Source organism: Natrix helvetica (genome assembly GCF_964273705.1).
Source record: "Natrix helvetica genome assembly, chromosome: Z".
NCBI lineage: Eukaryota > Metazoa > Chordata > Lepidosauria > Squamata > Natricidae > Natrix > Natrix helvetica.
This window is the reverse complement of record NC_138554.1, coordinates 44,519,440-44,591,528: the sequence shown is the minus strand read 5'-3', so window position 1 is coordinate 44,591,528 and position 72,089 is coordinate 44,519,440. Positions and strand designations below refer to the sequence as shown.

At 38.5% G+C, this 72,089-nt stretch overlaps 1 protein-coding gene across 1 annotated transcript; it reads left to right on the top strand.

Annotated features, from left to right (window-relative positions):
• Positions 1 to 44,302: 44,302 nt before the first annotated feature.
• LOC309381790 (uncharacterized protein) lies at positions 44,303 to 53,471 on the top strand (the record flags this gene model as incomplete). Its single annotated transcript, XM_081933076.1, has 2 exons — positions 44,303 to 45,955; positions 53,122 to 53,471. 2 exons carry the CDS (start codon positions 44,303 to 44,305, stop codon positions 53,254 to 53,256), a joined length of 1,788 nt encoding a protein of 595 aa, XP_081789202.1. The 3' UTR covers positions 53,257 to 53,471.
• Positions 53,472 to 72,089: the final 18,618 nt, after the last annotated feature.

The following is a 72,089-nucleotide window of genomic DNA, read 5'->3' as shown; positions in this document are numbered from 1 at the left end:
TGTTTTGCAGTCACTGAGGACAGAGATGAGGCCGAAGTAGACCAGATTATCCATAGCCCAAGGGGAAAAATATTCCTCTCAGTTAAATTGGAGGGCAGACCCAGATGGAGGTAGACACGGGATCGGCCATGTCAATAATATCTTGGGCAGTGATAAAAAGGATTGTGCCTACTCTCTCCCAGGCGAGGTTGAAACCTTGCCCATTAAAGTTGAGGGATTTCCAAGGAAATCCCATCCCAGTACTAGGGAAATATTTCTGTAAGGTGTCTTTTAAACAATACAATAAAAGGCTGCCACTTATTGTGGTAAAATATCCCCGGCCAAGCTTGCTAGGTTTGGAATGGTTTGAAGCCCCGGGGCTGGGCATAGCGGGTATTGATCAGAGCTTAAGCACTCCATATCTGGACATGCTGATTAAGGAATTCCCCGAAGTTTTCAGGGAAGGATTGGGAAAATACATGGGTACCCCCGTTTCATTTAACCTAGACCCTCAGGTTCTGCCGTGGTGGCTGAAGCCGCGTAGGGTACAGTTTGCGTTAAAACCTAAAGTTGACACTAAAATAGACAAGTTACTGGCCCAAGGGGTACTAGAGCCTATTGACCATGCCCATTGGGAAACACCTATTGTGACCCCCATTAAGAATGACTGCTCTTTGCGCATCCACGCTGACTTTAAATGTACTTTGAATAGAGCCTTACAGCAAAGCGCATACCCAGTGCCCATGGTGCAGCATTTGTTGCACTCCCTGGGGCAGGGTACTATATTTGCAAAGCTAGACCTAGCTCAGGCATATCAGCAGTTGCCTGTGAATGAGACAACTGCTGAAGCCCAGACTATTGCAATTCATATTGTAACCTATTTTGATGACGTCCTGGTATCGGCCCGTTCCCTGACCAACCTTCTGGCCCGCCTGCGTACCGTACTTCAGCGTTTCTGTGGTGTTGGTCTAAAACTAAAAACAACCAAGTGCCAGATTGTGGTGCCACAAGTCGAATTTTTGGGTTTTTTAATTGACAAGAGAGGAATTCATCCTACGCCTGATAAAGTACTGGCTATTAGTCAAGTCCCAACACCTACCACAAAAGCCGAGCTACAAGCCTTCCTGGGATTATTGAACTTTTATAACATTTTCCTACCACACAAGGCTTCGGTTGTGGAACCCCTGCACAGATTGTTAGATAGCTCGGCGAAGTAGGTCTGTTGGAAACGAGAAGCCGAAGCTTTTGAGATTGTTAAAAAATTCCTCACTTCCCGAAAGCGTTCTGCTACAATACGACGAGTCTCTCCCAGTGGTGTTGGCATGTGATGCCTCCCCTTATGGGGTAGGCGCTGTCCTGAGCCACCGGTTACCCTCAGGGCTGGAAGCTCCAGTGGCATTTTTCTCTCGCATGCTGTCCTCGCCCGAGATAAACTAGAGCTAGTTGGACGGGGAAGCATTGGCTATAGTGGCCAGGGTGAAGTGTTTCCACTCCTACCTCTATGGCTGTCATTTTCACCTAGTGATGGATCATAAGCCCTTGCTGGGCATCATCGCAGACAACAAGCAATGCCTCAAATCCTTTCTCCCAGGTTCACTAGATGGACTGTGTTTTTGGCTGTCTATAATTACACGTTGCATTACAGGTAGGGGAGACACATTAGCCATGCGGATGCGTTGAGTAGATGCCCGTTGCCAATTGCGGTGGAAAACCGGGCACCAGCCTCGATGGTGCTGGTGATCGAGCCCTTGCTGGGCATCATCGCAGACGACAAGCAATGCCTCAAATCCTTTCTCCCAGGTTCACTAGATGGACTGTGTTTTTGGCTGCCTATAATTACACGTTGCATTACAGGTAGGGGAGACACATTAGCCATGCGGATGCGTTGAGTAGATGCCCATTGCCAATTGCGGTGGAAAACCGGGCACCAGCCTCGATGGTGCTTGTGATCGAGCCCTTGCTGGGCATCATCATGGGTGACAAGCAAATGCCCCAAATCCTTTCTCCCAGGTTCACTAGATGGACTGTGTTTTTGGCTGTCTATAATTACACGTTGCATTACAGGCCAGGGAGACACATTAGCCATGCGGATGCATTGAGTAGATGCCCGTTGCCAATTGCGGTGGAAGACCCGGCACCAGCCTCGACGGTGCTGGTGATCGACGACATGCAGTTGCCGATAACCGCAGCTGATGTGGCTTCCCACACAAGCCGGGACACTCTACTATCCAAGGTGCTGAGGTGGACTGAGAGGGGTTGGCCTCCCAATCCCCTGGGCATGGAATGGCGACCATTTTCCACCAGGCAACATGAACTATCATCCCAGCAGGGTTGCCTCCTGTGGGAAGGCAGAGTCGTCATTCTGGGTTCCCTCTGAGAACACTTCACGATGGCCACCCGGGCATAGTCCAGATGAAATCACTGGGCCGGAGCTATGAGTGGTGGCTGGGCTTGGTGGGTTGCTGGCTGTTCACAGTGCCAGGAAACCCGGGCAGCCTGTCCAAAAGCCCCAATCCAAAATTGGGAGCAGCCCAGGGCTCCATGGTCCAGAGTACATATGGACTTGGCTGGCCCAGTTAAGGGCCAAACGTTTATTGTTATTATTTATGCTTTTTCTAAATGGGTCGAAATTTCTTTGTTATTGGCCATGACTGCCCCTGCTATTATCAAGGTGTTAAGATGGGTATTCACAACCCATGGGTTACCTGACCTAGTAGTCTCTGATAACGGGCCTCAGTTTGCAGCAGCCGCACTAGACACTTTCCTTGCCTGGCTGGGGGTCAATATGCATTCGCAGCCCCCTTCAACCCAGCGGCCAATGGCCTGGCTGAACACGCGGTCTGTTTGATGAAAGAGGTCTTAGCAAGGTTTGGGCCCCAGAATTGGCAGGAAGACATAGACAAGTATCTCTTGTGGCAGCATGCCACCCCATGCACCACCAACAACAAAAGCCCGGCTGAACTAATAATAGGCCGGCGCATTAGGACAACTTTAGATAGGCTACATCCAGAATATGCCCCGGATAAGCCGCTGGACTCACACAGTCAACTAAAGGGTTTCACCATAAACATGCCAGTCTACGCAAGGAATTACTTCGGCCACCCCTTATGGCTCCCTGGCATAGTCAGGAAAATCATTGGCCCATGCTCGTACCTGGTAGAGGTAGAGGACAGCAGGGTCTGGAGGCATCATATCAACAAACTAAGAAATAGGCAATTAACTTCCAGCATTACAGATCAGCAGCAGGCCTACCCAATAGACAAACAGCTCTACCCGAGGGGGACCATGCAGTGAGTTCCCGATCTACTTCCCCTGAGCGGCCAAATAGGGCTATAGGAAAACCACCATTAGTCTTACCTGTTGTTCCCCATGAGTTTCCAGCGTCGTCGGAGTCCGAGGTAGCTGGGCTCCCAGCCACAGGGAGCAAAGTTCCAGTCTCAACAGCAGACAGCGCACTAAGAAGATCTGGGTGGGTCCGGCGCTGCCCAGGCTACTTGCAAGACTACCCATGCACATTCTAAGTGTGAAGGAGTGTTGTGTACTATAGTTTTCCCTCTGGTCCATTTGACTAGGGGGTGCTGTACTCGTTCCTGATTGGTTACCTGTTTGACAGCCGGGATATATAAAGGACTGTCAAACAGGGCTCAGCTGGCCAGTCAGCTGAGACGCGCGAATTGCGAAGTGCCGCGTTTGGCAACCTGTCAGAATTAAACTGTTAGCTAACTTGGAAACCTGGCTCGCCTCCATTTGTCCACCCGCATTCTCCCAGCTAGAACATCTTCATTTCCTCTACACGACATCCTCTCTTTCTCTTCCTATCCCTCCATTTTCTCAACCACCTCCTCCTTCCTGCAGGTCTAGTAATCCATGGCTCCCCCAGGAACCTATCTGCCTTGTCCGGAATTTTATGAGAATGTATAAAATTGTCTGTAATAGTCTTTTCACATTTCAATCCAATTTATAACAAGGATTGCCGACTATAGATGCCCCTTGACCCACAAGGTTCATCCCTGTCCGCAGCCATCTTGAATGGCAGTTGGAACTAACTTAACTTCATTAAGCTCTTCTGTGTGTTCTCCTTCTAGGGATGTCGAAGGATGATGTTGTGGCCAGCTTTTCCAAAGATTAAATAAAGGCTTGCCAACTATAGATGCCCCTTAACCACACTATATACTGAAAAAATGAGTGCCCAGCTGCAGCATGCATGTGCACAGCCATGTTGTCTCCTAGGTGTTACTTCAGACCAGTGGTGGGTTGCAGGCGGTATGCCCTGGTATGGGCATACCGGATCCTGCCCGGAGCACCGGGTACCGTTCCGGTATAGTGCTCCGGAGGAACCACCTGCCCACCTGCACTCCTTACCTATGCTTTAAGCTTTTGGGGCTTCTGCACATGTGCATGGCGCATACGGCACCTGTGCGACGCTCTGCCAAGCAGCTGGAGTGTCACGGAGGTTTGCGGAAGTGTCATTTGGTGCTACAACGCACGCACGCGCTGCACGTGTGCATGTGGGTGACTCCGGGGCCGTTCCAACCGTACCGGTTGGAGCGGAATCCAGAACCCACCACTGCTTCAGACATTCACACTTTTCTATATCTTCTCAGAAAGACATTAAACTTGCCAGGACTTACTAACACCTTTTGTATATTTTCTTAAGAATGGAAAGTAAACGAGTGCTTTGAAAGCCTTTAACTCTGATTCATTTACAGTACAGTGCTATTTTTTCAAAAGATATCCCATTATGGTCCTTACTGTTGAAAAGAACACCATAGTATTTCATTTTAACCAACTGATAGATTATTAGACAGATTATACATAACCATTTAGTATGTAAATAAAAAAAAGACATGTAACCTAAGATAAGGATGAAACTCCAAATTACGCTTGAATCCTGGTGATTATATGGACATAATCATGCAATTTGTTTGAAACCAGTACATAACTTATTTATGTTACTGTCTTCAATAATGTTTTTCAACTTTCCAGTCTTGAGAATAGCCCTGGTTTTCCCTGATTATCTTCATTCCAAAACTAACCATAAGTCACAATGATTGCTAGATTTCCAAATACAAAGTCAGCTGATTGATCATGTTCATATGGTGTTTGTGTGTCTGTCTGTCTGTGTCAAAATTGGTAAGATTTTACCAAAATTGGTAAGAAAGCATAACAATGCAAGCTCCAACTTTTGGCAGATATACAAAAAGGGTGGATGATGAGGCCTGCATTCTTATGCTCTCACTACTTCTTCACAATCATTTGCTCCAGATTCCATTACCTTTCACCCTCGCTGTCCGTACATTTGCAGCCTCATTTGCCTTCTTCTGGTTTCTTTAAAACATCTGTGCTTGGCCTGGCACTAGACCCTGCGTTGCCTCGTACCCTAGAGTTTTACTTTTACATCAAACTCAAAAGTTAATTAAAATGTGAGTCAGTGATTACAATTTTATTTGGTGAATCATGTTTATCCAACCTGCCTGTGACTAATAGTTTTCCTTGCTATTTGTTTGCATGTGGTTAGTTTGTATATGTGTGAATAAGTAAAAGCAAGAGAGGAAATAACATTCTAGTTATACTTTTTTCCTTCTACAAAAAAAAAAAAGATGTGTGGGGTGAGATGGGATAGGATGGGGTGAGGGTGATAAAACTGTACAAGCCAGTGACTGAACAGAGCATGCATATTTTTTTCTGAAGCAAAGAAAAACCAGGCTCTCTTTTCAGCTCCTTTTCATTTCTTAGAATCTATGCAACCTCTAAAAGTTTTCACTGACAAATTGAAACAGGAAAAGATTGATGGTTTGAAGGTGGGATAGTAGAGTATATTTGCATCTTTCTTTGTGCATACACAACACTCAGAGAGATTCATCCTAAAGCCTCAGAAAAACATCTTGCCTACTTGTGTGGTTTTGCAGAATGGGGGATGGGGAAATAAAGAGCGGATGTGGCAAAATGATCAGGTGGTTATGAGCTGCTTATTGAAGACTGATTAATGGAACATCAGCAAAGAGCTTTTTTATATTTCACCAACAAAAATGCCTATTAACATAATGTTGCAGGAAGGTCTGGTAAAAGCATAGTTCTGAATATTTGCATGAAAAGATCTCAGTTAAACATTTGTTCAGATGTTCAGTGAACATTTTCAGGGCAGACTGAGAAGAAAGCCTATTCAAATCTCAGAATGAGGCAGAATAGGAATACAAATCAAATAGGCAAAAAATGGTAAGAGAACATCCATGAACTCTAGATGAGTCCATATTGCCAGGACCAGATGGATTACATCCCAGGGTTCTGAAAGAGCTGGCAGACGTGTTAACTTCTGGAAACCACCGGAAGAAAAAGAGCTGATGTAATTCAAATCTTCAGGGGAAAAAAATGTATCCAGGAATCTACAGACCAATCAATTCAATACTTGGCAAAATCCTGGAAAAGATAATCAAGCAGAATAATCGAGTAGAATAATTAAGCAGGATAATAAAGCAAGATTTGTGAGCACCTAGAAAGATGCAAAGCTATTTCCAGAAACCCATGAGGGTTTGTTAAAAACAGATCATATCAGACAATCTTTATTGCTTTCTTTGACAAATGGACTAAATTAGTGGATTAGGGAAATACTGTGGACAAGATTTTCTTAGACTTCTGTAAAGCATTTGACAAGGTAGATCAAAGCCTACTTTTTGGTATGATAGAAAAATTGGGATATTATTACCAGATGGATTTGCAACTAGCTGACCAACTGCTCTCAACCTCTAATCTTCAATGGAACTACATCTTAAATGGAGGGAAGTATGCAGTGGGGTACCTCAAGGTTTTATTTTCTTCAATATTTTCATGAATGGATTAGATGAGGGGATAGAAGGAGAACACATCAAATTTGCAGTTGACTGTAAGCTGGGGTGAGGGTGGGGGTGAGAAATAGCCAACTTCAGAAGATAGGGTCCAGATGCAAAATAATTTTGACAAGCACTGGTCTTATCCAACTTAATGTAATTCAGTGGTGAGAAAAATAAGATCTTACACTTAGTCAAGAATAACCAAATGCACGGGTATAGAATAGGTGGTACCTTCAGCAATGTGCTGAAGCCACCAATGCAATCCTAGGCTGCATCAACAAACAATAGTATTGCTTTATTCAGCACTGATATGACCGCACTTGGAATACTGTGTTCAATTCTGGTCACCACAATATAAAAAAGGATGTTGAAATCTAGAAAGAGTGCAAAGAAGAGCAACAAAGGTGTAACTAGTCTGGAGGCGAAACCATACAATAAATGTTGAGGAAACTAGATGTGTCTAGTTTAAGGAAGAGAAAGACTATGGGTGATATAATAACAGTCTTCCTATATTTGATGGGCTATTGCAGAGACCTCCAAAGACCCTGAGGAGTGGAAGATTACTTGAGTACTTGGAGTACACGTTACTCAAGGAGGTTATTGAAAAGAGATCCAAGCTAGAAAAGAGAAATTTCCTGACAATGAGAACAATTCATCAATGGAATGGTTTGCCTCCAGAAGTTTGTCATTGGAGGTTTTAAAGAAGAGCTTGCATAATCATTTGTCCAGAATGGTGTACGGTCCTTGCTCAAGCAGGGAGTTGACTAGAAGACCTCCAAGGCCCTTTCCATCCATGTTATTCTATATTTTATGTTCTAAGAGCAAATCATGTGGCTGCAATGGATGATTTGGTAAAAACTGCAGGCACCTTTTCTATTGCAGCATGGATCACAGCATGTCAGCAAGACTTTTGCCAATGCCTGCTTGATGTTTCCTGTTGAAAGCCACTTCCTCAGAGGAAGGCATGGAATCCAGATTATTATTATTTTTATTTCTTCAATTTATGTAGCTACTCAACAAAACAACACTTGACAACTACAGCAGGTAAAAACAATAGACAGCATAACATGAAATACAATCTTACATATAACTGCAGAAAGATCCAACTAGACTAAACCAAGTAGCATATCATAGGCTCCCACTAATAGTGTTTCCTCTAAGGAGGAAAGACTATTTCCTCCTTACAAAACCATGTATTTAGAATCTTCCAAAAGGCCTGCAGGGTTAGGGATAATATATTCTCAAGGTGTTCTATAGGGACAGCAAGCAAAACGATGACATTTGAGGTAATTCTTTGTAACCCAACAGGAAGTGCAGCATGCATTTTCTGCTGGATGGAATTGGACACGTAGAAACAGTCTGCAAATAAACTGGCCCTATGCCATGAAGAGCTTAAAGGTGAGAATAAGCATGGAGCACAGGTATAATATGTGCACAACAAGGTGCATTGTTAAGAGCCCATGCTGCCTCATTCTGCACTAACTGCATCTTCTTAATATTCTTCAAGGATAGCTCCTACACCGACCATGTTGTAGTAATCCAAATGGGAGGTGGATAAGGCTTCAGTGACCTGTGAGTAGAACTCCCTGGTTCCAGGAAAGGGTGCAACTGTGGCACAAGATGAGGGGAGTGTTGCTTTTTGGTTGGCAGATGGGAGTTATTAATTAACAAGCAAAGAAATACCCTTGTTTGAAAGAAATATTTAACAACTGTGATGTCTATTTTGTTGTTTAGATTTGTTGATCATTGGGAAACATTTTATATAAGAACAACGGTCTTAGAACTCTTAAATGCTAAAAGATTTATTATGTCTTAAAGTTTCTGGGCTGGAATCCATTTAATCTGAGGAGGTGGACTGCAGTTCATGCAAGCTAATGCTAATGGATTTGTCTTTAAGATGCCAACATATTTTCTTACTTTTTGCTGCAACAGGATTATGCAGCCATTATTCTGGAAGCTCTGAATGCCTTTGTGGGAGGTGGGGAGGTAGAAGAAAATAGTCTTACCTTGAATGGTGCAGCATTTGTGGTTGATGCTCTTGACTCTTTGTGACCTGATGGATATCATTTTGTTAGGATTATCTGTCTATAGCTGAATTCTTTTTTAAAATATTTTTTATTAAAGGTTTTAATTAGAGTAGTAAAAGGAAATACAAATTAAACTCAGGGAAAAAAATAAAAAGTGCAAAGAAAGAGAAAGAAAAAGAAAAAACCATAAAGAACTGACTTCTAATCTGCATCACAGCAAATAAAAACAAATTTAATATAATAATTTAATAATTCCTCATCCCCCATAAGGTTACAAACAAATCTCTCCTTTCCATAACCTGTCCCTTATTTATATGTAAATCCACAAATAATCAACTTTTTAGTTCTGATGTTAGCAAAAAGTCTTTAAGGTGTTGCCAGAGCTTTAGAAAAAGATGTTTCATTTTATCCTTGACTAAATAAACCAACTTTATATTTCTTCCTCTCCCTCAAGTCCTGATTCATTCACATATTATTGTAAGATTTGGTTTCTCTTCAATTTTTCTTTTTTTCTTTTTTATTGCAGAAGCTTCTTTGAAGCTTTAGAAACCTCTTTTTTAAAAACATCCAATAAAAAGTCATTATCCAGGTCATTGTCTTGGTTTCCCATTTGTATTTCCACTTTGATTTTCAAAACTCTAACAAGCTCCTTTTGTTATCCATGAAAAAAAAACCCCACTTATCAGCGTCTTTTGGCTTGTTATTTGTATTTCCACTTTGACTGCCTTCTCTATCTTGTAATCCACACTTTTTAATTATCTAGTATTTTCAGTTCAAGAATTTTTGTAACAGATTTAACGTCTTTAGGACATAGTCCATCCAAATGTCATTGCTGATATTTTTGGCATTATAACTACTAAAATCTGGCCTCATTCTTTGAAAATCTCCTGAAGCATTTCTAATATGATAGCATTTTTGTCATTTTGTAAATCTTCACATTAGCCACAAATCAAACTTGTTTTCCTTTTTCCGCCTAGAGTATTTAATCCACTGAATGACCAATTTTTGAAATTATAAAATCTCAATCTCTGTAATAACTAAATATAGAGAAAACATTTTGATTCCCACAAAATGGTGTTTTGTTTGCAAAATAATATAGTAAAAGGACTCAGTATTCCAAAATTGTCTTGAACTTTAATTCAAGGCAAGGAAATTGATAACTAAGGATGTCTCTGGATGACACGGATTGCGCTGTTACCCTATAAAATCCACACAATTCATGCCATTCTCATGAATAAACCTCAGCATGTTGAAGAAATATATATAAAAAAAACCCCAGCATCTCTGACTGATGGTGCTAGCAGCCCTATAATGAACACTCCAAATCTAGACCCATACAGCCTCCAGGTTTCAGAAGCAGCACATTTCTCAAATATCAGTTATCTGGAAGTTATTGTTGGGGATATCTTTTCTTGTATCTATATCTTGCCCATCAGCTTTCCAGGGCAGTTGTTTAACAAATTAATTGGTTTGCATGACTCTTCCAAGCAGATAGCCTGCTTCGGTGCTTTATACAAAGGACAAGACAAGGACTTTCCACCTCCACATTCCATATTTTGTCAATTGGATTTTATACACAGCTACATTGGCAGTATCTAGTGGTCAAGTTTAGGGGTCTAGGACTCAAGTCAGCTATAGCTATAGCTCCGATAGTCAATTTATTTTCAAGTAGTCCTCAACTTATGACCATAATTAAGCCCAAAACGTATACTGCTAAGTGAGACAATTATTAAGTAGGTTTTGCCCCATTTTACAATCTTTCTTGCCATAGTTGTTAAACATGATTGTTAAGTGAATTTGACTTCCCCATTGAGTTTGCTTGTTACAAGGTCGCATGACCCCAGGACACTGCAACTTTAATAAAAAATGAGTCAGTTGCCAAGTGTCTGCATTTTGATCACATGACTGTAGGGATGCTGCAATGGTCGTAAGTGTGAAAAATGGTCATAAGTCACTTTTTTCCAGTACTGTTGCAATTTTCAACAGCAACTAAACTGAACTGTTGTAAATCTACCTGTATTTAACCAGAGCTTAGAAATTAATATGCTGCTGCACTTCCATTCTTGTCTACTAAAAGCTGCTGGCAGGTTTAATTCAATAATTTCTGGAGAGCTACAAGTCTCTTACCCCTAAGTCAGTGGTGGGTTGCAGGCGGTATGCCCCGGTACGGGTGTACTGGATCCTGCCCGGAGCACTAGGTACCATTCCGGTACCGTGCTCTGGAGGGCCCACCCATGTTCCTTACCTGTGCTTTAAGCTTTTGGTGCTTCCACGAATGCGCATGGCACATACGGCACCTGTGCAATGATCAGCCGAGCAGCTGGAGTGTCGTGGAGGCTTCCGGAAGCATCGCAGGCAAGAACAACGCATCCGCGTGCCACGTGTGTCCACATGGGTGATGCCGGAGCTGTTCCAATCGTACTGTTTGGAACGTAATCTGGAACCCACCACTGCCCTAAGTGTACAAACCATTTACAGGATGGCCTACCTGAGGTTCCCCAAATGTATGGAACTTCATCTCTTATAACTCCTAGATAGTTCTCTTGACCACAATGACTGAAATTATAGATGGTTGAGCAGGATGCTCGTGTCAAATAAAAAAAAACAAATGTAGCAAAAAGTATATGCATTATAATATAACCATAAAACTGAAAATTCACTAGCTAAAACTAAAGCATGCAGTGGTATGGCTGGGCTACATTTCTTATTCTCAGCCAAGACAACTCCATCATCAAGAAGCTATGGGAGAAAAAATAGAGTCATGACTCACCGAAATTCAACAGTCACATCATGCTTCTTCCAGCGGTATAGCAATGCGTGACTAATTTCTGACTAATCATTTTTTCTGTCTCCCAGGAGACGGTAAGTTTCCAGGGTTTGGTAGCTACTCAATTTGAATTGAACTGAGCAGCTGTAATAGGAGGGGAAAGTCCCCCCCCAAAATGACTGGGTGAGAAAAGTGAAGGTGGGTGGCAACCATTTTGATTCTTAAGAACTTTCAGAGCTTATATTTCTCAAGCGGTTATTTCAGTTTCAGTGATGGTGGTTTAAATCCTTAACACTTTTTAGCTCCTGCTCTGTTAACATTAAGAAAAGTTTTAAAAAGTAAAAAATATGTTTTCCAAATGTTAAAGATACAAACAAAATCAACCAGTGAAAACTTAGGTTTTTCAAACCCAGGTAGCTATGTCAAAAATGGCAAAACAAAAAGCAATGACCAATAACATATTTTTTAAAAAATCCAAACTGATTTAAAAAAAAAAACTTTAGGTATCATCCACACTTGGACAATATATCCCTTTGATTTAGAGGAAACTAGCTTGAACATTATTTAATACAATAAAAATAAGAAGAAAAACATTGCTAATGTTATCAGGATAGTTAAAACCTTTATCGAATCTAAACATGAATACAATCATTCATTTGTTTTGGCAGTTTTCCCTATTCTACTGCTCTCTGTTGGCTGCTAAATTTTATTTATTTAATTCCATTAACGGACATAGCTCAATAGAAGTGTAGCTGGCTAATTTTCATATGCTAATTGGACATTTACAGAGAAGCATTTTTTCCCTTCACAGACTACAAAAAGGTTCCCCTTTTAACTAAATTCTAATATAGCCTTAGATATGTGGAATTATGGGAACTGTATGGGAGCAATTTGGTCCAGTGTTTAAAGCTTTGCTGGCTGAGGAACTCTGGAGGTTGAAGTCCACAAGTCTTAAAGTTGCCAAGGTTGGAGTCCTTCGGTTTACAGGACTGGCCTAGAAACTAGGAGACTAGCTGGATGAATTTGGGCCTGTCACTCTCCCTCAGCCCAACCTACTTAACAGAAAATAGGAGGGAGGAGTGTTATGTTTGTTTATCACCTTATTTATAAAAGTAATAAAAGTGGAGAAAGAAAGAAAGAGAAAGAATGAAAGAAAGAAAGAGGAAGGAAGGAAGGAAGGAAGGAAGAATAGAATAGAATTCTTTATTGGCCAAGTGTGATTGGACACACAAGGAATTTGTCATTGGTGTGTATGTTCTCAGTGTACATAAAGAAAAATAAAATAGAATACATTCATCAAGAAACATAAGATACAACACTTAAGTGACAGTCATAGGTTACTAACAAGCAATCAAATCCTACTAGGAAACAAATGAAACTATAAATCGTAAAGATACAAGCAATGGTTATAGTCTTGTGGGAAGAAATAGATACTAGGAAGGATGAGAAGAATAATAGTAACACAGTCTTAGTAAATAATTTGACTTCAGAAGAAAGAAAGAAAGAAGAAAGAAAGAAAGAAAGAAAGAGAAAGAGAAAGTGAGAAAGCTATATTTCAGAACATCTAGTGACTAACATGTTATTGATAGATGTCCTGGAATTAATATTCAAAAGCTTCTATGCACCTATACTGTATTTTTCCTGTATTTTGGGAAAATCCTCGCAAAAAAAAAAGAAAGACTATTTTTGCAGGATTTTTCTTCCTATATCTGGCTTTAAAGATCAAAGGCCAAGGACTTGAAATTGTTGGCCATTTCTGGGCTGGAGGTGCTTTTTCATCTAGTTCTTCACCTGTCCTGCTCAACTTATCTCTTCCATACTAGGACATGGCTATTCGAAAGACATGAAATAGAATTTCCCAAAGCATATCCAATTCAATAGCTGCCTGGCTTTTCTTCTCCAAGAACTTTATAGAGGATCTGTTCCAGGAGTGAAATGCTCTGAAGCCTGCTACCGCTTTGCTTCGCTACTGGTTTGCTTCGCGCACGCATGCACTACCATGCAGTGCTGAAAAAAAAAGGGGGATTAAGAAGCCTTTTCTGCGTCTGCAAAGGTAAGTAGAACAGTGAAGGGGGGGGCATACTGTGCCACATGATTTAGATTTGCTAGGAAGCAGGATTTCCTGCTTTCTGGTGAATATAAATCGCATGGCACAAATGATTGTCACACAGCTGATTGTGGGAACTACTGGTTCGGGCAAACCAGTAGCATTTTTTACTGCTAGTTTGGGCGAACTGGTCTAAACCAATAGCATTTCACCCCTGGTCTGTTCTGAATAATGGATTTCACAATCTGAGGCACGCTGGTTATGTTGATTGATTGATGGGCCATCAAATAATTGTCAACTCTTAGTTATTACATAGATACATTTTCTCCATCACACTGGTTATGTTGTTTAATAAAAACAAACAAACCTCCAGTCTTGTTCCATTAAAATTATGAACATAGGCTGAGTTTCCAAATGGCAAGCGAAGGCATTCACTTTCTGATAGATTTATATAGCCAATCATTCTTCCTGGAGTTTGAGGCATCATATATAGCACTTCTTTCTCCAGTCCCACCTCCCCAACAGGATCCTAAAAGGGAATAGAAGAATCTGACTCATCCAAAGTTTGAAAGTAGATTTGAATCTGGGTCTTATTCAACATCTTAACTACTCTACTATTACAGAGAATATTAATAAATGTAAGTCCTCAACTCAGAACAGTTCATTTAGTGACCATTTGAAGTTAAAAGGCACTGAAAAAAAGTGACCCATGAACGTTTTTCACACTTACAAACTCTTGCAACTTCCCCACAATCATATGATCAAAACTTCAGATGCTTGGCAACTGACTCATATTTATGGGAGTTGCAATGTTCCCATTCATTTGATCAACTTTTCTGACTTCCTGACAAGCAAAAACAGTTGGGAAGTCAGATTCACTTAACACCCATGTTACTAACTTAATAGCAGCAATGATTCACGTAAGGTGGTGAGAAAGTAATAAAATGGGGCAAAACTCATTAATAACTGTCTCACCTGTACATCCATGACTCCAAAAATATTGAACTACATACATACCCAACTTTATTCAATCTTTATACAGTCAGTACAAGCCCCTGCTGATTTCTCAGCAAGGCTTTTCAGAAATGGATTGCCATTGCCTCCTTTCCAAGGCTGAGAGAAAGCGACTGGCTCAAGGACTCCTGGCTGGCTTCAAGTCTGAGGCAGGACTAGAACTCACAGTCTCTTGGTTTCTAGCCTGATATATTAACCTTTACATCAAATAGAACCAAACTATACCAAAGTACCACAAAGTGAAATCTCATTAGACTCTGATAAAATCTGAAACAAGTATATCTATTCTCTGTAAAAGTGGCAAATAAAACAAAAAAACTAAACAAGGAGAGGACCTCAGAAGGGCCCCAAAAGAACTGAGAGATAAGTATTATTTGGGGGCATGGTATGAAAAACTGAAGGCCAAGAGGAAAGTAGAATGCAGTAGGGGTGTGCATAAGCACACCAGCATGCCTAACATCTCTGTCCTACTGTACCCATTTATTTGTACCCATTCCCTGTGTTCTTATTCATGTTTATTCTTATTCCTATTATCTTGTACATGAGTGACAAACTAAATAAAATAAATAAATAAATATGGAAAAGAGATTGGCTTGTTATTTCCATTTTTTTTATCATGTTCTTCTACTGCTGTGGTGGATGAATTCAAAGGAGAAATGGTATGAATCATGACTTTGTAGTGTTTTGATTTCAGGACAAAAAAAAGAGAAAGAAAATTAAATGCAGTCTAGGCAATTCTGTTTCCTCTTTTTTTTTAATTGTTTCCAGAGGCAGAATTCTGTGGCAGGAAACAGTGACCTCTGCTGATCAGTAGTGAGAACTACAGGTCTTCATAAATTTACGCGGAAGGTAATTTTCTTCAGCAGGAACCATCCAATTAGATCTCCCTCCGTCAATGGTACAAATTATCTATATGGAAACTAGTTGTACTATGCTCAGTGCACTTATTGAGTAAAGGCAGCTCTAAGGGCAGGCTTGCATTTCTAAATTAGTTTTTCTCTTTGCATATTTACTCTCCCCACCCCATTCCCGCCCCTCCCCCTTCTTGGAGAAGGAGCCGGTTGAGAGTTGCTAGTGACAGGCAGGCAGATCATAAAACTGCTCAGATTGTAAAAATGAAGGATTTCCCAGCTATAAGATAGGGAACTATTCCATGCACCTAATTAGCCTCTGGAGCTTTGACAACACTGGAAAAGATTACCCTGGAAAAGATTACACAATTTAGTAACTTCAAGATTGTAAACTTCAATTCCCAGAGTACCTCATCAGTCATACGGGGTAGAGAATTCTGGGAGTTAAAGTCCCCACATCTTAAAATAGCCCTGGTTGAAAAATACTAGATTACACTCTTGCAGCCTCTTTTTTTCGCAATGACCTTCTTTAAAAATGCCTCTTATTTGTTGAAGGGCTCTTGAACATGGGAAAAAACCAAAATATGCCTAAATTGAAAGAAAACACCGCCAAAGTAAGCAAAAGTTCAACCAAATGTTTGGTCCTATTTTAGTAGTTCAGTATTTCCCAACCTTGGGAAAGCATCTCTGTTTAAAGTGATATCCATCCTTTGAGGGCAAGATGGATTAGAGATTTCTGTTCAGATTGCTATGACAATTTTGCTAGATAATTTGCTGAAAAAGTCAAACTAAAAACTAATGGAAACATCACCAGAAACTAGAATAATGTCTTGGGAGGTAAAGTGGCATTTTAAACAAATCTGATTAGTATGGTCCTCGCAATAGAATCCTTTATTACCAGTAATTGATATTTTTATTTCAGTCAGTGAGTAATGGCAATCAGATGTTAACTTATGTCTTGCTTTGAAAGTGGAACTATATAGCAAAACTTAGTAGCAAGAAGCAGGAATCTGGCTGGTCAGCTCAAAGAATTTGTTTATAAATCAGATCAGTATGTCCTGGATATTCTACTATATGAGGGTAAATGAACCAGACCCTTAAGATCTCTATAGAACCAGTATAGTAATAAAAAAAAAGGCAGATCAAGGTATTTTCTGAACTCGGGCTTTCAAAACAGCCAACAGTATTTAATTGGTGTAAAGATCTTTTCAATTTGGAAACCCTGATACAATTTAATCATAATAATAAATAATAATAAATTTAATTTGTTAGCCGCTCCCTCTCCACAAGGGACTCGGGGCGGCGTACAGCAAAAGCACATATATATATACATATACACATACATATACATGCATACACATACACGGAGGAGGTAACAGTCATTAAATACATACAATAATAGTAATAAAATTAGCAATTTAAAATACCCCAATTTAAAAATTACAAATTTAAAAAGACTGTCAGGAGGAATAGGATGGAACTACGGTTGAGCCAGGCCAGATAATTGAAAAAGGTGGGTCTTGAGCTTTACACGGAAGGAGCGGAGATCGGAGGTAATCCTAATGTCGAGGGGGAGGTCATTCCAAAGGGCTGGGCCCATCACAGAGAAGGCCCTCCTCCTGGGTGTCGCCCCCTGACACTGTTTAGCGGACGGCACCCGGAGAAGTCCCTCTCTGTGCGAGCGGATTGGTCATAGGGATGTATGGGGCAGGATGCGATCCCGCAGGTAACTAGGTCCTGTGCCATGGAGCGCTTTGAAGATCGTAATCAAAACCTTGAAACGCACCCGGTAGACCACAGGAAGCCAGTGCAGCTCGCGCAGGAGAGCTGTTACATGGGAGTATCTAGTACTCCCCATAATCACCCGTGCGGCCGCATTCTGGACAAACTGTAGTCTCCGAGTGCATCTCAAGGGAAGCCCCATGTAGAGAGCATTGCAGTGGTCTAGGCGAGACGTCACCAGCGCATGGGTGACTGTGCGTAAGGCATCCCGGTCCAATAGGGGGCGCAATTGGCGCACCAGCCGGACCTGGTGGAACGCCCCCCTTGACACGGCTGTTACATGGTCATCCATGGACAGCCGGGCATCCAGGAGGACGCCCAAATTGCGCGCCCGCTCCATGGGGGCCAGTTGCTCGCCCCCGATGGCCAGAGATGGAAGCAACTGGTTGAACCGGGGGGCCGGAAGCCACAGCCACTCCGTCTTGGAGGGGTTGAGTTTGAGTCGGTTGTCACCCATCCAGACCCGTACGGCTTCCAAACACCGGGACATCATTTCGACGGCCTCGTTGGGGTGGTTCGGGGTGGAAATGTACAGCTGGGTATCATCAGCGTACAGATGATATCCCACCCCAAAACCACGAATGATCTCGCCCTGTTGCAGGTCTAAACAGGGAATACAGTAAAAATGGATGTCCAGGGGTGAAATTTGACTGATTCTATCTGGTTCATGTGAACCAGTAGCCCTAGCGGTGGGAGGCTCCTCCTACCCACCCGTATGTCATCACATCCCATTTTTGAAGCTTTGTGCATGCGCGGAAGGTCCTGTACATGCATGGAGGTGGTGCATGCACCCACATTTGCGAACCGGTAGCAAAGGTAAATTGATTTCACCCAGGGGTGGGTTCTAACCTCTTCTATAGAAGAGGTTCCAGAAATCTACAATGTCGTTTAGAACCGGTTCCAGCTCCCACCCACCCCCGCTTGCCCGCATTACGCTTGCCCTGCCAGCTGCTCACCCCACCCGCCTCTAAGAGTCCTATCTAAACCTTAAAGTCTTAAAGCTGTCAAGTTTGAACATCCCTGGCTTTTTTTTTTCTAAAGGGTTAGGGATGCAAGGGTTTTGTAACTTGACAGCTTTAAGACTTGCGTGCTTCAAATGCCAGAGTTTCTGAGCCAACATTTTGGTTGCTAAGCAAGAGCCTTGTTAGGTGAGTTTCACCACATTTTACAAGTTGGCCATGCCCACCCAGTCACATGACTGCCAAGCCACTCCCACTTGGTCACATGGCTGGCAAGCCACTCCAACAAAGCAGGCCACACGTACAGAAGAAGTTCTAAAAAATTTTGAAACCCACCATTTATTTCATCCTTGGACAATTCTATTATTGAAGTAGTTACTGTACTGATATTACTCAATGAGCAATGTTAAGTAATTAAGCTCCCCGTTAGGAGAGCAAGTATGCAGAGAAGCGTAGAGTGATATGGAATAACATGCACAAACCAGCATACCGAGACACTGAATAGTATAAAATATAGTAGTTTACTATGTAGAAATATAGAGGTATTCAGAGTCCGGTTAACAGTCCAAGTCATACACGGTTCAGTAATTCAGTTATCAAAATAGTCAGTCTAACACACAAAATATAGCTAACAGTAGCAAACCACAATACCTCACAATACACCAATCAGCGTCTAACAAAACAGAGAGCTAAAAGCCATTCTGGCTCCCTCTTATGGCTGCTTGAGGTAACAAACCAATTACATCTCTTAAGCATTTAAAGTAACAGTAAAGTAATCATAGCTTATATACATTGCCAAGCTAAGCCTAGGGTTACATCCCTAACAAGAAATAAATACATAAAACTCTTAGCCTCAAATTTTTATATATTCAAGATAAAAAGAACTCCTAGTTTTTCTCTCCCCCCCCCAATTTTTTTAAAATTCAAAATGGGAAGTAAATAATTTTCATGTTAATATTATTAAGCCTTTCTCCAACTTGGTATCCTCCTGTGATTTCTTCTCTGCAAGAAAAAGGATTACAGTGGTAAATGACTAATTTACTACAAATCTTCCCAAACTCTTTTTCCTTCTATTTTTGATAGTTTCATTTTTATATACATATTTCTCCGTGCATCATAGTATCTAGCTAACATTAACAGCAAAACATTTGGATTCTCAATTAACAACATGCATTGTTTGTATACAAAATTGTATACAATCCCCAGCCAACACATTCTAATCCCCAATCAACATCTATCATCACAAGTATTCTTTATACACCCACCTATAAGTACATTAAATAATCAATAAGTCTGCTACATATGTGTCTTACTGACTGCTCAATGATGAATCAATTGTTGAGCATTTATTCACCTGCAATGTTTTCATCATATGATGTTTTTACTGCATTTAACAGCCAACCTTCAACTCCACCTTCATTAAAAAAATTAGTTGAGATCTACTGAATTTATTATACACTTTCTCCAAGTCATCGAATTTATAATACTTTCATATGCATACATATACATACATACATATCTCAGTTACATGATGAAAAGCAAATACCTGACCTTCACAGGGAACTTAAAGTCACACCATTACTTCCTAAATTATGCTCAATGACACCTTTCATACCTTTTCAATCAGAATTGTGCCAAACATCTTCCCAGGCACACTTAACAAGCTAATCCCTCTCTTTGTACTCCTGCTGTCCTTTCTTTTGTAATCAGGAACAATGACTGCATTTTTTAATGATTAGGCACAGGTGCACTCTTTATATACACATGAAACAGATCATACACCATTCTATAAGCCAACCATATTCATTTTTAATGTACGTATCTCCAGTTGCATCTTCTGCACTCTAACTAGCATTTTTTTTCAACAGTGTCACAGTATTTATAACTTTCTTTTAATTCATTTGTTTCTGGACTCTAACATTTATAGCATTTCCTTCAATTACACAGCAAATTGCTGTAATTCCTGAACAAACCTCTGTAACATTCTATCTATCATTCTCTGTCACTTTTACCTCATATAATTTCATAAGTTTTTGTTCTTAGTTTCATCCTGCTGGAGGTCCTCATTTATTTATTTATTTATTTATTTATTTATTTATTTATTTATTTATTATTCATACTTCTAGACCGCCCCCTCTCCCAAAAGGGACTCGGGGCGGTGTACAGTCCATGCAAAATATATCAAAATACAATAAAAATTGAATATGTACAGTTGGAATGGAGGAGGTTAAAAATGGAATTAAAAGAACTGTACAAAGCAATATATATAAATATAGGATTTTGAACCCCTAAAACACACACAATAAGTTAAAAACAATACCCCTAAAATAACCAGTTAATACATTTGCCAGGAGGGACAGTTGTAATTATGCCAGGCCTGCTAATCGGAACAGGTGAGTCTTCAATTTTTGCCGGAAGGAGCGGAGGTCAGTAGTGGTTCTAATGTCGGGGGGGAGGTCATTCCAAAGGGTTGGGCCCATCACAGAGAAGGCCCTACTCCTTGGTGTCGCCCGTTGGCATTGCCTAGTGGACGGCACCAGGAGAAGTCCCTCTCTGTGTGAGCAAATTGGCCGCAAGGATGTATGTGGGAGGCCTCTTTCGTCTTAATTTATTTTTTACTTTCATCAAATCACTCTGCAGTTCTTACTCTTATGTTCTTAACTATTTCTCACTGCCTTTGATGACATTTTTTGGAATTACCATTTTCTTTATATACATATTGTACAGTATTTTTCTTTTTTCATTTTTAGCAGCATTTTTCCCCATTTACAGTCTTCTTCACTTCATCATCCATCAATTATCTTTTTCCATACTTCCCACTAGGGTAACTCCACCCGTTTATTTGGCATAATTCTTTTCACTCTATTCCAAGCAGTTTCCATATCCTCTTCCCCTACATCCTCTTTTGATTTATTTTCTTTGGAGATTAATCTTTTTTCCTAAAACTTTTTCACATAGGGCTCAATCTATTTTCACTCTCATTCTTGTTACTTATCTTATTTTTCCCTGAGATCTACTGTTCACTTTAGCAAGAAATTGTCTGTCATTCAACACCTTTCTAAAAGTAAAAAGAATCATAAAAGAGTGAAGTCCCTTGTTCTTAGAGGCAAGGAATTGTTCTTCACAGGCCAGATATAGCCTTGCTACCCATAAGTCTCACGATTAAAAGCATCTGCAGTCTCCACATCTTCCCCAAATCTCCCTCCCCCTTTCCTGAAATCTTATCTCTTTATGGCCAGAACTCTGTCTATACATTGGAGCCTGGAACAATAATTTAGGATAAAGCAAAAAAGCTGGATCTTCAGAAAGGATGGATTCATGTACTGATGTTGTTTAATCCCCAAGAAAGAATTGCAACAAAAGTTTATTCACCTCTTTGCTAATTTTTAGAAGGTGGCATGCTGGATACCCAGAACTGTGAGCAGGAGCAAAATGTATTGCAACTAGTTTATTAACAGTGAAGTGTTGATTTAATGCTAAGCACGATACAAAAATAACTGAAGTTGCCTCTGCCTACATTTGCAATAACTAATGAGAGACAAAAGAAGAAAGAATTAGGATGGGAGGAGAAAGCTCTGCCTGCATTAAAGAAAGAATGAAAAGAGAGAACAAAGAGACACATGAATTGAGAAATGCAAAAGATAAACTGAGTTCATAATCCTGTGTCAGATAAGGAGAGGGTCAGTCAAGGATTTTGTGGGAGGGACTTTCTACCTTAAAAGGTCATGAAAGAGAATGCATGGGAAATGCAAGGTCAATCAGAAAGTGAGAGGCTTCATTAGCAAATTAATGTTTGATCAACTGAGAGGATCTAAATGAGAAAGCAAAAGAAAAACAATAAGCAACGGAGATATTTATTGAGAAATAAGATCCAAAATGGCTGAAAATGATAAAATACTGAACAAGGCAAGAAGACAATAGAGGGAAACAAAGAATGTAAAACACAAAGAAGTAAAGTTTGAAAAAGTAGAAAATTTGAAGATATTTGGAGAAAAAACATACCTAAAACAGAGTTATATCCATGAGATCACATGGATTCACGTAGTCCAGGGGTGTCCAAACTTGGGAACTTTAAGACTTGTGGACTTCAACTCCCAGAATTCCCCAGCCAGCTAGTCTTAAAGTTCCCAAGTTTGGACACCCCTGACGTAGTCCCTGAAGTCTCTTCAAAAGTTGCATTTGAAAGTATTTCATACAAGTGAGCTAAATGTAATTAATATACTGAACTTTACATTACAATTGAATATAAATTCATTTTATATCAATTCTGAATTATTCCAGTTCTTTGTTTTAGTCCACTTACTTTTTGGAGAGTGACCTCAGCATATCAGCTCAAGGACCCAGTGTTTGAAAAAAGAAAGGTTATTCACTCCATGATGCCCAAGGCAGAATGAAGATATAAATAAAATATTTTTAGTTGAGTCAAATTAAAAAGAACTATTTGAGGAAAATAATAAAGAATAAAAAGATTTCAATTATAGCAAAAATGTGAGCTAAAAGTTCTCAAAAAAAGATGTTAACTAGACTATATTTTTGTTACTCTCTGCATAATATGCCATTCAATTCTACTTTTTAGGTCTTTTACTATGATGTTGTGTCTTATTCAACATTATTATGTCAGGTACACATTTGCTTATACATATCTTATTTTCCATTCAGGTCCAGCATATCTGATGGGCAACGTTCTCCTGTTCTTCCCCTAAACTTTCATCAAGTTCAACTCAACCCCCGTCTTCTTCAATGTTTAATTTCAGTATGATTCTTGCTGTTGGCTAGTTGGTGTGTGTATGTGTTTATGTTTTCCTCTTATTCACTTTGGGAGTCTCCTGGGCTGAAGAGAACAGGATAAAATATGCCCCATAGATAAGCCAAGAAACAAACTACAGATTTGCCCATTAGCAAATCCCTTTCCTGTGGATGGAGGGATAGACAAACTCACCAGATGGAAATTTATGTTTTATAAATAGTTTTATGGTGCTATTAATATGCATGGTATTGTGTCTCATATAAGGAGGAGGAATGCTAAATCTTGGGCAAGTCATGGTGTACAGTACTGCAAATCCCATTAAGTGAGTGCTAGACAAACTACAGGGGGGGGGGGGAATGCTCAGTGCCACCCACACTGCCTCTCTTTCAATTCTACAGCTTCATAATGATGCATTATTTAAAATGCACCACACCATATCTGGGGTAGTCAAAACAATTTTAGATACAATGCTGTTGGTTCTTAAGACTGCCAGCTTTTAAAAAATTGTTGTCAGCTACTTAAGGGCAGCAAGAGGAAAAGTGGTAGAATAAAATGATATGTGCAAAATATGTATCTGCAAAATGTAGCAGGTTTTTCTCCAATAGTGACCATCTTGGAAAATAGTTGCAGATCCCACTCTGATAAATCTCCTGAGGGCCCTCTAGCTAAGGAGAGCGGGGAGGGCTGATCAGCAAGGCTCTAAAAGGGCTATTATTGATCAAAATCATATTAAGAAATTGTTTTACACCGAATTAAACCATTGATTCATTCCTCTACAGGGTTAGGCAGAGCTATCTACAGCACAGCAGGTGGCAGCATCTACTGTAGCTGATCTCAAAAGGCGTTGGATCTGTTTACTACGGTATGTAGGTGAGAAGATCAGTGGAGATCCTTGAGCTGTAGGCTAGCATGAAAAATTCTAGCATTCCAGAAGGCTGCAATGGCAAACCACTTCTGTGTTGTTGCTAAACAATACGTGGGTGTCCATGTGGTCACCAAGATTTTAATGAGATTTGTTAAAGCTCCATTTTTTTTTTTTTTGCCTTACTCAAGATTTCCCTTAGAACTTTGTCTTAGATATTTAGCATTGTGTTTGGGACGTTTTGCAGGTAAAGCATTTGCTTTAACACTCTAGCAGAGAATTAAAGTCCTTCACCATTCCTATAGAGATGCTTTACTACAGAGCTTGGCAAATCTCTTTATAGTTTAAGTCAACACTGATTAAAAATGATGGGGGGGGGGGAAGAATCCAAATGCTATCTGGGTATAGTGGTAATGAATTGACATCACTGGAAAGAGAAAGTCTAGAACTCCCACCTCCCCTTGGGTGGCAGTGAGGGAGACGTTAAGGGTTTTTTTTAGGATTTGAGAGGATTAAGTAAAATAGGTAAAGAGCACATTGTAACACTGCCAGAGCCCAGCAAGAGGCGAGGATGCTGCCAGCTGTCCTGCCCTATCCTTAAAACACTAGAGAGTTCTCAACATAGATTCTTTCCCCGCTGTACTACTTTAGTCCAGTTTAGAGCTTTCCAATGAGTTGTCTCATCTTGAAATAAATATATTTGACTGCATTTTGAATACATAATTTTGAATTAAAATCCTCATTTCCTCAATTTGTTGTAGGCATCACAATCCTTGGAATATTTGTTTTATATTCATATCCCAGCATCTCTCTTTTCCCCATTTGAAACCCTAGAGTTAACTGCCAGTCAATGTTAAATTAAACAAACCAGTGTGAGTTGAATCACAATCTGTTTTCTATGTTGACTTACCTTTTGGATACTTGTTCTATCCTGGAGGTTTTCACTGATACTTTCCCAGTTTGTCCACATTCTTCAACTATCTAGTGCAAAGTTGGTCAGAGGACTCCAGAGAGAGGTTTTTAAATTCTCCAGACTGAATACCCAGGATATTTTTAACATATCCCAGAGACACACAACTATCAATTAAAAACTTCTTTTCCCACCATCCCATCCTACCCATTCTGCAAACGGTGCTTCTTGCTTTCTCTCCTGTTTCTTCTTTTTTTGCTTCCTCTAACTCCAGTAACTTCATCCTTTGCCCAATTGAAACTGGACTAAGCCCAGCTCAAGGGCTCTGGGTAGGTCAAAGGTTCACTACAAAGGTCATGGGGGTCAATGTATAGCCATCCCAGGTCAATAGGCAACAGATCACCCCTCAAATTCTATACCAGGCACTTAAAGAAAACAGAGAAATAGAAGAATCCATTCAATCTATTAACAGCCTTGTCAATCAAAACAAAGGCATGAGGGAAAGAATAAAAGAGGGAAGAAAGGAGAAAAGAAGCAAGCCATACCTTTAGTAGAATGAAAAAAGATGAAGTTATATCAAAGCATATGCATCTCTTCGGTTCTTGTAGCCATTTAAAAATGTTAAGAAAATGCACAAAATATCTTACTAACAATATATAAGTTTCTGTGTCTTAAGAGTTACCTCATAATGCATAAGGGTTTTATTTCTATATCTCTAAATCTATAAAGTATTTAGAAATAATGCATCCATTGTATTGATATAAATGTTTATTTCTTACAATTCTCATACATGTCCAGAGATGTAAAAATATCAATTTAACATAATTGATAAATAATGGACTACAAAGAACTACAAAAATACAGAATTTGCATTTTATAATATATCTTGTTGATAAAACACATTTTCATAGTTATACATATATAAGATTTTTATTTTTAAAAAAATACAAAAAAATAAGACATTAATAAAACATACATAGTTACATCATACTGAAATTTGGTACAGTACAGAACAAACCAAGACCCATTTTGCAAAATAAAGCACTTTTGTTAACAAAAATACATAATTTAAATCATTCAAGAACACCCAAAGTGGTAAAATTTTTATTTTCTAAATATACCACAATTCTTTCTTTTAAAAAAAATGTTTGTTAGATCTGAAAAAGCACTTTTAAATATCTAATAAATAAAATATTTATATATTTCATTATATTAAAAATGGTGATACAGATGAACAAAAACAGGTTAAAAAGAAAGCAAATCACAAAGCTTAATTTAACTGGGGAGAATAAACAAAGAGAGAAAATATTTTTTAAAAAGACAACAGGACTTACAATTTAGGTTATTACTGCTTTTTCATATTTCCAAATGAAAGCTTAATATTTTGGATCTTCAAAATTGCAATCTTTACAAACAGTACTAATGTCTGGGTTAGTAATTCATTCATCAGCTAGAAACATACCTTCTCATATATGGAGGTATTATGTTCAGAAGTAAGGCACGAAAAGGATGTCATTCTCATGAGGTTAAAACCAAGCTTAGCCATGCATAGAAATGTCCTATTAAAATTAATGGGACAAATCATAATTAACTTAAGATCCCTTGTTTTCATTGCATCTTTTATAATGCAATGCACAACATCTAGTGAACTGACAGAAATTCCGCCAGAGCATAATAAGAAGTAAATGGTTATAAGGTTAATATCAAAAGTTCTTTCTTAAATATTAAAATTTGATTTAAAGATTTTTTTAAAAAGGACTTCTAAAAGAATATTACCCCAACATAGGATCTTTTAGATGTGTTTGGACTGAAAATTCTAGGTCCAATGTATTTGGAGGGACCAGCTTAAGAATGGTTATGTAAAATACTTTTAAACAACAAATTGTGTAATGCAGTACACAAAAACAGGAAGCTGTCTTTAAAATTGACAGACATTATCTATTCAAATTTTAAAAATCCATATATATATATAGGAAATATTAAAATAGAGGAAAACTGTCTTAATCCTACCATTTATTTGGAACAATAAATTTTATTTCAGAGGACACAAATACAAGATTAAGCTGAAACAGAGCAAACCTATACAAGTCTAATCAGAAATAACTCTATGAAATGAATGATATTTGCAACCCAAATGACTCTTGTGAATACAATTTCAATAGAAAAAAGTTGTAAAATGATGTGAGAATTTTCTTATTAGTCAGATAAGGAACAATAATTACTTCTTAATCACCTCAAATAATATGCTTTAGATGATTGCTCCCATAATCGTTCTCTTCTCATCTGACATCAAATTTGCAAGCCTTCTCTTACAAAAATAAATGTTACTTTTCTTAGGAAAGAGTCAGTTTTTTTTAAAAAAAAAGCTGAGAAACAAATCACTGTATAATATGGAAAATGTCAAAGGAAGGCAGAAAAATGGTACAGTTCCCTCTACCCCTGTCTTGAAGATTGATGCATGAATATTTTTCCTTGGAAATGTACGAACTCATTCTTTTGAAAGGAGAGAATCATGTTAGTATTGGTGGACAATAAAGTTATTCCTACAGAACAACTATTGGGGGGAAAATAGAGAAATGAAAAAATAAAAACAAAATTTCCAGAAAAACATGCAAGAAAGGACATTAGAACCAGGTTACAGTAGTTTTAAAAAAATGTATATTATGATTCCTCCATAAACATGTCTTTCCCGAAACAGGAAACTGATTTGGTTATGACATAAGGCCTATCACGGAAACACAATTATTTATTGTTTTCCCCTTTAATTCTCTTCAGGGACTTGGTACAGAGTATTTCTCAAGTGTATAATGAATTGTAGTGAGGCAGAAAAAAATATTTGCTCCTACCTCTTCCACTTCCCCCTTCCCACTGTAAAAAAGGCTATTGAAAATTGCTCCAAGTAGAAATCTTTCTTTTTCTTTCCTTCATTGTATAGCATATAGTGCCAAGTGTAGTGGTATGTTGCTGTCCTATTGAGCAAATTTTCAGGTTGAAAAAGAAGCAAATTTTGACAATTTTCTTCACGAAACATTTTTTCAGGTATAAAACAATCCTAAGATTAAAATGAAATGAAGGTTTACAAGGTAATCGCAAACATATTTCCTTAGAAGCAAGTCTTCTTTCTATAGCAAATGATCACAGTCCCAAATAAAAAGGAGCAATGTTCAAGAGGCAATGATTTCATCAGCTGCCATATATTTCAATCCCATCTGTAGTGTTGATTCACTGTTTTAGAAGATTGAGCTATTTTGTATATGGCCAATGATATATTGTTCAATTTATCTCCAGTGCAATAGAAAGATGTACTATCTCTAAATGAACATTTGTTTCACTTAAGAACAATACAGAAGAGACTATGTCAGGATTAAACATTAGGATGGATCATTGATTTGTTCTATGCCTAAGAAATTTCGTCAAGATTTACCTGTCCAGAAATCCTATCATCAACACAGAATTATACCTGAAATCTGGCTTCTGAGATCAATTATTGCACATTTATATGGAATGAAGACTGGTTGAATTTTATGGACTTACTCCCAGGTCTGTACTAGATTTAAATTTATAACTTTTTTATTATTGAAGAAGAGAGGAAAACAGTCTTCTGTACAGCCACTATTGTTTTCTTAACAAAAAAAATCAAATAAATGCTTCTTAGACTTATTTTACTTCTGGACTTGCATTGAACCTCTAAACTTCTGGTAGGCAGTCAGGTAATTGATGTTTTTCTAACTATGTATCTTCTCTTCCATATATATAGAAACAATTTCTCCTCACAAAATGTGTCCATACTGAAAACAAAATGTCAGAGCTCAATCCATTTTAATGCATATGTTTTGTTTTAGTAATTTAGTAATGCATGACTGCGCTTAGCAGTGTAGTACAGGCAGCAGTCTACCACATAACACCAATAACCACATAACATCAATAATAACAAATCTAAAAATTATTGAGAACAGATACTTGTTCCTTCCTCCCTCCCTCCGCTCCCCTCCCCTTCTTCACTCACTCACTCACTCACTCACTGGAGATGGGATATTTCTTACAATTTCATTCTGATATTTTGGCTTCCAGTTAAAAAAAAAAGACATATATACAAGCATTCAATATTTTCCAAAAGAGGCCACAAAACTGCACTTTTTACATTGAGGGTGAAAGCTATTAAGTATATTTAATTTGTCATTTCGCTTTAATTAATTAAATCAGAGTTTGTTTTATCTTGGGCCAGCCCACTCACTCACAAGCAGACCTCAGTCTGGAGATTGTCTATGGTGAATTCATTTTTTTAAGGCTAAAAAAGAAAATTCAAAATGGGAAAATTAAACTAATGTAAGGCAAGTTGAACAGCGGAGACAGATGCAGAAGGAAACTGATGAGAAGGGCGAGTCATTTTGCATTATGCCTAAAATGACCCTGTGGATATTTATACAAAAGTCTCTACATAAAAGAATTCAAAAATACCATAAATACGTTTGCCTGGTGAAGCTGTTTGCCTCCAGGTAAGCCTTTCAAAAGGGAAAAATATTCACTTGAAACTTCCCTCATGTTGAAATTCTTCAAATCCTATGGAACAACATTTTAGAGTCACATTCAAAGCCATTCTGCTTCATCGAATAGTCCTGCAATATTATTTAAGTTTGCAAATTCTTGCCATTAAGATTTTATTGATATTTCTTTAAGATGCCCTGTTTTTCTTCTTTTGATATTAGCATCACAGTCCAAAACTTTTTAAAAAATGCATACTCATTCTATATAAAACAACCCCCCCCCAACCTCAACCCCCCCCCTGGGTTCCACTTTTTATTATCACAACTAGAAAACATGCAGACAAATAAGTACCAGCAAGTATTTCCCATATGCATGACAATCAAATTCATTATATATTATTGGATTGCTAAAAGTGAGAATTGGTACTCTTATGAATCTGGATTTTCAATACAAGGAAGGAACATTCTGTTCCCTTAAATTTGTTCTTTGCTGTACTTTTGCTTCAACAAATCTACTAAGATAGTTCTTAACATACGTAAGGCTGCATAATATCTTTAATATTTATGTGTGCACATACATACACAGAAAAAGGGAGAGACAAAACATTTAACTGATTCTTATGGAAATCAAATAGCTTTAAACCACTTTTGTGATCTTCAGATTATAGGTTAGATTTAGTCCAGTGGGAATTCAGTTATTTTCTTGCAGACGTTTCATTCAGGTTCTTTGATTGGCCTGTTTAGTGTCATCCAGCCAACTAAAGAATCTCTAAGACCATCCCTACCAACACTGATGAAACAAGCGGCTAGAATATAAATTGAGAGCCAACCTTGCTCCTTATTAGCACTGATAATATTACTTAGTTTGGGTAATGAAATATCTGCAAGTAAACAACCAAGCTTACAGAGAACCAAGGAAACAACCATCTCATTTCAACCCGGAGCCACAAATATTCTCCTTCATTGAATCCAATTAATTATGACCAGCTAAAATCTTGTTTCACTGAATAAATCTCTTCTTCAGAATAGATTATTGATGCTCCCAATTCTGTAATGTTAGAGATATGTTAGATTTTCAAAATCAGGCCATTTCTAAAGACATTTTTTGTTTTAGTAGAAGATGTAATTCCCCACTTTATAAAGGTCCCAGATAAGTTTCATATTGGAACAGGTAGGCTTATATGTCAGTAGAAGGACATTATATTGATTCTTCTTCTTGGATGATCCGCCAGAAATAAAGCATGTGCCCTCCCTAATTCAATAGCCCCAGTCAATGTGGCCAATGATAAGCATAACAAGAGCCACATGTGGAACGGATGTTGCTCAGTGCGGGCTGGAGAATTCTGGGAGTTGAAGTCCACTTACTAAGATTGAGAAACACTGGCTTAGACAATTGTAAAAAATTAAACATGGGTTTGGGCTCTGTAACTGCAGCTGATCTACAATAGTCGCAAAATTATTAACCAGAACTGGGTAATTTGTTAATATACCTGGGTTTTGTCTGCTGCATTGACATTCAATCTATTTAAAGGTTTAGTCTAAATAGACATGCTTTCCCAAATATTACGTTCTCTCTTACGTACTTTATCCAACTTGCCTTTCTCCAGAAAATAGTTAGGGATGAGACTTTCAAGGGAAGATTCCATTTAGTGAGGAAACTCAGCCATACATCAATCCCCTAGAGAAGTTCCTCAGCATCACTTCCTGGTCTTTTTAACATTGGCCAGACATTTTATTCATCTATGACATTTATAAAATCAATGTCCCTCAGTTACATGCATTTGATATTTTAATACTGTTTCTACAGAGACAGAAAGTCTTGTTTGTGCTGCAGATCTACGCAGACTTATTTGGGAATAATTTTCATTCGACTCTAGAGTTTCAATCTCAAGATTCCAGATATGATCCTCAGCAGATAATAGAAAAGAATTCTTTCTGATAACAGAGAGGTGGTATTATTATTATTATTATTTCAACTTATCAGTCGCACCCTCTCCACGAAGGGACTCGGGGCGACGTACAGTCAAATATAAAAGCATGTGGCATGGAGGAGGTAAATACATCAACATTAACAATACAAATGAAAGTAAAAGCCACAAAGTTAAAATAAATAACAATAAAATTAAAACAATTAAAACAATTAAAATACCCAATAAATTTATATATACAGTTTAAAATTGCCAGGGAGGTTAGAAGTTCTGATTAAGCCAGGCCGGCTAGTTGGAACAGGTGGGTCTTGAGCTTCGTGCGGAAGGAGCGGAGATCCGTCGTTGTCCTGATATCGGGGGGGGGGGAGGTCATTCCAGAGGGCTGGGCCCATCACAGAGAAGGCCCTACTCCTGGGCGCCGCCCTCTGGCACTGCCTAGTGGACGGCACCCGGAGGAGTCCCTCTCTGTGAGAGCGGATTGGTCGCAGGGATGTATGGGGCAGGATACGATCCTGCAAATAACTAGGTCCTGTGCCATGGAGCGCTTTAAAGATGGTGATTAGCACCTTGAAGCGCACCCGGTAGACCACAGGGAGCCAGTGCAGCTCGCGCAGGAGAGGTGTTACATGGGTGAACCTCGTATTGCCAGAGAAGGTAGACAGTATGACTAAGAGGAGAACAATCCCTAAATCCTTTCTGGATAAGAGATTGCCCTTTGGAAAAAAGATCCTCAGGGACATCCAAGAGCAAGAAGCACTTTGCTCACACTTTCTAGACAACAAATTAATGTAACTGACTGTAGCTTTATGCAGATATTCATCTGACCTACATAAATATCCAATTAACTCCAATGTTTCTTTTCCAACAATTTGATTTACTGGCAGAAGTTGCTGTTCTTTATTTTACAGCTGGAAAAAAATGTGTGCCTTTATTACATTAGTACCTTACCTTTACTCCAAGGAGTTCAAGGCAGTGGACATTATCCATTCCTTCCTTTTTATCATCTCAGCAACCTGTGAGATAAGTTAGATCGAATGTTGGTGACCAGCACAAGGTCACCATTGAATTTCACAGCCAAGCATGGATTGGTTCTTCAAATGGATGTCTCCAAATTTGCTCAACAAAAACAATGCTGATTACAACATCCAAGATTCATTATATTGTATATCTTTATCTTCCTCAAACAAATTCTAGAAAGATAGTTGCTGATTCATCTACTTTACGTATCTGGAGAGTCACACTAAGACATCTGAATATACCCAGATTTTGAACCCTTATCTTAATTTTAAAAAAGCTCACCAAACTATTTATTTCAATTCCCATATGTGAAATTTGCTTTTTTACTTTGATTCCTCTTTTCCCTTCAAGGTCTACCTTGATGGGTTAGGTCACCAAGAATGGCTACCACGACATGGCTATAAGCAAGGGGTGTCAAACTATTTCACTGAGGGCGCCTCATGTTTGTGTCTGACTTCAGAGGCTTGAGGGGCTGGCTGAGGGCCATGGCGGGCATGTCAGAGGCATCTGTGATGGCCAAGTGCTAAGGCAAGACTTCTCTGAGACCCTCCCTCCCTCTTATTATAATCTTCCTTCCTTCCTTCCATCCATCCCTCCCTCCCTCCCTCCCCCCTCCCTTCCTTCTGTTGTGGCCCATCAACAGCCAGCGAAGCTGGCAGCAGAGTCAGACAGTGAGGAGGTTGGGAAGGAACATAGGCCAGTCCTGGAGGCTGGGGAAGTTTGGAGGCAGTGATCAGGTGTCTATGGAGCTAGACAGCAGTGAGGCAGAGGAACAGCTAGAGCCTGTTCCCAGTGTGCACATGCGCAGAGCTGCCAGAATAAAAGAACAACTCAGAAATCAGGGTAGACTTGGGAGTAAAGTCACAGGTGGAAGGTGATTGGCCCCTCCCATAGGAGATAAAAGAGGAGCAAAAGGGGAATGGGCTTTTGCAGTAAACAGTTCATTCATTTGGTTGTTAGATTCGTTTCAGGAATGTGAAGTCCATGAATCTCAGAGACTCTGTGCCCAGTCTTTCCTTGCACGGCACCTCATTTAGAAAATATTTACATGGTAGCTCTCCAAGATAGATAAGGTCTGTAGTCATAAATATTCTTTTGAAAGACTGTTTGCCAGGCCTTGCTGAATGTGAATGAGAGGAATTCACATTCGTGTAAAAAAAGGGGGTTTGTTGGGATCAGGACTCTGCTTCGTGCTTTTTGGGGAAACTAGGTCAGAACACCTTCCTTTTCTTTTTCCTTCCCTCTTCATTCTCCTTTCTTCTTCCTTTCCCTCTAGTTTTCCGTCCTTGCTCTCTTCCCATCTTTCCTTCTTTTTCTTTGTCTTCCCTCTTTCCCTTTCTCCTTTTCTGTCCCTTCTTGCATGTTCAAATGCAAAAGGGGAAGCGTTTCTCCTTTTGTTTTGTTTTTAGTTGATTTTGATAGTCCTCTGCCAGCAAAAATGGAGCCCACACTCCATTTTCGGCTGTGACAGCCACCTGCAGCCCTTCGCCAGCAAAAACAGAGTTCTGTTTTTGCTGGCAGAGTTACTGAGGCTGGTTCTTTGCTGTTTTCAGGCTGGCCCCATGGGCCAGATCTAAGCACCCTGCAGGCTGGATTCAGCCCCTGGCCCTTGAGTTTGACACCCCTGCACTAATGGTTAAGTGTAATACATGGATAACAATACTTACATGGCATGGTGACTTTGCAGAGATTACAGAACTAATATATGTGAAACACTGAAAGAGTACTACTTAAAAATCCAAATAAACTTTACTGTTTTTTCAGCTGTTTAACTTTCAAGTCATATCATGGCTTTAAAGTTACCCATCAAAGCAAGACTTTCACAGTTTGAATTAATTTTTAACTTCCATGCTTAAGGAGCAGTTTGGGGCAACCTTTCCCATCCTGCTCCCCTCCAGATGTTTTGCACTATAAATCCTTAATCCCAAACCAAGCATCTTGAAGGCATGAGGTTGGAGAAGGCTGCCTTTAAGGGCACATAGCTTATGTTCCTTCACCTTATGTAAAACCCTTTGTGAGGCTATTTTATCCCCAACCTGAGCATATGAGGGTTTTTAAAAATTCCTTGCAGTATACGAACACCGAAGTAACAAATGGTCACTGTTCATTTTTGCAATGCACATGATAAAATGAAATGTGACAACAAAAGTTCTGCTCTTTGTTTCAAACAGACGTGAGCCAGCTGTTTTCATATGAAACGCTATACAGCTGGAATATCTACACAGATGAATGGTTTGGCCCTTTTATTAGGGAAATTAAGCATATGCAGTAACTATTCTAATGAATTTGTTCAGGATTGTTTCCATCCGTAAGGGTCTAAAGCAGTGTATTATGGATTTATAGAAGCTATAAATCCATGTGCAATGTGAAATCCCAAACTGAAATTGACTCTAATGCCAAAAATTGACTCATGCCAAAAGATGTTAAAATTTGTTCTAATGCCCAATTCAGGTTGCACATTTTTTAAAATTGCTACGTGGAGGTGATAAGGTTTCCAGCCCAAGGGGTTCCTTAGTGCTCTCTGAAATGGCCTGATTTTGAAAATCTAACATATCTCTAACATTACAGAATTGGGAGCATCAATAATCTATTCTGAAGAAGAGATTTATTCAGTGAAACAAGACTTTAGCTGGTCATAATTAATTGGATTCAATGAAGGAGAATATTTGTGGCTCCGGGTTGAAATGAGATGGTTGTTTCCTTGGTTCTCTGTAAGCTTGGTTGTTTTCTTGCAGATGTATTGTTATCCAAACTAGGTAATATCATCTGTGCTAGACTAACTGGGATGGTGTTACTTTGTTTGGGTAATGCAACATCAGCAAGGAAACAACCAAGCTCAGAGAACACTAAGGGCCCCACATTTCAACTCTGAGCTATAGATGTTTTGTAGTCTGATATATCTGAATTAGGAAAACTGATTCAGAGACAGATGAAGATTAGCAATTAATCTCATTAAATCCTCCCAAACTCTTAATATGTTTGGAGTAGTGTATTATGTAGCAATTGCTTAATATGGTGGACATATAACTCACACTTGGACCACATCTGGACTAATATTGAAGTGCATGATCCTGAACTATCATTGCACACAGATCTCCATGGCTCCTAAGGGCTACTTCACATAATACACAGGGAAATTAAGGCTGGGCACAAGGATGCATTTAGCAGAAGGATGCTTCAGTAGATGTCTCTGTCAGGCTCTTGCATGTCACATTGTTAGGTTAAATATTTGAAACATCTCATACAGAAAATGTTAAGGAAAAGCATGTGTTGATTTCTCTCCAAATGATTTGATCTAATGACCAAATTGGCTAAATAAGCCCTGGTTTATTCAAGAAAAAGGAAAAAGAATTGCAGATTAATTTTAAGAACTAGGGGGTTGTAAATCCCCATCAACTATTTATTTTTTTGCATTATGAAACTTTAGGCAAATTCTGCACAGCTGAGTTTACTTTTATTATATGAGCTTAATAACCCAATCTTGCTCTTAACATCTTCTGTTTTCTATAGTGATTTAGGCATAGCTCTGCCAACTTCATGCCTTTTCTGACCCTTTGCAGGAAGTAAGATACAAAATGTAGATTACTGAATTGTGTGCCAGTACAATCTCCAATCAACTGATATCAGAACAGCAGAATTATACTCATATTGAAACTAATTTTTTGTTTAAAAAACCGTACACATTCTTTGGCTAAATGGACATTGATAGGAAGCAGACATTGGAGAGAAATGTGTTCTGCTTCCTTTTAAAAGTATGCTCAATTTACAACCACCAAAACACATTTCATATTTCCTACTTATAAGTTATAGGGCATCTTCATGAAGGAGGGAGGCCCTTAAAGTGCCTACAAAGCAATTGGGGAGGACAATGGGTACCATCCATGGGAAGATGTGCTACGCAAGGCAGAGCAAGGTGGATGGGAGATGGAGGCATAAGTTGCAAAATTTCCAGTTACTTTTTGGAGAAGATTTTCCCAAGGAACTGTGCCCAGCAAGCAAATTGGCATCCCTCCATTTCTTCAGGATGCTTGCAAAACTAAAGTAGTTTACAAGTCCAGCTTCCCAGGGAAAAAAAAAACAAAAAACATCAGGGATCTTCTCATTTCTGGAAAAAAAAAAGGACAGGCCCTTCACTTCCTCCCCTCCCCTCATCCAGCATCGCCTCTGCGTGGAAAAGGGGAAAAAAAGGGGAGGGGGAAAGCAGGGGGAGTCTTATTTTAATCGGCCAGAATCACAACAATTCAAACCAATGGGTGTAACACAGCCAAATCCATATGTATTTTCTGTTCTTCTGAAAGGATCGGTATAAATTTTAGGGTTTGATTTTTATTTGGAGAGAGATAGAGGGAATTTGCTTAGGGCAATTAAAACTGTTTAGAATTCTTAGCTTTCTTCAATGCCGTAAAGGTTTCCTCTGCTGATTTCCATGTTTTTGAATGTATTTAGAAACAATGGAAACACCAAGTGTTATTTACATAAATGATTAGAAATACATGCAAATGTTGGACACTATGATTCTCGTTTTATACTTCTGTTTGTTTGTTTGTATGATTCACAAAGTTGTCACTTACCAAGGATTGCTTCAATTAAGTGACATAATACTAAGCTTTAATATTTAAGATGGCATTTTTACTCACCATCATTTTGTTAGTTTCTAAATATTATTACAAGGAAGCGATACCTCCATATTAAGAAAACTCAGGCTGCATGTTTATGCATATTTACCTAGAGTATGCCCCAATGATTTCAGTATTATTTCTAAGACGACACAGACAGAATTGCACTAATAGGATCACAATTTTAAGTGAACTCAACAGAAAAGACAGAAGCAAGGATGTCTATGTCAGGCTTTATGTTAATATTTTTTAATAGATTTTTAAATCTTGTTTGCAAAAGAGATTTAGACTATAGCATACTCTGCATAATGCAAACTTTATTATTGCATTTTCTTTAAATATTGTTTGATGCTTGTAGCCCACTTTATACTCTTAGTCGAAGAACAATTTTGAGCCCTTTTCGAGATTTAATACTAAAACTTAACTTCTTTCCAAATCTCATGAAATTATTTTTAAAGACAAAAAGAGTCCTATGTGGATAATATTTGCTGAAGAAAAATGTCTATCTGCGGAGAGAAGATATTGTAAATATTGTTACAGTAGGGGAGGAAGATAGTTAGACACTCATAATGTTCAAAAATAGCAACAGAAAGGTCTAAAAGCCTTTTGAAAGATATCAGTGGTTGTGCTAAAATCTACATCAGTGGAATAGCAGCCATTCTTTAGAATAGAAAGGTATGAAAGAAAAGAAAGAAAGAAAAAGTGTACACATTTATGATTAATCTCTGCAAGATTTGTTCAGTACTACCACAACATTAATTTCATTCTAAAAAAGGGGACATGTTCTTCCAATCATGAATAAAAAATTAGGACGCTCTAGTGAGAAATGTTGTTGTGCATCCTCGTTGTAATATACGTGATGTTCAGCATTACTTAACTTGCATTAGTTTAGAGGTAAAAATGACAACATTAAGCTCAACTACCAGTTATGGTACAAAGGAAAACTCATTTTCTCCAGAGTATGTTTCAACACAAGTTGTTACTAAACACAAGAATAAAAATGATTGCAAAAGGAATAGATAGATGCACAGACAGAAGTATGACCAAAAATCCCAAAATCTTCATCTCCTTTCTCATTCAATGTATTGCCAGACATTCGTAGGTTAACATCCAGATGAACTCGGTAAAATGTGTTTAAAGTATGTTGAGCCCTGTGTTATATTATGGTTTATCACTTCAATCTAGAACAAGGGCTAGAGAAACAGAGAACTGACACCCTCCAGAATACAGAGCAACTAGTGTGCAAGCTTGAACTTCCCAATTTCCTACAGGCGCACAACCCATCTGCTCCAGCCATTTGTGACACAATACATAGTTCGTTCTTATGCAGGCTTCTTCACTCTTGATGTAGGAAATGCACATTTAGAAATCCAATCCTGCATCGAAATTCCACTGGCTTGATAGGATGAATTAAAGAGCAAGGTATGCAAAAAGAGAAGTCACCTTCTGGTTGGTGATTCAATTATAAGGGATGTAAATTTAGGAAAGGATATGGAGGTTTTAAAAGAGGTCAGGTGTCTGCCAGGTGCTACTGCCAGCAGAGACAAGAGGTGTATTCTTAAGATAGTCAAGAATGCAAGTAAGGACTGTGACGTTGATGCTATTATACATCTTGGCACAAATGATCTGTCCCAAAAAGATGTACTTTCTGTGAAGAATGATTTCCAGCGCTTGGGGTATGAACTTAGTAGTATAGATTGTAGGCTTATCTTTTCAGAGGTTTTACCAGTATGTAACGAACAAAAAGGGAAGGGCCAGTGTGTAGCAGAGTTTAATGTGTGGCTAAAGGAGTGGTATAAAATGGAAGGCTTTCTTTTTATTAGTCATGATGTCTGCAGCTGGTCCAATGAAAAACAGTACAAAAGAGATAGTTTGCACCCATCCAAGAAAGGGACTGAATTACTTGGCATTAAATTCACAGATTTTCTGGATAAACATTTAAACTGAACAGTGGAGACAGAATTAATTGATACAGAATATTTCTGTCCCCAGTAATCTAAAATTCATAGGGTTATCAGTGCATGTAACACAGATGTTTGTGCGGGTAAGATTATCACTCCCGCTGTCAAGCAAAACCGAGCATTTAATAGTAAGTGCCATACCATGTGCATGAATCATACAAGTGGCAAGAAAATAGAGGCAGTCAGGCATAACACAGGTTATGTAGACAGTAAACACAGGGTCAATCAAAATGGACTCAAATGTCTATACACCAATGCCTAGAGTATGAGGAATAAACAGAGCGAATTAGAAATTCAAGTAAAAGAGGGCAGGTACGATATTGTTGCCATTACAGAAACTTGATGGGATGAAACTGACAAATGGACAAATACAGCTAGAAGGATTTAAATTATTTAAAAGAAATAGACCAAATAAAAGAGGAGGTGGAGTTGCACTATATATAAGAAATAACTATATCTCTACAGAAATAGAGCACAACAATGATGAGAACTATCTTGAATGCATTTGGGTCAATATTAAAGGTTGGGGGGAAATGACATTGCCATAGGTCTATACTATAGGCCTCCCAACCAAGCAGAGGAAGTAGATGAACTTTTTGCTAGTCAGCTAACTAAGGTATGTAGGAAGCACACCACAATAGTAGTGGGGGACTTTAACTACCTTGACATCAACTGGGAAACAAACTCTGCACCAAGTGGAAGATCCAACAGGTTCCTAACATACCTAGCAGACAACTTTGTTTCCCAAAAAGTAGAGAAGGGAACAAGGGGCTCGGCCATATTGGACTTAATTCTCACTAACAGAGAGGAAATGATAGAAAGTGTTGAAGCCACAGGAACCCTGGGGACAAGTGACCATGCAATATTGGAATTCAACATTATGCAAACACAAATAGTACAACAAAGTGAAACTAGAGCCTTGGACTTTAAGAGAGCTAATTTCAATAAACTAAGAGAGAGCTTGGGAAAAATTCCATGGATGAGAATCCTCAAGGGGAAAACAACTCAAGAAGCTTGGAAATTTTGAAAAATGAGATTACAAAAGCCCAGTCTAGTACAATGCCAATGAAGAAGAAAAATAACAGCTCCCAAAAGAAACCAGCATGGTGGCATAAAGAACTCTCTGACAAATTGAAAGACAAAAAAGATAAGTATAAAAAAAAGGGGGAGGGGACATAACTAAGGCAGAATATCAGCAAATAGCCCGAGCATGAAGTGAGGAAAGCTAAGGCTCACAATGAAGAAAGGCTTGCCACAAAAGTAAAAAATAACAAAAAAAGCTTCTTCCAACAAGAGAAAAGTTAAGGAAACAATTGGTCCATTGCTGGGAGAAAGTGGCAAGAAAGTGACAAGCAACAGGGAGAAAGCAGAACTATTTAACTCATGTTTTGCATCTGTCTTTACACAAAGGGATAAAACAGTCCAACCTATCAAAAACAGCACCACAAAAATCAGATTAGGAACCCAAATTGAAATAGGGAAGAAAATGGTAAGTGAGCACCTGTCTACCCTAGATGAGTTCAAATAATCAGGACTGAATGGATTAGTTCTGAAGGAACTGGCAGACGAGATCTCAGAACCACTGAACTATATCTTTCAGAGATCCTGGAGCACCGGGGAACTACCAGAGGACTGGAAAAGAGCTGATGTGGTTTCCATTTTCAAAAAAGGTAAAAAAACAGATCCAGGAAACTACAGACCTATCAGCCTGACTTCAATACCAGGAAAGATTCTGGAAAATATAATCAAGCAACGAATTAGTGAACATCTAGAAGCAAACAAAGTAATAGCCAAAAGCCAATATGGGTTTGTCAAAAACAGATCATGCCAGACTAATCTTATTGCATTGTTTGATAATGTGGCAAAATTAGTGGACCAGAGGAATGCCATCGATATAGTTTACTTGGACTTCAGTAAGGCATTTGATAAGGTAGACCATAACCTACTAATAGATAAAGTAGAAGAATGTGGGTTAGACAGCATCACCACCAGATGGATTCGTAACTGGCTGACCAACTGCACTCAATGTGTAGTCCTCAATGGAACTGCATCTTCATGGAGGGAAGTATGCAGTGGAGTACCCCAAGGCTCTGTTTTATCCCAAGTACTCTTCAACATCTTCATCAATGATTTGGATGAGGGAATAAATGGGGAACTCATCAAATTTGCAGATGACACCAAGCTGGCAGGAATAGCCAACACTCCAGAAGATAGGCTAAAGATATAGAAGGATAGGTGGTACCTTGCTCAACAGTAGTAACTGTGAAAGGGATCTTGGAGTCCTGGTGGACAACCATTTAAATATGAACCAGCAGTGTGCAGCAGCTGCCAAAAAAGCCAACACAATTCTAGGCTGCATAAACAGAGGGATAGAATCAAGATCACGTGAAGTGTTAATACCACTTTATAATGCTTTGATAAGGCCACTCTTGGAATACTGCATTCAGTTTTGGTCACCACAATGTAGAAAAGATGTGGAGACTCTAGAAAGAATGCAGAGAAGAGCAACAAAGATGATTAGGGGACTGGAGACTAAAATGTATGAAGAACAGTTGCAGGAACTGGGTATGTCTAGTTTAATAGAAAGAAGATCTAGGGGAGACATGATAGCAGTGTTTCAATATGTCAGGGGTTGCCACAAAGAAGAGGGAGGCAAATTATTCTTCAAGGCACCTGAGGGTAGAACAAGCAGCAATGGGTGGAAACTAATCAAGGAGAGAAGCAACTTAGAACTGAGGAGAAATTTCCTGACAGTTAGAACAATTAATCAGTGGAACAGCTTGCCTCCAGAAGTTATGAATGCCCCAATACTGGAAGTCTTTAAGAAGATGTTCGGTAGCCATTTGTCTGAAACAATATAGGGTTTCCTGCCTATGCAGGGGGTTGGACTAGAAGACCTCCAAGGTCCCTTCCAACTCTGCTATTGTATTGTATTTAAATCTATCACCTATGCATTCTCCTTTGCTGGAACAAAACATTGCTTTAGTATCCCTACAGTTACAACATTCTTATGATTCTGAACACATTGGTTTAAAATAAATTCCTCTGAAATGAGCAAGTTCAGGATGATACAGATCTATATGTTTTCACTGAAAAACATAAAATTTACATCAAGGTAAATATGACCAAGAATTCTTCTTCAATTAGGATTGTGCTATGATTCCTCTTCTCCTTTTAACTCCAACAACCTGTAGGCTCAATAGAGGCAAATGGGAATCATATGCCAAAAATGTATATTAATAGCCATTGATACACTACATATTGAACCAGATTTATAAGATATATAGGTATCAAAGCTGAGAACATTTATAAACAGTGTCAAACATTTGCCTATCTGATGGGAAGTCCCTCATGCTAAAAATGAAGAACTGGGAAGACATTTTGTAGAATATTTATGAAAGCCAAAACTTCCAATTTCAAGGCATCCTTGGTATGGATGATTAAAAGACATACTTTACACAATGGCAAATGCTTTTGTTGGCAATTGGTTTTACAGAAGCATACTTTGTACTTATCAAACACAGGAAATCACTTAAGATGTATAGGGCAACTACAAGAAAGAAAATGTTATGAAAAATTCTATAAAGAAATCAACTTATGCAAAAGGTAAGGTGAACATGTGCAAAATATTTGACGTGAGCTATGAATGAGGCAGTCCCTATGTATGTATGGAATCTGATATGTACCTGGAGATGTGTATTTAATTTTCTTCTGTTTTAAGAGGGTTTAAGATGTGAAAGCACATTCAATGCAGTATCAGAAATCAATGTTTTTTTTAAAATTCAGGGTCAAATGAATTTATTTTCACACAGGGTTTTTCATTTTTAAGTCTTGTATACATCCTGCTCTGGGCTTTGGGATTGAAAATCAATCCTTTAAAAATAAATAAAACAAAACTCACATTCTCTGTGTTTTTGCAGATCTTCCATTCATTTCATGTCATGTAGGACAGGCATAGCTCAGCTTCCTCCTCTATTGTGTTAAATATGTTTTTAATATAAAATAATCCTATGAATATTTATCCAAGAGTTTATCCAATTGTATTTAAGGCAGCTTACTTATAGGATATTGTATGCAAGATTGCAACTTAGGTTCTAAACCGATGAGAACTGCAATAATCTTCTTAGGGTAATGCTACTACTACTACTACTACTACTACTACTACTACTACTACTACTAATAATAATAATAATAATAATAATAATAATAATAATAATAATAATAATAAAGCAGCAATAACTGTCGTGAAAAACAAAATTATTCTGAGAGTTTGATATCTATACATCTTACCAGAGAATTTCCCCAGATACTTAAGAGCCTATTAAAGAGAAGCTGTAATTGTTGAAGATCAATTTTTAAAATTTGGCTAATTGTTGCTTGTACGACAAGCTTTTTTTGTAGAAAAACATGAATATGTATCATTCTTGAGCAGAAAGATTTAGAGGCAAATTCTAAAATTAATAAAAATTTCAACACCCGTATTACAAAAAATATTCTCCCTCCCAAAAAGATATTATTTTAAAAATTAGACCTTTAGCTTTATGTAAACATACCTATAGAATGTGCAGAGAGAAAATGCTTCAGTTCATTGAAAAATGAAAAAAATCAATAAATATATGCTATACAAATCGGTAACGCTGCAGTTTTCTTCCAGATGTGAATTCAAAAATAAGTATTAAGTTTCAGGAATACAAGCCAATGCATATATGGAATCACACCTGTTAAGATAACAAATATAAAAATATTCCCATTCATTTTCTCTGAATATGCACCAGGATGGAGTATATGAAACTCCTTTCCAGCTTGGAGGAGGGTGTAGGATTGACTTTTAAATGAAACGGGTTTATATGTATGTATGTATGTATGTGTGTGTATATATATATATAAGGGTTTAACACAGGGGTGTGTGTTAAATGTTGGGGGTTTTGTGACATCACCAGGTTAAAGTACCCAATCAGCTTGCACTCTGGAGAAAATTATTTAGTGGGGTGTTTCCTATAATATACTGTACTCAAGTCTGTTAAAGAAAGAAGCAGGAAAAAAGGTGGCCATGCCATGGATTTTGTTTGGTGTCTGGGAGGGGGGGCTGAAAGCATTGCTTTTTGCTGTGCAGGAATGATTCTTTGCTCAAAGGCTTGCCTGCTTGTTTTTAAAGATTGGACTGATTAAGAGATGATTTCTTCGGTGCCCCTCCTGGGCAAATTTGATTCCAAGAAGAAAAGATATGAGGAGGAGGAGGAAAAATAATAACCGGAGAGAAGACATTTTTCTCCTTTGGACTTCTCTGGGGATGTTTAGAGAGTGGAGAATAAAGCGCTGGGAAAAGAAAAGGCAGCCCTGGATCCTCAAGAGATGCATTTGAAAGGAAAATTTCTCGTTCAACGATGAGCGCTTGATTTGGGAGGGAGGGGGGCATAGATGGGAAATGGGAAGAGGTTGGAAGAAGAGCCGCTTCTACTAGCTCCCCACTGGCGGCCTCCCTTTTATTATTGTTTTTATTTTAAACATGTTTCTGACCTGCGGGATGGCTCCAGCCGCGGCTTCCGCCGCCACTTCCATGGATTACAATGGAGATTTCCAAGCGGGTTATCAGGAAATCGACGGCATCAGTTTGGGTTACCTGCAGATTAACGGCACGAGGATGTTTGCTCTGACCCAGGTCTTCAGCGACCTTTTTAAGGACATTCCTCGGGCCGCCGTGAGCAAAAAAATGGAAAGCCTCAAGATCCAGAGTCGCCGGTGCGACTTGAAGGAGCTGCGCACTCTCAAAGCCATCCAGTCGGTGCCAATGCGCGCCGTCAAGTGTTCGCTCATTTCCAAGGCAGACCTGGAGGCCCTCTGCACCTCCTGCAAGGCCTTAACTCCCAGGAGGAGGAAGAGGAAGAGGAAAGTCAAGAGGAGGGAAGCCGAGGTCCTGTTCGAGCGGTCCCAGTTACTCCCGGCGTATGACGAACCCGACCACCACGCCTTTCGTGCCACTTTGGGTGCCGGCTGCGCCAAGCGCGAAGCGCTCTTCGGAGCTCCATTTGCTGGAAGCTACGAGAAAGCTGCGTCGCCTTCCAAAAGCTACAGCCGGAACGGTAGAGCGCACCTCCTGGCCGGCGTCCTCAACGCTTACCCCGGGGACTTGCAATTCCTGCACTCGGCAGTCAGGGCGCACGGAACCGGTCAACCGCCTCGCGAGCCGGAGATCGGGCGCCCTAAGCGCTCCACTTGCGGCTGCCTGGCCAAGAAAGCTCGCTCAGCCTCTACCGCCGGTTCCAAGAGGCAAGGTACGTCGGCTGGCTATTCCAGTGATTCGGATTCCAGCGGCGCTTCAAGCCCGGCAACTTCCAGCGATTCTTCGGAAGATGATGAGGAGGAGGAAGACGACGATGAAGAGGAGGAGGAGGAGGAGGACGAATCTTCCTGCAGTAGCGAAGACGGCAGCTCCTCCGGGTCAGAAAGTAGTTCTCTATGCAGTGGCGACTCAGTGCAAAGCACGCGGTACAGACAGGCCGCCCTTCCCCGCATCCCTCCCCAAAATGCATCTTCTCAAGTCTTCCCCAGTGTGGCCAAAGCACTGCGCCCCGACCCGAACTTGATCTTTTGGGCCAGGACGTTGCGCGCTTCCACTTTGGAAAGTTTCAAGCCGGTTGCTACCACTACGCCCAAGGAGCTTCAGCAGGACAGATCGGAGGCCCGGCATTCTCGTCCGGTCGGCCCTAGCGAAAGACCGCAGCCAAAGAACGTAGGCGTCAGGGAGGCGTCGGAATTGGGTGTCCAGGAGGGCGAAGAAGTCGACTTCTTGAGCATTCCCAATGGTGTCCGAGCCGATGAGCAGGATAAAACCGAGGAAGCCGCGCTTCAGCAGACCTCCGAGGAAGGGTCAGGCAGAGGGGCCCATTTCGACCGGCTTATCAGGCAATCGAAACTGTGGTGCTACGCCAAAGGGTTCAATGTGGATGGGAAAGGCTTTCGCAGAGCCGAGCAGGCCAAAGGGTGTTCTCCCACTTCCAAAGCTGGCCTCCTCAGCCTGGCCAATAGACCGCTGAAAGGGAGCAGCGACTCGGAAAGGAGTGCCAGGAGAAGTCGAGTCGACCAGGCCAAAGGGAGGCCCCCCAAGATCCCGAGGAAGAAGACCCCAAAGGGGGGCACCCCGCCTTGCAAACGCTTGCTCAGCACCAGTCCCGGGCCTGTAAGGAATTCGTTTACTTTGATGGGCACTTTTCCATGTACGCCTGCATTAATCGTGGGTTCCGATGGGGATCTATGTCCTGCGTCCTCCCTATGCGTCAAAGACTCTTGCACCCTTGCCAAAACGCACCCACTTTGGACCTGGCAGCTGGGGGGCAATGCCATCCCCATGCCTCCCAGCCTGAAATTCGGGGGATATGGTTTTGAAAAAGTCTAGATGGAAGATTTTAAATTAGTTTATGTGCAACAATTTGTCTTTTGTGGAGGGAAGAGTGTGGCTGGGAAAGAAAAAAAAAATAGAATATATTCTGTAAAGAAAAGGAAGACGATCTTGCAATCTCAAGTACATAAACTTGGAAATAACCTTTTTGGTTTCAGTGGCCTTTAATTCCAAGTCAGGTGATAATAATAATTGATGATGTTTAAACTCATTTGCCCCAAAGTAAGACTAGATGAAATAGATAAAAATGTTTTTTAAATAGAAAAAAGTGCAATCAAATATATAATTGTTCAGAAGGAATTGTGGGGTTTAATTATGTATAAGTGGCTGTAAGTTTGAAGCCTAAAAGTTTTCAAAACAAGAATGGACTTTTGATTCCCAAATAGCTCAAGTTTTTTTTTTAAAAAGAATCCTGAAAATCTCCATTCTCTTGCCATTTCTGATATTCTTTTATTTATGCCATTGGCTTTGTTTTAAAGAGCCCATCCAATCAGTAATTCTTAATAAAATTGCACACCTTTGAAACTATAAAAATTTAAATCTTACTTGACAATGATTATAGGGAGCCAAAATAAATGATTAAAAAGAAATGTTGACAGTAAGAGAAAGTAACTTGAAAATAGAGTATAAATATCTAACTTCTATGCTTTAGTTGGGGATTCAGTGTTTTTGTTCATGTTGCACATTTATATTATAGGAGCTGCAATAACAATAATTTTAAAAAAAGATACAGGCTTTTTGGAGAAAATCTGGTCTCCTTTCCTTTTAACATGCAGTGGTTTGTTCCATGCTGTGAAATTTGGAAAAGCTGTGGGGGTGTGTTGTAGAGAATGAGAAAGTTTCTGGACAAGACTCCCTCCCCTCTCCAAGTGAAAGACCTTTCTTTTCTCCCCCTCCCCCATTAGCAAAGTTAAAAGTATGCTCTCTTCCCAGCCCCCAACTTTCTTCCTTAATTTGGAAGAGAAATGGAATGGCCTTTCAACTGCAGCACATTAAACTCATCAAAGGATCACTCCCCTCCCCATTCCATTCACTTCCTGATTAAAACTTAAGCAAAACCAATCTGACTACTTTATCCCCAATACCAGAACTTTGAGAAGAAGAAAGAAAAGTCTTCTTCTTCTCTTTCAATAAAGAAAAAATATTTTAAACAAAAGTAGAAGCAAAAAGTCCTTATCTTTCCTGCATGAAGGGGAAAAAGTTCTTTTTACATTTTTGCATCTTTTCAAGCAATTGTTTTTTGGTTAATAGATCCCTGACATTAGTAGCCCAAAGTAATATTCTGTTTATTTAAACATTTGCTGGAAAGAATAAATTGGATCCAGGGGTAAATTTGAATGAAACACAGATGGACAATTTGATCTCCAAAGTGAAATGTAGAAAAGAGGAATTCTTTTGTCTTTGCCAGAGAAAAAAAGTGACCCCTTTCTCTCATGCAAATAGTTCTTTATTGTTTCATGTGTAATATACCCCTTTGTCTTCCAAGATTTCTCTGTGTCACCAAACTCAAATTTAAATTGAGATCTTCATCTCTGAGAGTAGAAAATCTCTATGACTGTAAGAGGGATATATATCTCTTCAGTTTCAAAATCTTATCTCAGGGAAGAAAGAGTACAGTTGCCCCTAAATAGATCTGGCCTTGCTACACAATCCATAAATACCAGAAGCAAAAAAAAAAGTTTAAAAGTGCAAAACAAATTTAATCAGGAGGTAAGTCCTTCTGGAATTACTGGACCTTGAACCCCTAAGTCTACATGATTTTATCTATAAGCAAGCTATGCATCAACTGACTTTATTCTCAACTGTGCAGTCAAACAGTTACATATTTTGGAAATAGATACCAATATTTGTCTGCATCTATTATTAAAATAGGCTTTCCCGAAGAAGGGGACAAAATCCTATTGGGGATAGCTGGGTGAAATGAATTGATTGAAACGCCAGATTTTATCTAGAAAGAAATTCCTGCACTTTGAATTTTACAAATTGATTTCTAAGTGCAACAATGAAACAAACCAAATGTGGAATGTATAGAAAATGTGTATGATTTAAAAAAAAAATAAGACTCTCATCACAATAACAAAAAACCCCACACTACAATTTCTGCTATTCCCAATTTTGGTTAATTAAACGGCATTTAAATTTTGCAGCTAAATTATACTTTAAAAAAAAAAAAAAAGGTTGTGGTTATACTGAATTCTCTTTTACACGGGAGTAAGAAGGATTGATCTCAACAGAATCTTATTTCTAAATAAACCTCCTTAGGATTATTGGGTTACTTTTGTTCACCTTATAAGCCTGCATTTTTGTTAAGTGGGAGATGTTTTATTGTGAAAATTGTTCTCAGTGAAGAAAGAGAGATATTCTGAGTTTTTCTCTCTCCAAAAATCTGGGCAATGCAGTGTCCTTATGTAGTTCCCATTCATTGTGTTTATGCAGAAGAGCTGTCCATTGAATTGTGTGAGTCCCAAATATTTGAAAGCAACAAAGAAAGAATGAGAAAACCTGGTTGTTCCCGGGTGCATTACATAACTTAAGGCTTTGTGTGAAAGAGCTGAATTAAGAATTTCCTGGCTGGCAGCTCTCTCCCCTCCCTCCCTCCCACCCTCTTTCTCTCCCCCCTCAACTCCCCCAGTTTTGAGCATTTATTTGGTATGAATTAGTTTTGCTAAAATATACCAAGAATATAGAATGATGAAAATAAGAATATAAGAGTTTTCAGGGGGGAAAATCTAGATCATTGTCTTTGGAATTCTTTCATGATGGATTAGAAAAGTGACCAAGGAAGACTATGAAAGAAAGCAAAGGAAAAAGGAATTTTTTTTTGCAGTTGTCTTCACCTGCAACCCCTCACCCAGCCCAGTCCTTTTATTTTGGTGTTCAAAATAGGAGTTCAGTTTTGCTTAGGATAAAGAAGGGAGTCCCTGTGTTTGCCAAGCAGGATGCAGCATTAGTTGCAGGGCTGACTATTCAAAGGAATGTGGAATTCGATGGAAGCCAAATATTGACATACCTCTTCAGTTTCTCTCCTGAACTTCTCACTGAGCTTTGCCTATAGGAGCCATGCAAATAAAGAGAAAAAAGAGATCTAAAATAATATATGAAGTATTGGTTAAAATGGGGAAAGGAGGCTGCTTCCAATCTTATATTTGCACCATTTCTGTATTCGTGAATAAGTTTGAAGGACCCATCTGTTGTAGGGTATTGCTGCTGAAGAGAGGTGTGAATATGTGGGTGTGAGTGTGTATGAGACAGAAAGAGAAATTGCACCCCCATGGTGCAAGGCATACTTGTTCCCTCTCCAATACAACCAAGCTTGAATTGCTTTTCTGCAGACAGTACTGTGTTATATAAACTGCCTTCTGGTTCCTTGGATCAGAGTTTAGTTGCAATGTTGATCACCCCATAAACTTAAGTTACCATTCTTATTAAAATATTAGAAAAGTAATAAATAAAAAAGAGGCAAGGACAATTGGCATGGGGGGAAAGTCAATTTATATATTAAGCCAGAATAATTCTATTCTATGTAAAAGCTACTAGCATGTTCTGTCACATAAACCTCTAGCAAATGATTTGGTGCTGAATTGTTCCCAGTCATTTCAGTAGAGAACCTTCCCTTTTGTGCTGAAATGCTGATACAGTTGCTAGTTCATAGTTCTTAAAAATGAAAATGCCCCTTAAGACATGCAAACACGATGTAGTGGTATTCACACTTGTTTGTACATGTCAGGCAGAACGCTCTATGTCACACAAATACAAATACTAGGAATAGAAAAATCATGGTATATGTATGAATGTGGAAAATACATTTTCAAGTAATGAAAATAATATTGAAATTGCACACTCAAGTGAGTTAGTCTGATTGAATCTGGGGACTGATCTTACATGCTGCAGAATTGTTATACTGTTTTTTCAGTACTTTATGGGAAACCTTTGTTGATTACAGAATAGGATAGTCTAACTCTAAATATTGTGGATGTATATGTCTTGTTGCTTATGTGGTTTACAGTACATGTATGCATTGTCAGAAAAGAAACAATTACATAGATACCCAAACACAAACAATATTGTAAAATTAAATGATTCTTCCACTCAAATGTATGCCAGGACAGGTTTTGCAGGTAATCAAGTTCTGTATTTTGAGTGGAATGGAGCTGCTTTATATGTGAGATTTGTGTGGATGTAGGTGTATAAATCATTGTGATGTATCAGCTTAGGCTGCATTCACAATGGATGTTCAAAGCATCAATAGGAACATTTTCACACATGACACAGAATGTACATTTGATCTTGTAAGTATAATGCAAAAAAAATCCCACATTTCTTAACATGCATAGTGGGTTTAAAACTGGTTCTGTTTTTCTATTTTACCTTCACAGCATTCACATGTATTACAAGGGAGGCTCGGGGGAACTTCAGAGTTGTGTATGAAAATCCTTTGTCTCTAATGTCATGTTTTGATACTGCATTCAAAACACTCAGGGCTACTCAGTGATATTGGCATGTTTTTCAAAATTTTCTGGGATAGTCAAATTCAATTGGTGTTAAGAAAAGTACAACAACTAGATTTTGATCTCCTTGCATGATACTTTAGATCAGTCATCTCTACAGCAATGACAGTTTTTCTACAAATAGATACCATTTATGGTATAGAGGAAAAGTGATTTATAACATTTTATGAAATCACATTTCCTTGTGTGCATGTGTAAATACTAGTGCATTTTTTCATAGAATATGAAAAATATATTTTCCAATCAGTTGTACATTCAAGCCAGTAGGCACTCACAATTACAACAGAAATATAAAGTTTCAAAACTTTTAATATCATGCATGTAACACTTCTTTATAGAGATACAGGGACTTTTGTCAAGTTAAACTTTAAAGCTTATTTTCAAAAGTGGACATTAGTGTGATTCCCATGCAATGTTCTGCTAAAATACGGTTAGTTAGTTTTGGATTTAGACTTATATATGAAGCCATACACAACAGCTTATAACATTATCTGCAAGCCAAGAACCCACACAGATAGATCTACAAATCCTGATTCAGTGTTAGGTGTGATTTCAGCTATACTGTTATGTTTATTTCAGGCACATAGATCTGAAAAAGAAGTACTATCTAGAGAGGCATTAAAAGTTAGATTTAAGTTAGCCAGGCGAAGCTACAATCACATCATATTCAATACACTTACCATGGAGTAAAAGACCAGCCTTGCCTTGATCTGAGCTTGATTCCTAGTGACATATTGGATATACAGAAGTGATTTAACGTTTCCTTCTTCTAGAGACTTCTTTTTAAAGAAAAAATATTCCAGTTTATCTTATAGATCAGATTCCAAAGATTTGGTTTGAAAAGCTTATTTCCTTTAGATCAGTCTGGAAACTTGGAGAAGTCAATTATCAATCTTGTTCAACTAAATGAGTTGAAAGTAAGGATATATTTTGTTTTGGACAGTGCAACCTGATGGATGTAAACATGGATAATTAGAGGCCCCTCTTGCTGAAAATTCCAAAGTTGCATTGTTGAATAGGATTTTTTTTTAATCCCAGGAAATAAATATATTTCAAAGAGGTTGTCTGGAGTTCAAAGGAATATTTTCAAATCATCTTGCATGATCCTGAGTGTCTGTGATATGCAGTGACTTGCTGCTTTCAGTGAAACATATTTCTAAAAACGTGATTGAATGCCATCTTAAATTCGAATATACCGTTTGGTTTCTTCCAAACTACTGGCAATATGGCCTCAGGTTTTTACTGGAAAATAATTCCTCTTATTTTAAGTAAAGCTTTATTAAGCAAGATTAACAAATGAAACTATTGGGTGGTAAATACCTACGTTGTTGAGATATTGTGGAAAATGATATGCATCCAACAAACCTTAGATTACAAAGCTGTAATCCTATGAGAAATTTCTTTCTATCCTTATGTATCCTTTCTACCATAAAAAAATAATCATATGCAGATAGTAAGAAACCTGATATTTGGCTGCGATTAGCGTAAACTGACAAAGGGAAAACATGTTTTTCAGATAAAAAAGGCGGAAGCATTGTTAATAATTCAGGCCACACATTTCCAGCAAGTTCTTTAGTTTAAGATGAACTTTTTCCACAGTACAAGTCATAGAGTAGATCATGATGTTTGGACCCAAGTACAGTAAATAAAAGGTCCCTCTTGGGACAAGCCCACTCCATGTCATAGATCCTTCTAGAGGATTCACATTGGCCTGTAGTGGGGGGTATCCCAAATGGGCATAAGAATGGGTTTGGGGGAAGAATTGGTAGTATTGCTGAGTCAGCCAACCTTTTATAATGGAAAACTTTCTCTATAAAAGGAAGAGGAAAACAACTACTTGTTGTAAAGTTCTTTTAGACTGTTAAAAAACTCTAGTTTGGAGGGTTTCTTTTCCAGAGATTGTTTCATTGCAGAGGAAAGGTTCCAAACAGAGTTGATTAGAAGATTTACACACATATTTTCCAGTTGCTTTTACATAACTGGCTAGATAGGATGAGGTAAAAGAAACTTCTGTTTTCATTTAAATCACTCAAGAAAAAGATGGGAAAATAAACTTGAAGGAAGCTTATAAGAATGTGGAAGACAGGGAGATGAGGTTGAGTGGTTAGGCGGAAGAGGAAGCATACATCTTCATAGCAAGTCCCCCTTTCTCCTCTGAAATTCAAATGTACAGATATTTACATTTCTCCATGTCTGAAGAAAGGAAATGATCAGTACTACAAATAAAATAACATCCTGTGAATTGCTTTGCTAGTTGGTTGTCTCTGAATTTGAAAGAATTTACATTGATGGGTAGAACTTTCATTGGAAAATTCCCAAACACAATTCTCTGACTCCTATGAACTAGAAACAGGTAAATTTTAAGAAAAGTAGAAACTATTTTTTCCAATAAACAGTATTTTTCCTTAAAAATTGATTCTCCCTTTTGACTGTGTTTAGGAAGAAGTGAGAGAGTTTTGTCTTGGAACACAGCTAACAAAACAAAAGTACAGTGAACTAGCGTTTTCACCTTTGTTCGGATACAGAAGTGTTGGACAACTGGTTATGATGGAAACTGTAATACAACACTACTGAAATATTCCTTGTTACTGGAAGGTTGTACACAAGAAAAAAAGAATATTTTTCTTTGTCATCTCCTTCAAGCTAGCTGAAAAAGAAAGGGAATAAAGGTGGGCTTTTTGTAAATGAATTTAAGTTGTATATACTGTATATGAACTGTATATACTGTATAACCTTCACCGTGCAATCTGGAACCCTAAGTAAATAAAATAAATAAAAATGTATTTTTAAACAACAACAACAAAAAGTGTGTATTCAACTTTTTAAAATAGAGGCATTGATTATATCAGGCTACAGAAGGATTTTTGTGTGCATGTTAGTAATTCCACTTTCTGCTGTAGATATAAAACAACTAATATGATTGCTGGATCAAGACTGAAATCTTACTTAAATTAGGCTTGCTGAAGCTGGTGGAATTAAACCTAGGCATTATAAAGTTCTTACATTGATCCTGGGATTTTAATTTAGGTGTTGTTAAAATTATATTCAACTCTGTTTTATTTGTGGAAAACATATGAATGTTAGACTAAGCTTTCATATTTCAAGCAACATTATATGTATTTTGAGACAGCATAATATTTGGTACTGGTAACAAACTTGTTTGTATTGAACTGAATTGAATCGAACATTTGTAGTCCTTAGGTGGTCAAGAATATTGAATTGAATTGAACATTTGTAGTCCTTAGGTGGTCAAGAATAATCCAAATGCACTATGTACAAGATGAATATTTTCATATTGTTTCCCAACATTTAATGGTATAATCAACCTCTTAGGAGAGTTTCAACTTCCAAAATTCTGCCCTGTACATACTAAACAGGTGTGTGTGTGTGTGTGTGTGTGTGTGTGTGTTTTAGCATTTTTAAAAATTAAAAACAATGGTTCCCTTGCTTTGGTAACATTTTGTCTGTCTGTTGTAAAGAATCAAACATGGCTGTTCTTTCTTTACAATGCCACAATCTGCTATTTGGATATGTTCACCAGTTATGCTGATTTCCAATTCTGTGCCTTGTTGCAAAATAACTAGTGAACTGAATTTGGGACTATCCTGTTTTTTAATACATTTTGAGGAGCTAAAAATAAAATGCAGTTACTCTAGATGAGTAAAATGTGCATCATATTGTTTTGTTTTCTGGAAACTATAAGAAATGACAATACAAGGAACCTAATGTTTATAGTGAGCCCATAGGGGAGAAAAAGTATGTCACATCATTATACCAATAGCACGTAAGCCTCTGTGAAAACAATTCAATGTACAGATTTCTTCAATTTGGTGTCTTCTAAGATGTGTAAAATTCTCATAATTCTGATGTAAGCATAGCAATTTGCAGATACCAGGTCAATGAAAACTACATTAAAAGTCATGCTAACCTATGATTTAGTTAACATGTATTGAATTAGCTGGGTTCATTCAACACTGCATGCAATAAGGATGGAGGACTTGTAAGCCACATTGGCTGGGTTTCCAAAACCTCAATTAGGCAAACAAAGCTCCCTCTCATTTTAGCTGAATGCAATATCTCAGTGAATTCTTAGTAGATTGGGAGCTAGAGGAAATTGACTCAGTCTACCTATACAGTTGTGAAGTTCATTGGACAATTTTGGAGCCCATAGTTCACATACATGCACAGGCTGCATTTATAAAAGATGCTAAACTCATGATGGCGAACCTATGGCACGCATGACAGAGGTGGTGTGCAGTGCCCTCTCTGATGGCATGTGAGCTGTCGCCCCAATTCAGCTCTGCTGCACATGTGGCCAGCTGGTCTTCACTGCTGTGCATGTGTGTGGGGTGGGAGCGTGCAGAGCCCCCATGTACACGTGTGGGGGGCAGGGTGCATGCAGGGGACAGTGCATGCAATGAATAGGGGTGCATATGGTGGGCTATGCACACATGTGGGGGTGCACACGCATGTGTGGGATACATGAGGGGGCTGCACATGCATATGCAGGAGGTTGGGCATATGCAGGGAGAGTGCATGCATGCACAGGAATGCACAGTGCATGCATGCACAGGAATTCACGGTGCATGCACGGTAGCACATTTCATTTTGGGGATTCAGGCGCACTCACGCATATTCACACACAAGTATGCACACTTTAGGTACTCAGTCTGGAAAAGGTTAGCCATCACTGTGCTAAACCATGGTTTGCTTAACCATTGTAAATTGGAAAAAAAATGGGACACCTACAACCAAGTGTGCGGGTGTGTTGGAGGGATTGTTTTGGTTTTAACCCAGTGTGCAGTTGTATGCACAGCCTAGTTCTTGCAGAATGAGAGAAAGCAAGTCAGAAACATTTCTCAGCTTTTTGCAGAATAAAGCAATTAGCATATTTACTCTGAATTAAACTTCAATAAATTAGCTAGCATCCTTAGCATAGAAGAAAGTGGGCTAAGATCATTTTGGATCAAATGTACATTTCTATTTTTTAAATTCATTTTGCAGTGAAGCAAAATATCATCAAGAGAGAAAAAAAGAGATTTAGGCATTTCCTAACTGATTATACTTTGTTTTTTTTAACAGCATTGTAAACGTTGCAGAAGAGAAATGAAATAATTAGATGGAAATTTATCAGCATGTCAACCTGATTTCTACTCCCAAATCAATAGGAAATATTTTTGAAAGTTCTGAATCCGTGTAGAACAATTTTCACACCCTTTAAGTTTTTTTTTAATTTACAAGAAACACAGTAAGCTATGCTAAAAAGTTAAAAAGCTAAAAAGAGAGCTAGATCTTTAAGATCTACCTAAGCCTAAAACTTACCAGTCAAGTGATCCAAATAATCTAGAAGAATATGTTGAAAATTCAAGAAAATACATGTCAGGATACATTTGTTCAGCTGGAGGAAGTTCATTTTATCAACGGAAGTGCTGATTTTTTAAAAAAATATATATTTTAAGCTGATTCGAGAAAAACATGGGAACTGCTTCATCACTTCATTATCCACAGGTCTTGTCACTCCTTGTCATCAAGCAGCTTTTTCCTTCCCCACAGGATCCAAAGGACATTTGTACTCAATAGGGGGAAAAGCAGTTTGGACAGGTGGGGCTGCAACATGTTGGAGAAATAGGAAATCAATATTTACAGTATTAGGTTTTGAAAGCAGACATTTGTATCGCAGTATTTTGGAAAGCTATTGCCTTCTCTATTTTGCCCCAAATCCCTACTTACATTATTGGATGAATAGGAATCTATGTTACAAAATAAGGATAATTAAGATCATGGCTGACTTCACATATCACACTGAATTATAACATGGCTTGATTGGTTTTGATTACTATGTGGTATGAACACTACGAACTATAACTTATTCAATAAGCTAAGTTTAAACAAAACATAGCTTAACATACATAAACGTATCAATATGAGGCACTCTGAACACATGAAATGTATTATATAAATGTTAACCATTGTTATATTTAATCTAATATTAGAAAATAGTATTATTGTATACAAGTGGTACACTGGTATTTACTATAAATAGAAGGATGTAAATATTAATTTGGTTTACTTTTTCTGCAAGGACAATAGTTATGTGTTGTTGAAAACTTCAGCTTCATTTCAAAAATTCAGTAAAACCTAGCTTTCCAAAGGAAAGTGTATAATTCAAATCTGTCATCCACAACAAAAATTTTTTCAGCTGCATCCCTCCCAAAAAAAACAAAAACATTTTCTCAATCCTACCTGAAGAAATTCATACTTTTATTATATTCTGCTTTGGAACATCTTGAAAATAAAAAGACTAGAACTGTGAGATGTGATTAAATGTTAATCAGCCTGCAGCAAAACTTCAAACCTGGCCACAAATTACATTTTTTTACAACCACATTCCACAAAAGGAGGCTTTCCCATTCCATGCAATGTGTTTAGCAGTCAGGTTATGGCCCCAAATGCAAGCCCTCTTTCTGATAGCCAGAAAAACAGGAAAGAAGGAGACTTGGAGCTCATCGATGTGAAGAGATGCTGCAGAAAAGTGCTTTGCTCAGGGGATCATCTACCTCAAGACTCACCTCTTTGCGTTACTCTTTTGATTATTAATCACAATTTGGATACACGCAGTGGAGTAGATTAATAGGAGATTCATTCTATGTGGGCAGTCAGTAAATAAATTTCCAGAGCTGTCTGTTAGTTATATGGCCACTTTGGGGAGGAAACATTTTCTGTTTCTTTATCTTCGTTTAATAAATGTCAGACACATTATTTCCAGAGAAGGGGGGTGGGAAGGGTTAAGGAATGGGTGAAAGATTAGAGGAAAGACGAGAAGAGGGAAGGGGTGCAGATTCCTTATTTGAATGTGTTGTTTAAGTGTCAGTGATAAATTAGATAAAAGCAAGTTAAAAGAGTCTGGCCTTGGAGAGGGGAGAAGGAGACCTTAAGAATCCTTAATCTAGGAGTGGTTGAGGGAACATGGTGTAATTTGGGGGAGGTTTTTTTTTTTCTTTTTTGAAGGATTAGTTCTCCTTAAAAGTCTTCATTTATTATGTTTACATAGAGTCAGTAGAGAAATGGGAACAATGATTTCTGACTGGGACATAGGAAGTGGTGTGTGTGTGTGTGTGTGTGTGTGTGTGTAAGAGAGATTCACTCACTTATAAAGGCGCTCCCATGCCATTGACTGTTTTGGTTTATCAATCTCCGATGAGCTTGAAATGAAAGGTCTCCCTAAACTCACACCCCAGGAAAAACTCTTTTATTTTCTTGCAGATAACAGAGAGGGGAAGAACAGAGGGGGCAGAAAAGAGGGGGGAAGGGAGTGTGAGAGAGAGAGAGCACTAAAAACCTCACAACCCCTAACCCTAATAATCAGCCTGGAATTTTAACTTCAGGCTGTCAAGGTGCTGTTTTTCCTATATCTGTGCTGCTAACATCTGCATGTTAATAGCTCAATAGACCCAGCTTAGGCAAATTGCAAGGAATTTACCTTAAATGAGGCCATATGGAAATAAAAGAGAAAAGAGGAGGAAGGAAGGAAATGTCCTTAGAACAAATCTTCAACAAAACTGGATCTCCTTGGAAAAAGACCTTTGAGAAACATGAGAAATTTTAGATGATGAGATTGCTAAGAATAAAATAATGCATTTTTAAAACGAATGCTTCTTATTTGCCCTCCTTTCCGTTTAGTCTATTTTTTCCTTTCTTCTTCATTCATTTGATTTTTCTTTTCATTTTAATTTAAAGTACTGTTTCCTTTTATTTTAATTTACAGAAAACGTAACAAAGCCTTTCCTTAACTAGAGCAAATTCCAATATCAGTGTGTATATACGATAGCATAATCTTTGGTGTGGAAAGACAACTTTATTAAAGATTAAGAGTTTATAATATGTTTTTGTTTGATGTTTCTATGGTGCCACAAGATTAGCAATATATCAGTGCAATATCAAAAAAATATGCAATCAAAAACTGAACTAAGTACTAACTGAAAGTCAAATATTAGAGAAAATGTTCAAATGAGTTCCCCAAAGAGCATAGCTCTATTTAATGATATTGTTGGGTGATGGTGAGGGAGGTGAATGATGATGGTAGGAAAGGGAAACCCATAATCATTATATACAAATAAAAACAAGAATTAAAACCTTTAATATGCAACATGTTGACAAGCAGTAATATTAAATTTGTAATTAGCCACATCAACAGATCAATGTACGTGTTTATATTGGATCATAGAGTCCATTTGGGAATGTATATGCAAGGTGGGCTAGGACTGTAGCCAGAAGCTATACACAAAGAATTGTTTCGCAGTTTGTTTAATTGCCATACATGTATGACTGCCTTCCAAAAGAGAAATACATATTCTGTTTCTCTCTTACAAAAAACAGTCAGTTTGGGAGGAAATCCTGGCATTTCCCTCTTATGTTCTAAAACAAAATGTTTCTTTTTGTCTTTCATGAATATTTTTGATTACAAAGGAAACAATTGCCAGCTTAGCTTCTGCGATTGTTTTTACAATTCGGTTCTAATTAAGTTTACTCAGAAACAAGTCCTTTTTGCTTTCCATAAGCATAATCATATGACAGCATCCATCTTAGACAATATCAATGATTCTAGAAAAAGGCTATTCTTTATTGCCAATAGTCCAGAAACTTTCCTTCTCAAACCTTCTGTTTTCCACATATCTTCTTTGTTCAAAGTGCTAAAATCTTCTAGCAAAGCTGCAGGCACCTTGTGAAATCATTAGCAAAGTTTCTTTCCCTCTTGATGTGAAAAATGATTCTGTACAATGAAGGTTACTTACACAAGTACACAAGAAATAAATGGCATATGTTTGCTACAAAGTAAGACCAGCATGTAACAGTTGATTTCAATATGTATTGCTAAGGCATGGCTCATACTTTAATCATGTTTTTTAAAGATTATCCATACTTTCTCAGTTTATACATAATATTTTACCAAATAATGTGTGGGACATGTTTTTTTCCTCTGCTATCTAGAAGCTCAAAAATAGCAATCCTACAGCACAATTATATGCATTTTTTTTACTTCTTTCCTATATAATGAAATATAGTTTGTTCCTAACCAGAGATACCATAATATTATAGATAATAGCGTTGATTTTTCTTATGAAGTATATGGTAAAGCAAAAATGGATTTGCAATTGTAGTTGTTGCAAAGCTTATTTGAAAGCCAAGGCACTGATTTCCTTTGTTCCTAGTGGAAAATTCTTGTCCTAATGTTTGGCAATCTCTGATTTCCGAGATGCAATTTCTGGAAGCATTAAAAGGTTTATTTAGTTGGTGAGGTGCCTTCTCAGATTAGCTAACTGTGATGATAAAAATTAATATGCTTATTATTTTGGAATTGTTTTATTATTAACAATATTAGTAGCACATATAATTTAGGCATATTGATTTTAATTTTTCTACCAGAAGAAAAGAACAAACCTATGCAAAGTCTAAACTCTGAGAATTAATGAACAAATCAATTTCATCCAATAGGCCTCTCTGAATAAACAAAAGCTACCTCATTATAACTTTAGTTTAATCTGCATTTTGTTAATTTTAAATTAACTATCTTTTTATAGTTTTAAATAAACCATGTCTTTTCCATTGCTTATAGTTTTCAAATAAGAAAATCAAGAATATAATCTACAATTAACAATGAAGAAACTCATCTATTTAATATTCTGCCACAATCTTTTGATGAACTGTACCCTTCATCTATCATGTTGTTCTCAAGAACAGTAATTATTTGCAAGCCAACATAGGTATGCTGGTGGACATTCATTTTATTATATAAATAAGAAGAATGGAGAATTGGGAATGTTTTAAACATTGAGGCCAAAGAGCCATAAAATATAAGAGATAAGATTTTTACATTTCTTACACAAAGATGTATGAGATAAGAACAAAGTGGCCATTTTCTAAGGTAGTCAGTCCACAGTGATAATGTTATCATTCTAGATGCATTGTGCGACTTTAGCCTTTGTAGTTATCAAAAGCACAAGTTTCTGATTAAACTGACTACAGCAATCAGATTGAAGATATATTCTAATTCAGCACCTTCATTCTTGGATCCTTTTCTTTTTTACTGATAAATGCTTAACTTGAGTTCAGTGACAGAATTATCTTGGAAGAAAATGTAATTAAACATACAGTATTATTGACATATCTGTCCAACATATACAGTATAATCCTGTTAAAAACAGACATGATTTCAGCAAGTGAAGGCTGGTTCTAGTGAGGAAGTAACTAAAGTATCAAAAGCTATTTTTTTTACATTTCTTTTATTCCAGTTTTACTATTTTTTTATAAATAACTCAAAGCAACAAACATATCTAATATTCCTTCGTCTTCCTATCTCCTCCCTTCCCCACAACAATAGTCCTGTGAGGTAATTTGGGCTGAGAGAGAGAGTGTGACTTGAGTTGTTGGAGGATGAAATTGTGTCTATTTTATGTTCTGTTTCGTATTCCATCACCAGCCACTAACCCTGGGTGGGTGGATGGGTGGGTAAATACATAGATTTCCCTGACTACTTCTGAAGTAAGAATCAACTGTGATTATCTCAACATTGTTTATCAAGGGGAGGGATCACTGCTTCTAACAGGAAAATATTTGATATCGAATCACCTACCATGGTTACTGAAATGCTGCATGTCGTTTTGTCTTTATTGTTCTCTTGTGTTTCAATTCTTCTGGGGAAATTGTATTTTCTTGATTAAAAACACATCCAGAACTTTCTTAGAAAAGATACAGAATTTAGACTTCCTCAAACTGGCACTTTTAGATGAATTGGATCCCCTTAATCACGGGTGAAATTCAGCAGGTTCTGACAGATTATGAAGAACACGAAATTTTGAGTAGTTCAGAGAACTGGCAAATACTACCTCTGACTTGCCCCAGAGTGGGGTGGGAATGGAGATTTTGCAATATGCTTCCCCCAGGAGTGGGGTGGGAATGGAGAATTTTCACTATCCTTCCCTCTGCCATGCCCACCAAGCATGCCTACAGAACCTGTAGTAAAAAAATTTGAAATTCACCATTGATTTTAACTTCCCAAAACTTCCATCATTGAAATCCAATATGTTTGAAGAGCACCAGATTGGTGAAAAGTGCCAAAACCTTGGGTTTTCTGAAGGTGTTTTCTTTCAATTTGGTGCCATCTCAGCGCTCTTGAGCAAATGTTAAAAAATAGTTGGGAACATGATCAGAAAAACCATATGGTGAAAATAATAAGGATATTGAGAGGCAATTAAAAATATTAGATAGAACATTTAGAAAACATAAATGTATAATCTAATATGTTCCATATTTTTCTTATTAGATTCCCCTTCTTAGGAATGCTTATACCCAGTGTGCTAAACCATTTAAACTTCCATTTCCTTAAAAACTGAAAAAGGAGATAAAGAAAATTCCTAGCAATTTCTGAATCTGTTTATGTAAAATATTTCTTTATTGCTGCAACATTCCTGTGAAAACTTTTGGTTGGTTGTAACATAAATGTGTTACAACAATGCAGACTTCTAAGAATTTACCTGCCTTAATTCACTTGAATTCAAAATGTTTCCTCAAAGATATATGTGCTCACCCATGCCAGAAAAAGATACTTTGCTGCCTAAAAAGGAACAGTTATTGTGGGGGAAAGACTTACACCCCCCTCCCCCATTGCCATCCTGAGTCCTTACTGGTCAGTAAAGAAATAGCACATTTCTTAGTTGTTTTCCCATGGGCAGTAGCATCATTTTGTTCCCGCTCTAAAAAATAAATATAACAAAATGTGAGGTGTTGAGGTTCAGTATCCAACATGGTAAGAACCCTTCCTTTAGCTTGAGAGTCTGAATCTTCCTTCCCTGAGGCAAGGAAAGGAACTTGATCAGTGATATGAAAAATGCACACTAAGCTTAGCCAGAGGTACTCTCTCTGCTTTTTGTTTTTGTAGATTCTCCCACAATCTCTGTCCCTCTAATGAGAAGGGCTATAAAAAGATAGAGAACAGTTCAGAAACAATATTGATAGTAAGCCTGTAGTTCAGAGGTGGGTTCCTACCAGTTTGGACCAGTTCGGCCCAGTAGGTAGTAACTCGGCCGCCAAACCCCCAAAGTGGTTCTATTGGCAGCGCCTACGGCTCTCCCATCTTTTTTTGCTTCTGCACAGAGCATTTTTTAGTACTACGCATGCGCGTGTAGTGCCCCTCCCTGCAGCGCATCCCTGAGTGAACTGGCAGTAGAAGAAGACGTAATCCACCCCTGCTGTAGTTTATAAACATCTACCTGAGAATAATCTACTTCAGTGAGGTTTATTTCTAAGTAGAATTACTATCAGATTTCATTTCATATTCCTATGAACTAGGGAGGGTCTAAAACTAGTCATCAAAACTCAGATTTCTTTTAGTTGAAAATTGTCTTGGCAAATTTTCTTCCTGTTCCTCAAGACCATTTCTTTCTGCCTTCAATACCATGCACGTCACAATACTGACTTTATCATTTAATATTCACCGTGGTTTATGCAATAATAAAACATATTAAGCAAAGCTAGGCAATAAGCTCGCCCTCCTATCCCGGTACTGTAGCATGCAGATCTTTGATTCCTTCATAACCACTTTTATGAGAGAGGTCTTTATGATGTTTCCCCCTTGTCATTCTGTGTATAGTGGACGTAGAAATCAACTTCAGTTGCTCTGCTATTAAAGTAATATTTTTCTTTTTTCCCTAGATGAACCTTGTTAATCTATGATGATGCTAGAGATGGCATGGTAAGGGGCTGCCCAGTTCCTAATGGCAGCTTAAATTTAATTCTCCCTATATCCTGTTTCTGGGCATTGCCTTCCATGGCCATTTTGTCTCAGGCAGCATGACATACATACATACATACATCTGCACCAGTGGTGAGTTTCAAATTTTTAAAGAACCTCTTCTGTAGGTGTGGCCGGCTTTGTGGGAGTGGCTTGCCATCCCTGTGATTGGGTGGGAGTGGCTTGCCATCCCTGTGATTGGGTGGACGTGGCCAACTTGTAAAATGTGGTGTAACTCACTTAACAATGCTCTTGCTTAGCAACCAAAATGTTGGCTCAGAAACTCTGGTATTTGAAGGACGCAAATCTTAAAGCTGTCAAGTTACAAGACCCTCGCACCTGTAACCCTTTAGAAAAAGAAACCTCAGGAGTGTTCAAACTTGACAGCTTTAAGACTTGTGGACTTCAATTCCCAGAATTCCTCCTCTCGCTCTTCATCTTGATGATGGGCGGACGGGTGGGGGGGAGGGAGCTGGAACTGGTTCTAAACGGTACTGTAGATTTGTGGAACCTCTTCTATAGAAGAGGTTAGAACTGGCAAGAACCCACCTCTAATCTCCTTTATAACATCTAACTGGCATTTCAGGAAATGCTTACACTTCAGGAATACATGTGTTTACTAGTTTTGGGGAAGACTGGTACAACTGACGTTGAAAATATAAATAATGTTTTTCTTAAAAAAAAAGATCAATAAAGCAGTGAAACACCCCCCCCCCTTCCCCCTGCTGGAACAATTAAATTAAGAAGGAGATGTATCAGTGATCAGTTTCAAATAAAGAGTATTAAGGGTGTTTTGTGTGTATCTGTGTGTCTGTTACTGGGCTTCATCTGGTCATTCTCCAATTGACTTTATTGTCCATTGGATGATGGGCCCTGTTATTTGGATTACACTACAGTTTTGTGTATTCTGTAAACTATTTCTGGATGTTTGTATATTTCATGTTAATATTCTATTACTGCATTTTTCAAAGAAAAAAGTTCACTTTTCTTAAATGAAATACTACAGGGAATTTGCTGTTTCATAGGGAAACAGCAACAATTAACACATTAGCTGTCTGATTGATGGGCAGTGTTGGGTTACACCCAGTTTGGGTGTGCTCCTGCATGCACGTGATGCTTCTGTGCATGCGCATAAGCGTCCAGGTGGGTGGGCGGAGCCTCCCGCCGATGCTACTACTGGTTCACCCAATCCAGGCCGAACCAGGAGCAAACCACCTCTGTTGATGGGGGAATAAGAACAGTACAGTGTGACCCTCTGCTGATGAGCCTCCAGGTTCCATCCTGATTGACTTATTGTTTCATTTTACATGAGAATATGTCAGACCCTTCAGACCAGAACCATACCTTAAGTTCCAATTAAACTGATTTATTGCTTATGCCCATGCACAAGAGTTTAATCAAATCATGATTAGCATTATTTTGCCCTTAGTTTGCTTGTAGCAACTAGAGAGTCGAGACTGATTCCTTTTTTGACTCCCAGGCTCTGCCACTCTTCCTCCTACAGAACACTGATCTTGAGTTCAATATATACCACCTCAATGGAACTGCATCTACATGGAGGTAAGTATGCAGTGGAGTACCTCAAGGCTCTGTTTTAGGCCCAGTAATCTTCAACATCTTCATCAATGATTTGGATGAGGGAGTAAATGGGGAACTCATCAAATTTGCAGATGACACCAAGCTGGCAGGAATAGCCAGCACTCCAGAAGATAGGCTTAAGATACAGAAGGATCTTGACAAACTTGAACATTGGGCACTGTCTAATAAAATGAATTCAACGTTGAAAAGAGTAAGGTTCCACATTTAGGTAACAAAAACGGAATGCACAGGTACAGTATAGATGATACCTTGCTCAGTAGTAGTAACTGTGAAAGGGATCTTGGAGTCCTAGTGGACAACCATTTAAATATGAGCCAGCGGTGTGCAGCAGCTGCCAAAAAAGCCAACACAGTTCTAGGCTACATAAATAGAGGGATAGAATCAAGATCACGTGAAGTGTTAATACCACTTTATAATGCCTTGGTAAGGCCACACTTGGAATACTGCATTCAGTTCTGGTCGCCACGATGTAGAAAAGATGTGGAGACTCTAGAAAGAGTGCAGAGAAGAGCAACAAAGATGATTAGGGGAGTGGGGACTAAAACGTATGAAGAACGGTTGCAGGAACTGGGTATGTTTAGCTTAAGAGAAAGAAGGACTAGGGGAGACATGATAGCATTGTTCCAATATCTCAGGGGTTGCCACAAAGAAGAGGGAGTCAAACTATTCTCCAAAGCACCTGAGGGTAGAACAAGAAGCAATGGGTGGAAACTAATCAAGGAGAGAAGCAACTTAGAACTGAGGAGAAATTTCCTGAGAGTTACAACAATTAATCAATGGAACAGCTTGCCTCCAGAAGTTATGAATGCCCCAACACTGGAAGTCTTTAAGAAGATGTTGGATAGCCATCTGTCTGAAACGGTATAGGGTTTCCTGCCTAGGCACGGGGTTGGACTAGAAGACCTCCAAGGTCCCTTCCAACTGTACTATTGTATTTTTTTTTGTATTTTATTATATTAATCTTCCAGAAAATCAATATTCCAAACAGAAAAAAAAGTTTTGGCTGATTAGTCAGTAGGGTTATTTGAGAGGTGTAAGTTGATATAGGAGTGACTCTGTTGATGGGCCTGCATCTCTTTCCCACTCCATCCTCTTACACTTGATTAATTAGTCCTGCCTTTTGGTGTTGTTGACAGTGAAATAGTTGACTTTCAGAAGATTGACAGATAAGTATCCCTTGTACAACTTGAGAGATAGCTGAAACTTCTATACAAGAATAAGAATCCACAAATCTTATTCAATCACACATTATTAAAACCAATTCAGGGTTCTTTTTCTACTTGCTGGTGACAAAGGGTGGGAGAAGAAAGGAAGTGGGGACCTATCACTGACTTGAAACTATTGCTCATTAAATCTTTAAGGACAGCACCACTCAATTGTCTTATTAGTGAAGAGTAACCTCCAGCTGTAAAGTTCAGCACAATTATGCCAATATTGTTTTCTAACACAGTTGTGATGATGACATGCCAGTATTTCTTATTGTCTCATTCAGGCACGCTTTCCCATGCTTTAAGTACAGAGTCTTATATGTTATTTTAATTCTAATTCTGGAAGCATTGAGTGCACTAATTTCACATTTATAGGGTCCTTGTGTCTCACCATTTGGTTGATGGGCCTACTTGGAACAACAGCGCACAATAACACAAGGCCATGAAACAAACAAAGAAAAAAAATCATTATTGTTCTATGTTCCATTGTTCCAAGCATCATTGAAAGTAGTAATGGTGCTAGAAATAGATGTCCAGAATAGTTTGAAATATAGGACTGAAAGAATCTTTTAAAAAAGGGGAACAGGGTGAGATTAGAGATGGAACTTTGCTAGGCGCAGTGTAGCCTTTAAAACTGCATACCAATGTTTGGTTGAGGTCTAAGCTTATTTCCCCTGATTTTTAATGATGGAGGCATATATTGGTGACGTTGACTCTCTAACCTTAGTTTTAATCTATTTAATCTACCTTATGCATTATCTACCCCTTCTAGTACTTCACTCAAACTTGTCATTAGTACCACGCCTTTGAATACCAATATATTTATTGTACTCATGTCTTGAGTGTGGGCTTCCTCAAGGTATCTTGGTTATTGTGGGAAATACGTTGTGAACTATTAAACAGGCATTTCTTATGGCAATGGCATATAGTAGAGTTTTTCTTATACAGTATTTCTTCATTCCAAAACAAATATGTGCACATCTCCACTATCACCACCAGAGGTCAGAAAATGATTCTTTTTGATAAAGATAGCTGGTAATTTAAATTCCACCTTAGGATACTATCCTTCCGTGGGATCCTAAACGTAATCCTTTTATATCTCCCTTCCAACTTTTGGAAATCATCTTAGGTTTTAGAACAAATTTATAACAATTAGGAATTCTTTCCCTCTCTTTTAAAAATAATTCATATGATAGAACATAACATAGATTCTTAACTTTAGCCATTTAAGACACGTGAAGTCCACATATGACTAATGTTGAGAAATGTTGGATTAGAATAACAGATCACGAAATCAGATTACATTAAAAAGAGATTGATAATAATTTAATACACGGCTAATTCAATAACAAATGAATATTGATTAAAGGAAAACAACAATATAACCAAGGGAGTTATTAATTTTAATATATTTATATATGGTTTACTATGTTGAAATCTCTCTAAGCAGTTTACAATAAAAATAGACTTGTTCTAAATTTATTGCAGCAGTTGTTTAGCGAAACCAGGATGAATGTGGCAGTCAAAATGAATGTGACGGTCATTAAGTGAACCCATTGCTTGCTACCGAGCATATTTTTGCTGGAAACTGTAAATGCTGGTTTTTGGAACAAAACATTATAAATCAGGTCACATGACCATGGGGCACTACCAACAGCCATAAATGTGGGCTGGTTGCCAAGTTCCCAATATGTGGTCACATGATCATGGGGAGGTAGAATAGAAGAGAAAAACAGAGTTGGTAGAGACCTTGGAGGTCTTCCAGTCCAACCCCCTGCTTGGTCAGGAAACCCTACACCACTTCAAACAAATGGTTATACAATGGCTTCCACCCATTGCTGCTTATACTGCCCTTAGGTGCTTTAGCTTGACTCCAGGGCTGGATTGCTGCTCACATTACTGCCGGTTCGGCATGCAAAAACGTTTGCTCTGTGCACACGCATTTTTGCACCTAAAAAAGTCTGTGCATGCGCAAAATGTTAAAAAATTACATTTCTGCACTGAATATTGTTCTGCACATGCGCAGACCGAAAATCAAGATGACAGTGCCATACGAGAACCAGTTCAGGGGCGTGGCAGGCCTGGGTCGCTGCTGGTTCCAGCGACCCAGGCTGCCAAGTTACTACCGATTCAGATGAACTGGTCCAAACCAGTAGGAACCCACCTCTGCTTGACTCCCTCTTCCATGCGGCAGCCCCTGAGATATTGGAACACTGCTATTATATCACCACTAATCCTTCTTTTCATCAGACTAGACATACCCAGTTCCTGCAACCGTTCTTTATATGTTTTATCCTCAAGTCCCCTAATCATCTTTGTTGCTGTTCTCTGCACTCTTTCTAGAGTCTCAACATCTTTTCTACATCGTGGTGACCAAAACTGAATGCAGTATTCCAAGTGTGGCCTTATCAAGGCATTATAAAGTGGTATTAACACTTCACGTGGTCTTGATTCTATCCCTCTATTTATGCAGCCTAGAACTGTGTTGGCTTTTTTGGCAGCTGCTGCACATCGCTGGCTCATATTTAAATGGTTGTCCACTAGGACTCCAAGATCCCTTTCACAGTTACTACTACTGAGCAAGGTATCATCTATACTGTACCTGTGCATTCCATTTTTGTTACCTAAATGTAGAACCTTACTCTTTTCAACGTTGAATTTCATTTTATTAGATAGTGCCCAATGATCAAGTTTGTCAAAATCCTTCTGTATCTTTAGCCTATCTTCTGGAGTGCTGGCTATTCCTGCCAGCTTGGTGTCATCTGCAAATTTGATGAGTTCCCCATTTACTCCCTCATCCAAATCATTGATGAAGATGTTGAAGAGTACTGGGCCTAAAACAGAGCCTTGGGGTACTCCACTCCATACTTCCCTCTATGTAGATGCAGTTCCATTGAGGTGGTATATATTGAACTCAAGATCAGTGTTCTGTAGGAGGAAGAGTGGCAGAGCCTGGGGCGGAGTCAAAAAAGGAATCAGCCTCGACTCTCTAGTTGCTACAAGCAAACTAAGGGCAAAATAATGCTAATCATGATTTGACTAAACTCTTGTGCATGGGCATAAGCAATAAATCAGTTTAATTGGAACTTAAGGTATGGTTCTGGTCTGAAGGGTCTGACATATTCTCATGTAAAATGAAACAATAAGTCAATCAGGATGGAACCTGGAGGCTCATCAGCAGAGGGTCACACTGTACTGTTCTTATTCCCCCATCAACAGAGGTGGGTTGCTATTCCTGTTGACTATTCCTGCTAGTTGAAAATGTGTTGAGTTCCCCATCTATCCCCTCATCCAAATCATTGATGAAGATGTTGAAGAGTACTTGGGATAAAACAGAGCCTTGGGGTACCCCACTGCATACTTCCCTCTATGTAGATTCGGTTCCATTGAGGACTACACATTGAGTGCAGTTGGTCAGCCAGTTACGAATCCATCTGGTGGTGATGCTGTCCAACCCACATTCTTCTACTTTATCTAGTAGTAGGTTATGGTCTATCTTATCAAATGCCTTACTGAAGTCCAAGTAAACTATATTGATGGCATTCCTCTGGTCCACTAATTTTGTCACATTATCAAACAATGCAATAAGATTAGTCTGGCATGATCTGTTTTTGACAAACCCATGTTGGCTTTTGGCTATTACTTTGTTTGCTTCTAGGTGTTCGCTAATTCGTTGCTTGATTATCTTTTCCAGAATCTTCCCTGGTATTGAGTCAGACTGATAGGTCTGTAGTTTCCTGGATCTATTTTTTCCCCTTTTTTGAAGATGAGAACCGTATTTTTCGGAGTATAAGACACACCTTTCTCCCCCCTAAAAGAGGATGAGAATTTGGGTGCGTCTTATACACTGAATGTAGCCCCACCCACCTGCCCCAGCCCTTTGGCCTCTGCCTCCCAGCAAATTACCTCTTTGCGGCAAATGGGGCTTGCAGAGGCTTCAATAAGCTACAGCAATCCCTGCAGCCTGTAACAGCTGATGGTCGGGAGAAATTGAAAGTGAAACTTGTTGTTTGCCCCACATGGCAAATTGTTGGGAGGCAGATTTTTTTTCCTTGTGCTAATCAGGCTGTTTGCTGCAAAGAGATAAGTCAACAACTATAAATGCCTATAGAATGTTCAAATTATTAGACTTATTTTTTAAAGACTGCTTTATTATTATTCTAGACAACAAAATGAAAAAGCTTTTTAAAATAAATGCTTGATCTGAAGAGGCCCCGTGCTATTGTTTTAAAAGTGCAATTCTTTAAAATAGCAGAGAATAAATACACTTCCAGAAAGCACATCAATTTTGACAGCATCTGTACAAGTATAGTCTGAAATATAACACTACAAACAGTGTATATTGTCTGTACTGTTTGTTGCAAGGAGGTAAATTGCTGAGAGGCAGATATTTTTCCCATGTTTTCCTCCCCAAAATCTAGTATTACACTTTGGAGCGTATTATACTCCGAAAAATACTGTACATCAGCTCTTTTAGAGTCCTCTGGCAGTTCCCCGGTGTTCCAGGATCTCTGAAAGATATAGTTCAGTGGTTCTGAGATCTCGTCTGCCAGTTCCTTCAGAACCCTGGGGTGTAATCCATCTGGTCCTGGTGATTTGAACTCGTCTAGGGTAGACAGGTGCTCACTTACCATTTTCTTCCCTATTTCAATTTGTGTTCCTAATCTGTTTTTTGTGGTGCTGTTTTTGATAGGTTGGATAGGTTTTTTCGCTTTGTGTAAAGACAGAAGTAAAGTAGTTCTGCTTTCTCTCTGTTGCTTGTCACCTTCCTGCCACTTTCTCCCAGCAATGGACCAATTGTTTCCTTGACTTTTTTCTTATTTTTAACATATTTTTTTCTTGTTTAACATGCTTTTTTGTTATTTTTTACTTTTGTCGCAAGCCTTTATTCATGGTGAGCCTTCGTTTTCCTCACTTCATCTTTGCAGGCTCAAGCTATTTGCTGATATTCTAGGTCTGTGATATCGAACCTATGGCACGCATGACAGAAGTGGCATGCAGACCCCTCTCTGTGGGCCATTTCCAGCTGCTTTTCTGGTTTCTGGCACATGCATGTATGCTGGCCACCTAGTCTTTGGGTTTTCAAATATTCGGTGCGCACACACACATGTGCGCACATGCACAAACACATTCCGATTTGGCCACTCATCACTGTTCTAGGTAGTTGTTGGAACTTTGAATCTGCTTTTTTTGAAGCCACAAAAATTGCTTGGGAACAGAATTGGTGAACAATGAGAGCAACAGTTATCTTTCTTTTTCTGCTACTATTTTCCCAACACACCTTTTCTTTCAACCAGTAGAGGAATAAGTATATTTTTTCTAGAGTGCTGAGTACTTTTGAAATATGGCTGAAAACTACATACATTTCCAAACCTGAAATTCATGCTTCTTCTACCTGACAGCAGCTTCCCAGGATTTCAGACAAATCTTTCCAATTAGGGAATATTGGAAACTATATCCCAAAGCTTTTTAATGCAAAATTGAGTTGTCATTAATTCCCATCCCCATGCTTTCATATCTTCCTAAGAAAAACCTTCACTATTCTATTTTTGCTGCAATAGCATTAATATTTTAAGCAAATCATAACGAATCCGTTCTGAAATCTCTTTCTTGTTCTTTCTTCCAGCTCAGCTTTCACAAAGAGAGATTCATATGATTTGTGGTAACAAATGGCAAATCTTAGAAAGATTTAACAGTTAAATCTTAGCACAGCTTTGCTTAACCAGGTATCTTCCAGATCTGTTCAACTATGGAGAATATCCTGAGGTGCTGCAGTTTCTACAGCAGCGGTAATAACTGGAAACTAAACTGCC